General features: G+C 35.7%; 1 long non-coding RNA gene across 1 annotated transcript; it reads right to left on the bottom strand.

Moving 5' to 3' along the window:
* Positions 1-31,813: 31,813 nt before the first annotated feature.
* LOC139362146 (uncharacterized) lies at positions 31,814-50,216 on the bottom strand. The gene is made up of 3 exons (XR_011620479.1): positions 50,048-50,216; positions 45,893-46,018; positions 31,814-32,214 (listed from the first exon to the last, which is right to left on the bottom strand). It is a non-coding gene; the product is annotated as an uncharacterized lncRNA (long non-coding RNA).
* Between the last annotated feature and the right edge of the window lie 21,873 nt (positions 50,217-72,089).

The raw sequence follows: 72,089 nt of genomic DNA, 5'->3' as shown, positions 1-72,089 counted from the left end.
ATAATAATTTTTAGACACACTGAAATTAATATAAAATACATTTTCATAAAGAAAAATCTCCAAATTATTTTTGCAATTAGCTACCTTGGGCTTTTGGATTAAAAAATAAAACAAGGTTAGGATGTTTATTATAACTATTTCTTGTAGATAATTTTTTTCTATTTGAAAAAGAGAACAATCTATGGCCCAAATAACATTCAGAATTTAATTAATGAGTACATTTTAACTTAAAACACATTCTGAATCAAATATAATACTGGCGGGGGAGCAACATGACCCAATCATATGATAAGATTTGTTAAAATTGTGTCTCTAATTAAGATATTTATCCTGTAATAGACTCTACTCTCCTTTGTTTTGATTTTTTACGATCTATAATTAATCAATTCTTCTCTACAAGAGCTTTCTCAAATGCCACTTTGGTTTTAGAACAATGGCTTAGAAACTGGATTTTTCCTGACTATGCTAAAGTGGACTTATATGTGTGCATGTATTGGGGATAACACTATAAACTAAGTAATTCTTGGTCACAGAATGGAGTTTTATTAGTTGGAATACTTTCTACCCTGTTAGGATTATTCTATGGGATCCAATACTCTCTTCTACGTCTCTCTGGATTGGAAACGCAGGGAACAACTCATGCTTCTGAATCAAGATTCAGTAAAGCTACTAGTGTTCTATCTGCCCAAAGCGCTTCTCTCTTAATAAGAATCGTGAGTAGATTGGGAAAATTCTTTTGTCGTGGAGGATGAACAGCAAAATGGAGAGATGTACGTCTGGTTTCATGTTTATCTTTTCAAAGTGATCATGTACTCATCAACTACCATCTTTCCCGCATTTAGTCTCTGTGATAAAAAGTACACAAGTTATTTGAATCATGAAGATGGTCTAGCAATAACTGTAGTGACTATCTATTATTAAAAGTAGCTCCAAGAAGTCATCTCACAATACGATGGCATTTTATACAAGTTAAATTTATATAAATGGTCACTGCAACCATTTGTCCATCACTTTCCTGGTTTTACTGAAAACTTTGTGAGACACTCAGTTACTCTCAAGGAGATAGTGATAAATGTATTTGTTTGTTTCATATACAAGGCAATCTTTTATGTGTCTAATACTTCTTCAAATGATCATTAATGCCTTTGTTTATTTAAATTACCTGGCTGGAAGCTAATGAGCATCTCCTTCTGAATTCTGCTTTCATTTATGGTCTCAAAGATGCTGAGTAATTTTGGTGGTGATAAAAACAGTGTTGTTTTCCCTTAATCAGATCAAATACCCATAGAGACCAAATACCCATAGTTAAAGTACTATTCTACCCATGAGGACATATAGCCAGAACTTTTCATTTTACATATATTTTCAATCCGTACCTAATCAGATACGTTATCTCAATATGGGGCTGTGTGCTGTGTTGACCATTAACTTTAGATTTTTCCTAAAATTTTATTGCAATATCTTTAATTTTCTTACTGCATATTTTTTTCTATAATTACTGACCAATTTCTTCTTTTTCTAATTACTCCCTGGTGAGGAAAATTAACCCTTTCCAAACCAACTCAAGTTTATATCACATATGCAAAAATGTAAAACAACTGTTCTCTAGGCCACTTTTCCATTTGTTCTTCTTAACAAATATTTAGACTCACTTATCTTCCAAATACATCTAAATTACTTTTCAGATATATTATACTTCACATTGCTTATGGTGATTTTCCCTATGGTGAAAATCTATATTTAAATCTTTTCAAATGCGTATGTTTCAAGTATGTTGCTTCCATTATGAAGTATGCATATAAATCCTTTTGCAAACATAATTATGATTTTTTTCTAACAAATGCTTCTTTTTCCTTTATATCCCAAAATAGATTCTGAAAATGGGCTAGTGGGTTATGTGTGTGAAGAGGAGATTCTTAGATTAATTTCAGGCACTTGCACAAATTCTGTGAAATCTATGTGTACTGAATTGTGACTGATGACAAATCTCACCCATTTTTTCCTGAATGCATATCTTGAGGAAAATATAAGAGCTACATTAAAAAAAAAAAAAAGCACACCCATTGGATTATCTTACAAAATGCACACCCATTGGATTATCTTACAATTTACATACCTAAAATTCTGTTTCTTGTAAAGTACACATAAGTAAATTTTTATATGCTAGAATTTTTCACAGAGGAATACATTGTTGAGTGGTAGTTTTCTGTTATGACTTCTTTAATCACAAGGGAAAATCATATTTTTATTTGTAGTAAAATATTAACAAGGATAGGTATGTGAGTTAGCTGTCACTGCAATAATAAATAAGCTAGAACTGAAAAGTTTAAAATCAAATGGCTTTTCTCTTTGAAAACTATACACTCATGCACAAACGTGTCACAAACACAATCTTTGTCATTTTATGTTATTATAAGCAATATAATAAAGTTTGGTATAGGCTAGCCAAATCATATATTTATGCAGTAATTATTGGCAAGATAGGAAAGAAAAATTCCAAACAAAAAAGTATTATGATATTTTCCTTTTGTGTCTTATCTATTACATTACATCTATATGTTAATTGGAAAATGTTTGGATGTCTGTTAATATATATTTATCAAAAAGTTAAAGACATTTCTCTTGTAAAAATATAAAATAAATATATGTCAGCAATTTCATTTAACCTACTGATTAGTGAAGTAACTGGAAAGATGGTAAGACTTGTTCAAATAGCATGTGATGAGCTGAGCATTTATGGGCAGTTAATAAAGCAATGTTAGAATGAGGTTGCTATGTGAGATATAAAATTGCTTAATATTCTGCAGAACAAAAACTATAATCTTTAGAGTTATCTTTTCTACTGGGAATCATTCTGTAACTTCATTAGACCTAGATCATTAGTCAATAGGAAACAATGGGTCAAACACATTACATTCCCTAAAATACCACTTGGGTAAACTATTCAAACAATGTCTTCATATGGTATGAATCAATATGTTTCCAAACACTTGTTTTATTTTTAAGTTTACAATAAACGTTAGTCTGACAGATTATATGTATTGGCCTTTACTATTTAAAATTATTATATAATATTTAATAAATTCACAGCATATGGATTTAGATATAGATAGGTATGAAATATGGATAAATTATGAATTATTTTATAAAGATTAAACAGACCATCCAATTTATACATATTCATGCTATAAATATCCTTGAGTCATCTCTGGTTTCTTTAAATCCTAAGGCTTGATAATTTAAATTTTCCTGAATTTCCGTATTATTAGTCAGGGTTCTCCAGGAAAACATATATATATATATATGTGTGTGTGTGTGTGTGTATGTGTATGTGTGTATATATATATATATATAAAACTGAATTCTGTAGAAGACCAGAGGTAGAACCATGGCTAGTCAGAGCCTTATGTAGCTGATCATAACCTCCATAAGAGAAAGGTAGGAGGAGAGCAAAGGAATTCAAAAAATTAATAACACCCTTAAAGACAAAATATAGATTACATATTGCATATGAGAGTAAAAGCAAGAGGGAGGTCAGAAATAAAATCGAATGTGCGTGTGTGAGTGTATGTGTGTGTATGAAGAAGCTTATTTTGAAGACTCAGCCCATGTGATTATGGAAGCTAAGAAGTCCTCGGTCTTCCAATGGCAAGCTGGAGACCCAGGAAAGAAAGTGCTGTAATTTCAGTATAAGCCTGAAGGCCTGAGACCTGGGGAAGCTGATTGTGTAAATTCCAACCCAAGGGCAGGAGAAAACTGATATCTCAGCTCAAGCATGCAGTCAGTAAGCAAACAGGACAAATTCATCCTTCCACCACCTTTGTTTCTATTTGGACCTTCAGTGGATTGGATGATGACCATCCACATTGGGGAGGGCAAACTATTTTACCGAATCCACAGATTCAAATGCCAACATTATCTGGAAATACCTTCCCTGACATATCGAGAAATAGCCTTTAATCTGGGCACCCCTTCGTCCAGTAAAGTTGATACATAAAATTATCCATCACCATTCCTATTAGATTCCCAAGGAATTTCTATTTAATGAATTTAACTTCTGCACTATTACTCTTCCTTTACGTGAACACATCAAGCTTGTTCCCTCATCACAGCTGTGCATTTGCAATTTCTTCTGCCTGTAACTCTCTTTCTCTAGGTCTTCTAATGGCTTTCTTCTTCTCTTCATTTGAGTCTCAGTTAAAAATATGTGCTTAGAGAGGACTTTTCTTACCAGTCTCTACCTCTAGAGCTCTATTGTATTTCCTTCATACCTTCTAAAATTGCTTCTTGTATTTATTAATGTTAAGTTTATCTTTCACCCCACAAAAATGTAAATTCTGTGAGGACTGGGATTTGCCTTGGCTCTTTTACTTCTGTGTTTTCAGCGTGTAGAACAGATACTTGGATTTGGTGGAAACTCAGTGAGATCTGTTGATTAAATAAAAGCTTTGTTTGTTTTGTTATATTCTACTCTGAAAAATCTGAAGGACCAGAGGTAGATCCATGGATAGTCAGAGCTTTATGTAGCTGATATAACCTCTACAAGAGAAAGGTAGGATAAATTTGACCTTTCTCTGCTTTTAAGCAGAAAAATTCAAAAATTTGTGATACCCTTAAAGACAAAATGTAGGAATTGTATGTGAGAGTAAAAGCAAGAGAAAGATCAGAAATGAAATTGAATATATGTATATATGTTTCTATTTTATCTTATTTTATATTCAGGGGGTACAGATGCAAGTTTGTTACATGGGCATAGTGCATAATGCTGAGGTTTCCACTTCTAATGATCCTGTTGCTCAAGAAGTGAACACGGTACCAATTAGGTAGTTTTTCAACACTTACCCTGTCTGTCTCTCCTTCCCTTTAGAGTCCTCAGAGTCTGTTGTTCCCATCTTTATGTTCATGTGTACTGAGTATTTGGCTCCCACTTATAAGAACATGCGGTATTTGGTTTTCTGTCTCTGCATTAATTTACCAAGATATACATCTAACATGGAAAGATGGATGACATGACAGGAGTAATGGGATAGTTCAATTTAGTAACTATTTTTCTAATTTATTATGTATAACTGATTGGTTAATACTGAGATATTTTTAGGGGTGATGTTTCCAATCTATATGCCTTTACAATCATTCTCAGTCTAACTATGTTTTTTTCCATTGGATTCTTCTTTGTTTGCTCTTCCTGTAGCAACACTGAAATACTTGAAACAATTGCATTAAGAAAGTGAAACAGATAATTTTATGACTTTTTAATATCATGAATCTTGAAAATGAGCCAATATTTATAATTCAAGCTAGTTACGTGGCTAGTAAAATATGCTGATTGGTAAATATCAAACTTCTTCCCAAGGTGTTTGTTCATTTTTCAGATCTCTAGTTTAGAGTAACATTCAATAGTTATTCTGTTGTTGAAATTATAATATTTTATTGTGTGCTTTTGTTTGCTTTAAATTTGCAAATCTCCATTTACCTCTAAGATGATTAAGGGAAGGACTACATTACCAATTCCTTACTATTCAATAACTACTGCTGTGCAATAACTACTACTAACCAAGATTTACATAGAAGAGATTAACCTGTGTCAAAGACTTGGAATATATTTCTATGTAGGAAAAACAGTCAGTCATTCAGTGACTATTTTGTAGTCTTGAATTGAATGCATGCTGAATCTTATTTTAGGATAAAAGCTAAAGTCACCTTTGAAAATAGCAGTTTCCCCACTCATATGGAATTCTTATTCTAAATAAGTCTTATTTGGTTAGTGAAGAAAATTATATGATACTTTTACTAAAAAAGACAAAAATAATAAAAAATATACTTTATATTTAATAGTAATTTATTCTAACCCTTAGATATTGTTCAGTTTTAAAATTATTTTGTGTATATATATGATGTTTAAAATTTTTATAAATATATTAGAATGCTGTAATCAGTTATTCTGTGGATTTTAGCTGAAAAAAATTTGGAAGTTTATGTATTTTTCAAATTTTAACTTAATTGTTAATATAAAAATCTTCCTTATAATAATGATCATATCCTTCCTAATATAATTTCTAGTAGATAATGATCACACAGTTGATAACAAAGCTGAAAATTTCCCAAAACTGCTGGATATTCTCAGAGGGAATAGCAGTCATGCAACATATAAACACATTCTATCCATCTTTCTGTGTAATTAACAGAGTTTCTTTTTCTCCATAATGATATGTTCAAATGATAGTCAAACGAATAAATTATATGTTCCATAGAATTAATAATGTTTATAAGTAACATTTTCGTAATAACAATTATTTTATTTTTGTAAAGAATATAATGAATTAGCAATTTACGTGTATTTATGTATACTCAGTGGAGGGGATCAGGGGATCACAGGAGTTTACTTGATTTAATAGAAATGATACTATAAAATGTGTGGTTTTCTTTGGCTTAAGTTATACACTCCTTGAGACATTCATTTGTAAGTGGCTCCATGATTCCTATTATGCATTTAAGCAAGAAGCAATGACCTACGAGAGACCAAGGATACGTTACAGAAAGAATGATTGAGTTTAAGAAATTAATTCAGTGACACAGCAGGGAAAGAGGAAAAACAACAACAACAACAAACCCTGCCTCGTCAGGGTTCATCTATAATTTCTCAGTACCAGTAAGCTCAGTTTGTTATTAAATAATAACAGTTCTTCCCAAGGAAACATGGACCATATTATAGCAATCACAGTAGCAGTTTTCTCCCGGGAAAAGAACACTGTTCTCGTTGATTCTTGATTCTTAAAATTTTCCAATTAACCGATTTTAGGTTTCATATTGTCTGTATTCCTCATATTTTTTTTTGTACATAATACTCAGTGTACCTTATTTCAAAATGTCCAGAGTGTTTTGTCTTTATGTTTGAAGTCTTAAATGGTACATACTCACACATACACATGACTTCTTACATAAATGTCATTTAAAACAAGGCAGAGAGAAGCCCAGGCATGGTGGCTCACACCTGTAATCCCAGCACTTTGGGAGGCTGAGGTGGGCAGATCACTTGAGGTCAGGTGTTTGAAACTAGCCTGGCCAACATGGTGAAACCCCATCTCTATGAAAAATACTAAAATTAGCCAGGTGCGGTGGCATGTGCCCGTAATCTCAGCTACTCGGGAGGCTGAGGCAAGGGAATCACTTGAACCCAAGAGGCGGAGGTTGCAGTGAGCCGAGATTGCACCACTGGACTCCAGCCTGGGTGACAGAGCGAGACGCAGTTTAAAAATGAAATTCAATAAAGAAATAAAATAAATAAATAAATAAAACAAGGCAGAGAGAGAAAAAAAAATGTGGTATAGCAAAAAGACTACCAAGCAGTAGATGATGAATATTGCTTCACATGTGTATTCTGGGAGCAAAACTGATGATCTCTAAAACCACATCACTTAAAGATTTTATTCTCTATGTCCTGTCTATTTTCAAGGGTTAAATTTTACAAGTTATATCTAGCGCCAGGTAGCATAGCCCCAGGATTTGATATCTGTTATACTTAAATGATTAAGCAGAAATGTATTTTTTGTTTTATGACCAAAAATGTCTGGGTAATTTTTTAAAACGTGAGCTTGTTGGCTCACATCTATAATCCAAGCACTTTGTGAGGCCAAGGTTGGCAGACTTCTTGAGGTCAGGAGTTTGAGAACAGCCTGGCTAACTTGGTGAAACCCCGTCTCTACTAGAAATACAAAAATTAGTCAGGTGTGGTGGCGGGCACTTGTAATCCCAGCTACTCGGGAGGCTGAGGAGGGGGAATCACTTCAACCTGTGAGGCGGAGGTTGCAGTGAGCCAAGATGGCGCCACTGTACTCCAGCCTGGGCAACAAGAGTGAAATTCTGTCTCAATAAATAAATAAATAACCATGTTATTCTATGTATCGATCATTCTCTATGTATCATCCATATGGCAGCTCTGCTTGTGCACTGTCCCACTGTCCAACATGTAACAGAAAGCAAGGCACTCTGGTTGCCATTTCAAACTGAGAATTTTCCTGTAATTAATTAGCAATTGAGTGTAACTGTAATTTTATCTTATATTTCTAGATATATATAAATACACTAGAGGATAAAATAACTATTATGTAAATACAGATATACTTTATTATCTGAAAAAATTACTTATTCTTTATTTTCAAATTTGATGAGGAAACTACTTAGAAAACACGTTTAGTCTTTTCAACTGACAGTACAAATTTGATAAGATTTTTGTCTCTTTTGCTGCTACTGAGAAGAGTACTCCCTATGTCAAGATACATAGGATCAAATATGATCAAATTTCAAATTTTCAGAGACGTCTCCACTCATGGAAACACTTGAATTGATTTATTAATAAGTTCAGCACTAAATTATTTTTATTCTCAATGTCTGCATAGAGAAAGCGATGTATTCTTGCCAACATGAAGTTATTAGTTCACGGCTTCCCTTCTAATAAACAAAGTGATACTGGAATGAAGTTTACCCATCAGTGATATGTAAACTACACTAAAGGTTCTAATTTGGCCAACTAATAACAATGTGCTATATTTTATAAAAGGTTTTGTGAATGTGGTGGTGCACACCTGTAGTCCCAGCTACTTCAGAGGCTGAAGCAGGAGGATCCCCTGAGCCCAAGAATTTCAGGTTACAGTAAGCTATGAAAAAAATGAAAAAAAAAAAAGGCTTTTTGGGTATGTATTTTGATTCGGCATTGACATTATCAAGTAAAGGGTGGAGCAAGAAAGCTTTGCCAGTTTTATTAGTATTATTTTTTGCTTGTTTGCTTTTAATTATAATAAAATAAAATTAAAGAAATAAGAGTCTCGCACAATAGTTAATGGATTCAAGAACAATTTCCAGAATTCCACTTTGTTTTTATACATGACTGTAATTTATTTTGAAAATATTTGGAAGTAAAAATTACCTATAATTTTATTAGCTGAAAATTCCAGTTATTAATTGTTATAACATTGATTTTCTATGATACTTATTTTTATTGTTATTATTCATATTATAAGCATTATATATTTCTAACTATTCTTCTATAATCTTATCTTTTAAAATTGTGTGATATTCTGTTATATAAATGTTTATACTTTTTAAGTCATTTTCTTTTGATGGCTCTTTATGTAGCTACCAATTTTCATATTACATACAGTGATGCAATAAACATCTTTTATAGAAATACCTTTTCATCCTACAGTAGTTGCTGAATAATAAATCCTGTGAAGTTGTACTCCTGGGTCAATAATTATGAATATTTTAGATTGTAAAAGGAGCTTTCTACTGCTACAAAGAAAATTTCACAGTTCTCTTTCCTTAGCCTTCTCTGAAAGTTTCACTCATAAAACATTATCCATGGTCAAATTTCACAATGAACCAATACAGAGTCAACAAGTGTGTCTGTGTGTGTATGCACATGTGTGTGCACACCTTGAGCTTTGTGTGTTAAGCTACGATTGTTTGAAAAGTTTGAAATATCTATAGGACACACACACACACACACATTAATTGAGTGCATTATTTTTCAATCTCAATTGTCTCCAAAATGTGATTGGTTTTGGAAAATAAATTTAGATGTATATTGTAAGAAACAATATTGACAATTCCAACACCTTTAATTTGACTAAATTTTTAAAAAAATCATTCTAGTAATATAAAAAAGAAAAAAAATTAAAACTTGTAATATATCTTGCCTTTACAGAATAGAATTTTAGGTTTATTTAAGAAAAGGACAGAAAGAAAAAATCAGTTTGTTTGTCAGCACTCTTTAGCCATATTCGCACAGCCCATATAAGAAGTACAGTTTCCTCTGCAGAGGCAAACTATAAGATCAACAAAAAAGAGGTCCAAATAAGAGATATATAATATGATCCTTAAAAGAGAAATGATCATTAACAGATAAAATACTTAAATTGATTTATTAATAAGTTCACTAAATTATTTTTATTCTCAATGTATGCATAGAGAAAGTGACATATTCTTGCCAACATGAAGTTATTAGTTCACGGCTTCCCTTGTAATAATCAAAGTGATACTGGAATGGAGTTTACTTATCAGTGATATGTAAACTACACTAAAGGTTCTAATTTGGCCAACTAATAATAATGTGCTATATTTTATAAAAGGTTTTATGAATGTGGTGGTGCACACCTGTAGTCCCAGCTACTTGAGAGGCTGAAGCAGGAGGATCCCTTGAGCCCAAGAATTTCAGGTTTATGATCTAGCAATACCAAATGGTTTGTTGCTGCAGGAAAATAGCACAAGTTACTTGGCTGTAACTTGACTGAATGTATTGACATATACAAACTGAAATGTGAATCAGATGACATGAATAACTAAAGTAATTATATGAGAAGTATTTCTAGAGGTAATCACTGGTAGTGCCTATCTAAAACACTGTCCAGGGATGAATGTGTCCTAACACATAATAATGTCTCCAGCTTCCAGCTCTTTTAAATTCATAGTATATCTACCTACATAACATGAATACCCATTGGAACTTGAATTTGGACCAACACAGAATTTACTATAATTTCCATGTTTTAATCCCAATCTGCTGCACACCTATATTTTCTGTCGTTTGGTTTTAATCCTAATCAATGTTGTCAACATGTTTCTGTTTGCTCAGTCCAGAACTTTATAATCGTTTTAGTCACATTATTAATTTTTAAACACCTGTAGAAGCCAACATATATTTTGAAATTACCTTCAAAACTTCTCTGACTTTTTCTTGCCTACACTATTTCTATAATTAGTTAGTTGACAGCTCATATCCTCAACCTGTCTTCCCTAAAAATGTTGAAAAAACATCATCATTTGAGTTAACATATGGTCATGCTGTCTCCTAGTTTAAATCATGCCAATGTTTACTGTTTTTCCCTTAGCTATGTCCAAGATGGCTATCAAAGCACACAAAGTCATTCATGATGTAATTGGTCTGACTGGTAAACTTCTCCTCAGCCTCTCAGCCCTTAGGGTTTATGATCTAGCAATACCAAATGGTTTATTGTTGCAGGAAAATAGCACAATGTGTCACATAGCCAGAAGCCTTGCTGGATCCCTCTTCTTGTCATCCTAGGATTTGCTTGGCTGGCTGCACGTCTCTATTCTGTAGATACGTGTGCCCGATATGCCAATAAACACTGTTTTATAATCTCATACATTTTTTTTTGCTGTCGCATTATTGAATTGTGTATTAATTTATGTCTTTATCTCTTTCCCTTAACATACAGTGGTATTTCAGAGAGCAGCAACTTCATGTAATTTTCTGCTAAATGCCCAGTATTTACTCTGGTGTCTATCAGGTAACCCACACTGAATATATGTATGTTGACTTAAAGATAAAAAGTATTATTGTCATAATTAACCAAAACCTCTCTGAAAGTATTGTGGCATTACTTTTTTTTTTTTTCGAGACAGAGTCTCCCTCTTTGGCCCAGGCTGGGGTGCAGTGGCAGGACCTTGCTCACTGAAACCTCTGCCTCCCGGGTTCAAGTGATTCTTTCACCCCAGTCTCTGGAGGAGCTGGGATTACAGGTGTGCGCCACCAGGTCAGGTTAATTTTTGTATTTTTAGTAGAGATGGGGTTTTGCTATGTTGGCAGGATTGGACTCAAACTCCCGGCCTCAAACCATCCTCCCACCTCAGCCTCCCAAAGTGTTGAGTTTACAGGCATGAGGCACCACACCTAGCCTGCAATATTTAACTCTTTAAAAATTCCAGTCTACTAAATGCAAGCAAAGTAATGCACAATAAAATGAAGGTCCAGGAAATCATGTAAGGTTTTATCAGGATACTTAATCTGGGTAGCAATTATAGTTCACATAAAGAGAATAAAAATAACTTTATATACTTCAAGCAGAAACTGATTATAGAGATTCAGGAGCTTACAAAATTGTTGAGAAGGCTATAGAGGCAGCCTCTGGTTTTGGCCTGGGCAAATGGCTTTCTGTTTGCCACTACAGAACTTGTCCACCAAGAAAATTACTACTAGGTACATGTTGTAATTGTCAGATACACGACTGCCCCATTTTATCCACATTCTGTAGATAAAATCAGCTTTCATAAATTTTGTCTTCAGAAACACACTGACTTTAGTCTGGGAATTAGGAAGTGGATTCCAGATCACTTGGCTCCAGAACATGCTGTTTGGAATCCTAGCTGCCAGTGAAATAAGCCAATCACAGAATGAGAAACATTGCGTAATTCCATTTATATCAGCTATCTAAGCCATTCAAACTCTAGTAGCAAAGAATACAATGGTTTTCAGGGAGCCTAGAGAGTTGTTGTTCAATGGGCATACGTTTCAACTGTGCTAGATGAATAAATTCCAAAGCTCTGCTGTGCAATGTAGAGCCTACAGTTAACAATATGGTATAACGCACTTTATTTGCGAAGAGTTTGGATTTTGTGTTAAGTGTTCTCACAAAACAAAAGCAAAAAGAACCCCCAAAGGGATACAAGGAAATCTTGGGAAGTGTTGCATATGTCGATTACCTTGGTTGCAGTGAGGGTATCATGGGTGCATGCATATTCCAAGCTTACCGAATTGTACACATTTACATATGTGCAGCTCTTTGTATATCAGTTATACTTCAATAAAGGTGTTTTAAAAAAATAAACCCTAGTGCGAGGCGGTTTAGGAAATATACTGTATATCTTTTCTGCAGTTGCAGATGACAGGCTGAAACAAAATTGGAACAGATGGTTTATCTAACATTTCTGCCATAATCTCTCTTTGCAACAAGAGCAAAAGCAACCACATCATAATGATACTGCTAGAAAATATGTTAATATTATTAAAAGTCTAATAAATTATTAGTTTTATGTATGTCAAAAATATGTATGTCAAAAATATGAATTTATCTATTTTACAGTTAAAATCAAAGGAATATTGAATAGCTTTTCTGCATAACACACTGCACCAAATGTAATTAAAATATCTATACCTTCAAAACTTGCAGTCAAAAAGTAAACTTCGCCAGGCGTGGTGGCTTATGCCTGTAATCCCAGCACTTTGGGAGGCTGAGGTGGGCGGATCACCTGAGGTGGGAGTTCAAGACCAGCCTGACCAACATGGAGAAACCCCATCTCTACTAAAAATACAAAATTAGCAGGGCGTGGTGGCGCATGTGCCTGTAATCCCAGCTACTCAGGAGGCTGACGCAGGAAAATCGCTTGAACTCGGGAGGCAGATGTTGCAGTGAGCCGAGATCACGTCATTGCACTCCAGCCTGGGCAATAAGAGTGAAACTCTGTCTCAAAAAAAAAAAAAAAGTAACCTTCAGGCCAGTCATGCCTATAATCCCATCAGTTTGGGAGGTCAAGGAAGGAGGATCACTTGAGGCCAGGAGTTCCAGACCTGCTTGGGCAACATAGTGAGATCTGGTCTCTACCAAAATTTTCTTTATACCAAGTGTGGTGGCACTTGCCTGTAGTCTTGGCTACACAGGACGCCGATATAACAGAATCACTTGAGCCCAGAAGTTTGAGATGGCAGTGAGCTAAAATTGTACCACTGCACTCCAGGTTGGGTGACAGAGTGAACCCTTCTCTTTAACAATAAATAAATATATAATAAATAAAACCAAATAAATTTAAATTTTACTGAATTCTTCCAATAATATATGCTATACAATCTTAATTTCACATACATAATTCACATTTACCAATACTCTTTTTCCCCTTATAAATATTTCGGATTTCTGACTATATATGTATATCTTTTGAATCTCCTTTTTCATTTGTCATTTGGAAATATAGGCACATACACACATGCACACTTATTTATTATATAAAATCTATAAATTTATATTCCTATAAAATGTGTTAAATTATAAAATAATTACATGACATGTAATTATGATTTCTCTAGCTTAATTTGTACTCCATCCTGAAATTCTCCACCTTCAATTTCAAACTCTTTACCCAAGATTTAAATGGCCACTTAGTTTAACTCTTGTGCAGGACTTGAATACAGAGTCAGGCAATTCTTGCCATACAAAAGCATGATTAATGCTTCCTGTAGCTTCACCTAAGAATGTCTTTACAAGCCTGTGTAATCATTTAGCACAGATGGTGAAAATTTGTAACATGGACCAGTTACCATAAGCACAGTTGACCTAATCAAAATTAACACTCACATTAGAACATTTTATTATCCATTCATAAAATTCAGTGGCATAACATAAGTGTCATGTCATCTTAGGTCTTGCGTCAGTAATTGATTTGTTTATGATACAAACTAATTCTCAGTATTTTGTCTCTTTCCTGACAATAACAAGTAGAATCATGAACACGGAAGGTTATTATTTACTAGCCACAGCTCAGTGCACCATGTAATCAAATCCTTTGTCAGAGCATCCTGCCACATAATCAGATCGTGTGAATTGTCAAAGACAATTTTATAAATATATATTCATTTAAAGCCTCGGTAAGCTTGTTATAGTGTAGGATAAGTGCATTTTTCTTTTTCTTTTTCTTCTCTCTGTTGTATTCTGAATTCTTGTGTATGGAGTAATTACATTTCTTAAAAATATAACTCAACTGTGGAAAAATAATAAATTCTCTATTTAAATATTCCCCTTCAAAGTCCAACGCATTAAATTATTATGATTTGATTTGCTTATAATTTTCTCCCAGGATCACTTCTTTACAAGATATTTTAAATGTGTTTTTCTGAAATAGCAATAAATATTTTTGCTGAGCCACGTTAGAGATTAATAATAACGCGTTACACGGTCAAAAGCTTATCAAAATGTGTTTGGGGATATTCGCGCAGACACTCACACCCACACAAAATTACACTGGTTTCCAAAGAGCAAGTTTCTGTGTGATTTGTGACTCTGCCTTAGTTTGAGTTGTACCTGACAGGCAGTTGAACATTCTTCAGGCTTTGTTTACTCTCGGTAACAATGAGAGCTTGTCTTCATAAGGTTCATGGTATTGATTAAAATGACTAAGTGAAAAATCAATCTATACCTCTTTTCAGAGGCCAGGTGACTCACCACCAATCATGAAAAAGGTATTTCATAGTTATTCTTCCAGGGCAGAAATTATGTAATCTCAGAAATAACAGCGAAGAGATAAGCCTCTAGTCTCTTAAAAATTACTTACATGCCCCAGAAAATTATCCAGGAGACATTTCTTCATTCAACACTAACTTTACAAAATATTAAATATCTATTATTGCACTCAGGGCATTTAAGAGGAAATAGGATGTGGGGGATTTAATCTATATTCTTAGCGAGTGTAGGTTAATGAAATCCTCACAAAACAAGGAACAAGGAAGGAGAACCAAGTGAAAGCAGACAGTGAGAAGGAACAGATGTTAGTGGTTATGAAGCAGCCACAATGGCATTTTGGTGAAATCGAAGTGTTCGAAGAAGGACCTAATTGATAACAGTTTGGAAGAGAAAATGTAAGTTAGATTTTCTAGGTAAAAGCTCTTGGATGTGGCCTTATGTGTTATAGGATTTAGTGGAAGAGAGAATGGATAGAATGTTTTCCGTTGGGAGAATCTCTCTACCTATTTTCATGTCGTCTTATGTCCAATTTTAGTATAAAATAATTATAATAATTACTCAATGTAACAATTATGTGTTAATTACAATAAAAATGTAATAACAGTAACAGGGACTTCCTCATGTGCAATAGTCTTGATCCCTTGCCTCAGTCTCTTAATCACTCCCTGTGCTGAAGGCAGTCACATATATGACGGTGACTTGGGCACAAGCAACTGGCTTGTTTGAAGAAGCCGTGGTGTATCACTTTATGAAGATCCTCTGCCCGACGGCAGCATGCTCCTCTCTGCTGTATATGTGGGCAGGCCCATGCAGGTTGGCTACAGTTGTTCACTACCTTCAGTACAGCCTGTGACCAGAAGGCATGCATGTTAAGTTCAAAGCACTGTGATAAAGTAATTGGACAGGGGTCTCCTTTTTCGGCTTTGGAGCCCCCCTCCCTCTGTCTGTACAGGGGAGCTTCTTCTTTCTGCCTTCATTCTTCTTTCTGACTTATTAAACTCTCCGTTCCATAAAACAAACAAAACAAACAAATAACAATAAACAAATAAATAAATTGGACAGTAATTTCATTGCCAAATAATAAAATTAGTAATAATCGGCCAGGTGTAGTTGGCTCATGCTTGTAATCCCAGAGCTTTGGGAGGCTGAGGCAGGATCATCTGAGGTCAGGAGTTCAAGACCAGCCCAACCAATATGGTGAAACCCCATCTCTACTAAAAATATAAAATTAGCCGGGCATGGTGGCACGTGCCTGTAATTCCAGCTACTTAGGAGGCTGAGGTAGGAGACTTGCTTGAACCCAGGAGGCGAAAGTTGCAGTGAGCTGAGATTGCACCACTGGACCCCAGCCTGGGCAGTAAGTGAAATTTTGTCTCCAAAAAAAAAAAAAAAAAAAAAAAAAGCGAGTAATAATCTCCATTTACTTGAATCCCATGTGTGTATTTTTAATCCAGCTTATCCATGATCAGGGAAAACACAGTGTAATTATCCACTGGGCTCCCCAAATGCCAACTGACTTGTAATTTAATAATGAGAAAATCTAGAACACAATACTTCTAAGATCTTTTCCATATTTTGATGTTTGTGATTTAACCACATTTAAACACAAATGCCAATTTCAATCTGACAAATTACGTACATATAGCATGAAATAGGCTCATACGTCTGTTTTTACTAACATACAACAAATCTGTAAAGCAATCCTTCTTACTCAAAAAAGATGTCTCCAGTCTAAAATTCTTGCTTGAAATAATACATTCATCTACGTACTGTTTGCTAATGATACATACTACAGAGTTCTACAATCCAACAAGATCTTCATCTCATCATAAGAAATCGTGACATTTTAATTTTGTTCTGTGGTTAGAGGAATGCTACAAATGTACCTGCTTTAAACCACTTTTGGTTTCCTTTTAAATAAAAATGGTACATTTCTAAATAGGAAAATTTTTTCTCATTCTCTAAAACAATTTTGTACACTTTTTTCTTTTAAAAATTCAAATTTATTACAAACTATTAATTAGTTATTAGCCTTTGCTTTTTGGTGAAAGCATGAGTGCAGTTTAAAAGCATATGAATTTGGAAACAAATTTATTTTCTTCCATTTTAAAGAGAATTTTCCTCATCTGAACAGTGCCAGACAGGAACATGTAATCTGTATTTTTTTTTTTTTTGAACTACAAAGGGACCTTTTACCTGTGGAAGGAGTCAAGGGTAATTCACCCTAATTCACCCTATCAGGTTTGCGAATTTAGGTTCTTTTTTTTTTTTTTCCTGCCTCAGGTTTATTTGTACAAATAGCAAGGAGGACCCCAGCCCCATGCAGATGGCAGGAGGTGGGGGTGGGGAGGTGGGGGTGGGGAGTCACATCAGTCCTTCTGTCCTCATGTTGGCAGACAGAGATATCTACTCTGTAGCCTTTGTAGGGGTGTGGGCACCTTTGGGAGCCTGAGCTGGAATTGAAGCTGGAGCTGCAGCCTGGGCCTTGGTTTGATACTTGGCCTTGGCCTTTGGCTGGCACAGCTGGAGCCCCTTGGCAATGCAAGCACAAGCATGCTTCCTGGGTAGGCAATGTAGGCAAGTCCATCGAGCTTGCGGCTGACACCCTTTGGGATCTTGGGCTTAACCTCCTTGGGCTTTACGAGGGCCTCGATAGCCTCGGCATGTGCACTCGTGGCCTTGGCATTGTTGGCCTGCATCTTCTTTAGGCTCTTCTTGTTGTGCTTCTTGGCAAAGCGCATGTTCCTCAGGAACTTGGGGTCCACCCCCTTAAGAGTTTCATATCTTTGTGATTAGGGTTTCTTGATACCATTTCTGTGCCATTTTCGGGACTGGTTGTGTGTGGTGTGGTTCTTGGACTTGGCCATGTCTGCACCTGAAGCTGTGGCTCCCCTAGGTTCTCTTAATAACACCACCCACAATAAGCATGAGGAAGACACTAACGGTGTGAATCCTGGAAAAGTTACTTCAGCAAATAAGTTGAGACAGAAAAGTCCATTTCTGAAACCTCTGTTAGCTGAACTAAATAACCCAGACTGAATCCCTTATTAAAAACAAGCAGTAGGCAAAGCATGGTGGCTCAGGCCTGTAATCCCATCGCTTTGGGAGGCCAATGTGAGAGGATCAATGGAGGCCAAGGTGGGAGGATTGCTTGAGCCTGGCAGTTGAAGACCAGCTAGAGCAATATATTGAGATCCCATCTATAGAAAAAATTTAAAAAATTAGTCAGACATGGCGCCCGAGGTCCTAGCTAATCAAGATGAGGTTGGAGGATCCCTTGAGCCCAGGATTTTTAGGTTACAGTGAACTATGATCACAGCACTACACTACAGCCTGGGTGACAGCAAGAAACTATCTCAAAAAAAAAATGCAGAAATTCTGGACAAATACAAAGGTCATCTGCATCTGCATTAAAAAGCTAGCAAAATAGTCAAAAATTACTAAGTTAAAGAAGGACAATGCCTACTTTGGGGACCTGCTTTTTTGCTCGGAGTGGTTTCTGGATTCTGGGGCAGTGGCTGAGGCACTGGGCAGCATGTTTTCCAGGCCTTGGAGAGTGGTGCACTAGGATTAATGGGGACGGGTGGAAGGTAGCTCTGTTCAGTTTTTTAGGCTCTCAACCAAAACTTTAGTTAATTTTTGCAATAAGGAAAGTAGAGAATTTGGACAAAACAATGAGCTTACTTATCTGCATTTCTTTTTTCTTCTGATTTCAGTCCAGCATATCCTAGTTGTTTCAGTAACTTTCCTGTACCTTTAAAAAAAAATAATTTTAGATGCTCATCCAGATAGTCTATTGAATATGTCAGCTTAGTTTACAGTGCTTGAAGAACTCTCTCCTAAATGAATAGATGAGAAATAGAAGATAAAGGTGTAGACACTTGCTAGCTATAACCACAGCAATAGACATAGGTATAGATACATATAAATGAACAAAAAAAGGCTGGGTACGGTGGCTCACACCTGTAATCCCAGCATTTTGGGAGGCCAAGGCTGGTGGATCCCATGAGGTGGATACAAAGCCTGAAAAATGTTCAACTGCCTGTCAAGTACAAATAAAACTAGAGACCAGCCTGGTCAGCATGGCAAAACCCTGCCTCTACTAAAAATACAAAAAATAAAAATAAAAAAATTAGCCAGGCATAGTGGCGTGTGACTGCAATCCCAGCTACTCAGGAGACTGAGGCACGAGAATCGCTTGAACCCAGGCAGCAGAGTTTGCAGTGAGCCACGATCGAGCTACTACACTCCAGCCTTGGTGAAAGAGCAAGACTGTCTCAATAAAAAATACGTAAATAAGTAAATAAATAAATAATATAGTGATGCCAAAAAAAAAAAAAAAAAAAAAAAATCATGGTACTATTCCAATAGGGCAATGTTAAAAATAATTAGAAAAATTAACAGACAGATTTATCCATCTTCTCTTTATCTTATTTCTGAGGCTATCAAGTAGTCTGTCTTTTCCCAAAGATCTCTTTCATGTTCATCTTTTACTAAGAAGAAAGCTCTGAGATGACTTTTCTTCTTTAGTGGTCTTTTTGCTGCAGGATGAAAAGGAAAACAGGAGAGACAGAGGAATAGTTACTACTTTTGAAATCATGCAGGTGATGTGGGAGTTAGGGAAAAGGAAGCAATGAATGAAAAAGATTTATAAAGTTTTGGTTTAATAAAGTTTAAAAAAAAAAATGCCCCCTTCCCTTGCCCCTTCCAACCCAACGAGCCCTTTTAATTAAACATACAATGAAAAAAGAAAAGTAGAGTAGATGTATTCAACTTCTTTGATTTCTACTCCATACAGGTAATGAATCGTGTGGGTCTGAATTTCAAACCTACATGATTCATTACCTGTTTATTGAAAAGAATAGACAAAGGTTTAAATGAAAAGAATAAAGACCAGAAAAGACAAAAGTCTTTTTAAATTTTATTTATTTATTTATTTATTTTTTGAGACAGAGTCTCGCTCTGTCACCCAGGCTGGAGTGCAGTGGCGCGATCTCGGCTCACTGCAACCTCCGCCTCCCGGGTTCAAGCGCTTCTCCTGCCTCAGCCTCCCAAGAAGCTGGGAATACAGACACTCACCGCCACACTCAGCTAATTTTCGTGTTTTTAGTAGAGATGGAGTTTCACCATATTGGTCAGACCAATCTCGAGCTCCTGACCTTAAGTGATCCACTCGCCTCGGCCTCTCAAAGTGCTGGGATTTCAGACGTGAGACACTTCACCCTGCCAACGAAAGTCTTTAAGACTGAGAATTAAAACCTTTAAGGTTAATGGGAAAATTGTACCTTTCAGCTTCCCTGTGTAATCCAATACTTAACTTCTGTAACTGAAGTGTGTAATTTCATTTTATACACTAGATTCAATGAGGGTACTCTGTGCTTCCCACCACCTGATAATAATTGTGTAAGCTGGTATTCTATTGGCCAGATCTGACAAATGTGAGAAAATCAACAGTTTATAATTTTGACACATATTTTCACATGCTAATTTTCTCAATCTAGAAACAAAAAAAGAAAAGAAAATAGTAAAGTGGAGAGGAAAACAGGCTCTTCATATATGATGCCTTTTACGTCTCCTACTGAAAGAGAACAATGACAAGAAAGAAAACACGGTTTCCAAATTGGCTGAGAAATATTTTTTGTCGTAGTGATATTCTTTGCCTTATTTGTAAAACTTCTTGTTTGAAGAAAAAACATATGAAGGAATGTAATATGACAAAACCCATTTCACAATTAATAAACTTAAAATGTCAATGATATAAAAACAAAATAAACTTTTGCTAAAAGTTTAGGTGTGTCAAAGGCCCAGAAGTAAAATTAAACACTGCTGTGCATGCCAATAATTCATTTTCTGAAATTTAAGACGAATAGGAGTGAATAAGAAGAAATGGAATAATAGAATTTGTTAAATATTACATTTTGTTAAAGAAAATATAGATTACTTTCTTTAATAAACTGATTTGCAAACACTTTTATTTCTTTACTCCTAGAAAAAGTTTGGTCACAATTTGTATTAGTCCATTCTGCCGAATCATAGCAGAGGCACCTCCTCACCGGGCGGCAGGGGAATGAGTGCCAAGCAAAGGGGAAAGAGCCCCGTATAAAACCATCAGCTCTAGTGAGAACTCGCTCACTATCATGGGAACAGCATGGGGAGAATCACCCCCACGATTCAGTTATGTCCACCTTGCCTCTCCCTTGACATGTGGGGATTATGGGGATTACAATTCAAGATGAGATTTGACTGGGGACCCAAAGCCAAACCATATCACTACTGTTTTACTCCTACTGCAATTAATTTATGAAATGTTAGTATATATGTACACACATACACACATAACAGAGATCATACACATAGAGGGAGAGGAGAGCGAGGGACAGGGGAGAAAGAAGAAAACAGAGGTGCATGGCAATAAGGCACTCCCAGTCACGTGGTATCAGCTCCAGGAAGTCAACAGACTCTTTTCCTTATTTCAGTGATGAGGAAACAGGCTAATAAGAACAATTAAGTAAACTCTTTTATTAAAGTTTTATGTTCATTAAACTAAACCAATCCTTTCTAGTGATCTGGGTTTTCCTAACACTGTACTTTTCCATTAAGTATTAATTACTGCCATGCGCGTCCGTGTGAAGAGACCACCAAACAGGCTTTGTGTGAGCAATAAAGCGTTTTAATCACCTGGGTGCAGGCGGGCTGAGTCCGAAAGGAGAGTCAGCGAAGGGAGATAGGGGTGGAGCCGTTTTATAGGATTTGGGAAGATAAAGGAAAATTACAGTCAAAGGGGGTTGTTCTCTGGCAGGCAGGAGTGGGGGTCACAGGGTGCTCAGTGGGGGCCCTTTTTGAGCCAGGATGAGCCAGGAAAAGGAATTTCACAAGGTGATGTCATCACTTAAGGCAAAGACTTGCCATTTTCACTTCTTTCAGTTGTCATGAGTTAAGGCAGGGGCAGGGCATTTTCACTTCTTTTGTGATACTTCAGTTACTTCAGGCCATCTGGGATTATACGTGCAAGTCACAGGGGATGTGATGGCTTGGCTTGGGCTCAGAGGCCTGACAATTACTGTATGCAATTTCAACATGAGTGTTATGTAAGCAATAGAAATGTCTAAGCTTCTGTTTCTTGCTCTGCTAAGTGAGAGAATACCAATGTATACCAATTTACCTCTCTAGTTCTGTAGGAACTGAAATAGCTAGTGTTCTTTCTCTACATTAGATAGAAAGTATCAGAATATTTCAATTGAAAGTAAATCGATATGTGATAGTACTGGTTCTTGAGTTTTACCTCGGATTTTGCTAAAAACATGCTTGAGGTCCATACCCAGAGCTAAAGATCTAGATACATATAAATAAACTACTGCTGATCAAGATATTTTTATTATGAAGGATTATGGCCAAGATAATAAAAAAATTGCATATAGATAACAATTTAACTTAATTTGAATAGCTATACCTGCCGTGTCTGCAAGTATAATTTAATTAAAAGTGGAAAATATGATATTCAGGTAATAGGGTTTGGAACCTTGTATCTAATTACCAACTGTAAGTGCACTGACCTCATGCTGCTACTAAACAACTACAATAACACAAAATATATTTCCCTAATGTTTCTTACAAAAGAAGTGCAGATAGCCAATTATAAGTAAGTGTTTACTTTCACATTTCCATTTAAGCTAATATATACGTGTTAAAATTTAGAATCTTAGGAAAATTTAAATTATTAGACTTCTATATTAACAGAAAAAGTTTATCAAAGCATTATTTCAGAAAAGCTTTCCTGTCTTTCATAAACTTGTTTGAAGCGAATGAGGATTTGAAATAAACTCTGTGAAAATAAACTACAGATGTAAAAAATGCATTTTCACAAAAGTTTTAAAATCTTCATTGTTTTGTGTTTGTTCTCACAGAGATAATAACTGATACTTTGGCACTCAAATGCAACCTGCTTGGACATGGTCCATCTATTTATTAAATTTGGCTTCATATATACTCTTAATTGAGTGTATTAGATTTTATGCAACAAATTTATGTTAAGTTGTCTTCTGATCTCCCACTCTCAGGCTATGAGCATTAGAAAATTAGACATTTTATTTCTAATGAGTAAGAAATGACTTATCTGTATGCCAACTTTATTTGAACTAAAATGTGAAGATGTTTCAATGATATTATGATTTTTATGATAAGAAATGATAACCAAGGAATTGACAAGTCCAGCTACTCAGAAGGTCTCCAAATCCAGGCCACTGGTGTTTTTATGGAGACCTTAATTGTGTAGCATGAGTGATTAAACCTTTGGCCATTGGTGATCAACTTACCTTCAGCCCCTCTACCCTCTCAAGAAGTTTAGGGGGTGGGGTTGCAAGCCTTTGTCTTTCCAATGACTAGCCCCATCCTGAAGCTATCGACAATATCAGCATACAAAAAGACAGCAATTCAGAGACTCTAAGAATTTTAGGAGTTGTGTGACAGGAAAGGAGCCCAGGACTAAACATGTATTTTGCCCTTTCTTCCTTTCTTAATCTCCTGTATGTTTCTCTTTATTTATATCCTGTTTCTTATCTCTCTTTAAAGTTTAAAAAAATAAAATATTTTTGTATCTTTTTATGGGTGTCAGGCCTCGAGCCCAAGCTAAGCCATCGTATCTCCTGTGACCTGCACCTATATGTCCAGATGGCCCAAAGCAAGTGAAGAATCACAAAAGAAGTGAAAATGGCCAGTTCCTGCCTTAACTGATGACATTCCACCACAAAAGAAGTGAAAATGGCTGGTCCCATTTAACTGATGACATTACCTTGTGAAATTCCTTCTCCTGGCTCATCCTGGCTCCAAAGCTCCCCAACTGAGCACCTTGTGACCCCCACCCCTGCCAGTCAGAAAACAACCCCCTTTGACTGTAATTTTCCGCTACCTACCCAAATCTTATAAAACGGCCCTACCCTGTCTCCCTTCACTGACTCTGTTTTCGGACTCAGCCCACCTGCACCCAGGTGATTAAAAAGCTTTATTGCTCACACAAAGCCTGTTTGGTGGTCTCTTCACATGGATTCACGTGAAACTACCAGATATCAATTCAAGCATAGGTTAGGTGCAGATTTTGCATTCTTTAACTTACTAAAAAAGAGACAGTGTTTTTTCTTCAATATTAATATCTATGGATGTATCAATGTATGTATTAGATTCCAATGTTTAATCATTTATGAAATGCATACATATTTTATAATATGTATAAATAACATATGATCTTCTAGGAATTAATCTCATGATAGAAATGCAAGTATATGAAAAGATAGGTTATTTGTCATCAAAATCAAATAGCCTAGAAAACATAAAAACACACCTAAAACTATCATTTAAAAACCCTACAGATTACACTGGAGAAGTGTACCAAATTGTCTGAGAGCACAAGAGAAGGAAGAGGCTCTACATCTTCCTGGAGGAGTGGGGTTACAGGTAGGGAGCATAAAAGAATAAAATATTTGAATGGAAAGCCAGACAGTACTGTGGTTTTTTTGGCAGGCAGGGGGAGAAGGAGTCTCGCTGTTGTCACCCAGGCTGCAGGCTGGAGTGCAGTGTGGCGTGATCTCAGCTGGCTGTAACCTCTGCCTCCCAGGTTCAAGTGTTTCTCTGGTCTCTGCCTCAGTCTCCCGAGTAGCTGGGATTACAGGCGTGCACCACAATGCTTGGCTAATTTTTGTACGTTTAGCAGAGACGGGGTTTCACCATGTTGGCCAGGCTGGTCTTGAACTCCTGACCTCAATTGATCCACCCGCCTCAGCCTGCCAAAGTGCTGGGATTATGGGCATTGAGCCACCACGCCTGGCCGGGACAGTAGTATTCTGGCAGGAAGACTGGCAGTGCAAGGTGCTCAGATGAGGAGATGAACGTGAATCCTGCCTAACACTGAAAGATGTAGGTGAGGCTGGGGGCCCTGCGCACATGGGTGTATCTAGAGCTTAAAGTATAAAAGGGGTAGATGGTCAAAAAATACGATGGAAACTTAAGCAAGCCTGCAAGCAGTAATATGTCTGGACTTTGTTTTCAGAATAAATGAGGAGTCCCAGGGAAAATGAGGAAGGCAATATATGATTTGTTAAAAATAGCTCTTTTACATTTATGGGAAGCATTAATTAGATTGAGGGAGTGGAGCCAATTAGAGGCTGCGGCAGCGGGGATCCTAAGCTGGTACGTTACAGTGGAGTCACTTCCACACAAGAATTTGAGTCTAAATTTATAACCTCAGGTATAAAAAACCTATAGTCAATATTTCCCATGAAAATTATTTAGAAATATGAGATTTTAGAAGCCAAAATAACATCTCTCCATAACTACAAAATTAAAGCTTCTGCTAGTTAGGATTTTACCTTTGTTATTCACTACTTCATTCCTAGGGCCTATGATGGTGATGCCTGGCACACACCTCATGCCTAATAAACATCGGTTGAAGAATTAGTTAACAATAGACAAGTTGGCCGGGCGCGGTGGCTCAAGCCTGTAATCCTAGCACTTTGGGAGGCCGAGATGGGCGGATCACGAGGTCAGGAGATCGAGACCATCCTGGCTAACACGGTGAAACCCCGTCTCTACTAAAAAAATACAAAAAACTAGCCGGGCGAGGTGGCGGGCGCCTGTAGTCCCAGCTACTCGGGAGGCTGAGGCAGGAGAATGGCGTGAACCCGGGAGGCGGAGCTTGCAGTGAGCTGAGATCCGGCCACTGCACTCCAGCCCGGGCGGCAGAGACTCCGTCTCAAAAAAAAAAAAAAAAAAAAAAAAAAAAAAAAAAAAAAAAATAGACAAGTTGTCTTCTTGTGTTGGTTGAGAAAGATTTTTACCTGTTTGTTCGTTTTTCTGCTTCGCAGTAGTTGCAGTAGCTAGCTTACTATCAAGGTCCATACTGTATATAGAATACGTTTTTTCATAGCTCAGGAAGATGTTCAATAACAAAATACTTACATAGTGAGAGACATTTGGGATCTAACACTGAAAACCAAAAACAAAAACTCAAGTCCTGGTCTTATGCTGAGAGAAGGGTATCAACCTACCAAGTGAAATGGAGAGATAAATGTAATGTGTGACGCTTTCCTTTCTCTTTTCCTCCCTTTCACAATTTCTTCTTCTCTTTCCACATAATGAGTCTAATTTTAATACATAGCATTCATCTTACGTGAATCCATTGTTTTACAACTATTTTATATAAAGGATTTATGACTTCAACATGGCTGTACCAATAGAGGTACAGAAAACGGGACAATGATGAGGAACATTTTAGTGATTGAATAGATAAGATAGTGAAGCAATTGATTTGTATGAAAGATAAGAGAGGCGCTAGTCAGAGATGTTTGTGGCATGGGCTAATCGTTCATCAAAGCTGCCATTCATGAGTATGGAAACATATGAAGAGGAGCACCTTTATTGCTGGAAAGAATTGCAATGATCTACTGATCTTAACGTAAATATGTTATTTTTAAATAAAACTTCTATGCAGATTGATTTTTTGAAACTCGAGAGGTCTGAACTGAAGATCAAAATGAGAAAGTCATTAGTGTATCTGGTGGTATTTGAATTCATCTATTTGGATACGGTACATCAGGGATAATATAGCATGAGAAGATAACTCTAGAGACAGAGCCATGGGGAGCATCAAAGATAAACCTTGGATATCACTTTCCAGGGCCTTGTTTTTATCAGAGGCCCTTCTCCCCTTCACATACTAGGTCAGGGGCCACCTATGATCCCATTTTGGCCAGTGCATCTTCAACTTACTTGTCAAATTTGTCTCTTCTAGAATTCAGCAGTTTAACCTTCAAATGATGCTGTGAATAGGTTATCAGTCTCTCCTCAATGACGCCTGCTACCTTTATGAATTTCCCCTGAATTCAGCTGGATACCAGTTTCACCTTGACATCCCCCACCCACCCAGCCTTGAGTCCCTTCCTCCAGCAAGATCCAAAATCCTAAGTTCCACAATTCAGGACGATGACCCACAGGGTCTCCTGACAGACCAACAACCATAGGTAGGGTCAACTCTATGCTCCAGGCCAGAAGGAAGTCGTTGGGGATGAGAACTTTGCCCCAGTGCCAAAGATTCATCATTTTTGTTCTGTTGTTGGATAAGGAGAAATGTGGAGTCTTGATAAGACAAGGTAGCAAGAACGAGGAGGAGGCCCCAGGGTGGAGGAGAATAATCGTTCTGCTAGATGGCTAAGTACAAACAACCTGTTTGCACAACATCCTGTTCTCAAATACCTCACTCTGCCAAGTAACCCTAGCATGACCCTATCTGCATGTAGCACCACCAGCACGACCCTATAAAACTTCCCTCCAGCCCCTGCCTCCTTTCAGACAGCCCCTTCTCTGCTGTATGACCCATTGCACTCTTGCAGTACATCATCTTACTTTTCTCCTAATATACTTGCTTTCTTTAGCTAACTTCTGTTTTGGTAAATTCTTTTACTGTCCACGATGCTAGCCCCAGCCAGTCACAATCCACAACCATTAGTCAAGAAGAAAAATGTAAGAAGTGGCTTCTACTTCTTTAAAAAGATAAGCCATCATGAGCTACTCTTCTTTTACTTCAAAATCAACATGAAGAAATGACAAAGGAAGAAGGAAACTTGAATTGCAATAATGAGCAAAATTAGCCATTATCTATGGCTTGGAACAGAACACCTGAAACTGGGTAATTTATAAAGAAGATAATGTATTTCTTATAGTTATGGAGTCTGTGAAGCCCAGGGTCACGAGAATGCATCTGGTGAAGTCTTCTTCATGGCAGGGTCTCTCTGGGGCATCTCCAGGCAGCCGAGGGCATCACATGGAGGGGGCTGAGGATAACCTGTGCTAGCTCAGGTCTCCCTTCTCATAAAGCCACCAGTTTGCCTCCCATGGGAACGCATTACTTCATTGATCCATGAGTGACTCTGTCCTCACAATCCAGTAGCCTTTTACCACCTGCACCTATCAACACCTCCACATTGGAGATGAAATTTCAATGTGAGTTTTGGAGGGGCATTCCAACCGTAACAACCTCCCATAAACTTGAAAGCGGTATTGCATTGTATTGCATTGGGGTGAGTGTGGGGTGCATGGCTGCCACACAGGGCAGTGTGAGCTGGAGGAAGCAGTGAGAAAATGCAAGACAAAGCTTTTCAGGTTCTGCCACCGCCTCTTCTCAGTGCTGCGGAAATGGATGGCAACAGCTCAGGCCATGGAGGTCACGTTCCACAGACAGACGTGTACACAATCTATGTTGGGGCCAGGAATGGATGAAAACAAGAGAGGGACAGAGGGACCATCATCTCTTTATGCTTCCTCTGACGGTGGTTCTTCCTGAGAGTTTTTAAGGTGAAACCTGGGACCAGAGGAAATACACTGGTGAGGAGGCTGCAGAAGGGAGAGATGAGCTGTCTTCTCCAGTATCTGGGAAATTCTTCAGTGAGAATCCTTCCTACTCTTCCCCATCAACATATGAAAGGACACAAAGATAGATGTGTACCCGCCCCCCACCCGCTACACCCTTGTTCTGCTCTCTAATCTTTGCACATACCAGAGATTTCGTAAGTTCTGTGAGTACCTGGTTTTCTGCACGTACCAGAGATTTTGTTTTGCACATACCAGAGATTTTGTAAGTTCTGAGGCAAGGTCACAAGACGTGTTTAAGTAAGATAAACTCTTGCTGCCATAAACCTGCTCTCCCGCCTCAAAGTTTGAACCAAAATATCAGAAATGGCGGGAACCAATCATAGTTAGCCAAATCGCCTTGTTCAAACACTAGCCAATCATATATCTGATTTGTATAATAACTCTATGCCCACTTTTCTTAGACTATATAACATTGTTCGGAGCTCAGTGGGGGAGCTCTCCTGCCCGTCTCGTTTCACGAGCGAGGGAGAGTTCCAGGTTCGAACCTGTAATAAAGATCCTTGCTGCTTAGCTTTGACTCTGGACTCTGGTGGTCTTCTTCGGGGAATAAACGGTCTGGGCATAACACATACCCTCGTTTTTTAACTCAATGTAAATGGTAGTTCTGGCTTCACATATTCTGAAATATAATACCTTCTTAGAAACCAGAGCCGCTGTGTCTAGGAGAGTAGGAGCTCATGGGCTGTAAAGAGATCCCTGCCTGAGAAGTAGAACTCCTCAAAAAATAGAACACAAACTAAAACGATTGGTACCATTTGACATAAAATTACTGAAACACATGAACTAAGAATTTAAAATAGCAGAATAAATATACCTAGAGAAATAAGGGAAGATATGAGCAGTATAATCAAGAACAAGAAGGCTTATAGAAATATTAGAAAGGAAATTTATTTGTTGAAGTGAAGGACAAAATAGATGAGAAAATCGTAGAATAGATTTTGCTTCGAAATTGACTGTTAAACTGGAAAAAGGAACGCTTTCAAAGGCAGCAAAAGAAAATAAAGAATATTAATACAGTTTAAATAAATGCGACCGGAAAATAAGAATTTTGAAGAAAAATGTGATACATGTAGATAAGGAGGTACTTCAAGAAATATGGTAATAAATTATCCATAATTTAAGAAAAATTAAGTTTCCATTTAAAAGACTCATAGAATGCCAAACAGAAGAGAAGAAAAATCACAAAAGCAAACACATTTTAGTTAAATTTAAGAACATTAACACATTTGTAAAGCTTTCAGAGAAAAGGACAAACCACCCAAAAAGTGACATGATTCAAATAAACATCAGGCTACTCAATAGCAGCACTGGATAGTAGAAGTCAGAAACAAAACAAAGCAAAACTTCCTAACGTCAATATTTCTTTTTCAGAATCAAGAAAAAAAATGTAGCAAATGAGTAAAGAAGATGAACAGACATTTCATACAAATAGCCTGTAGCATAATTTCACACATTATAAGAAAAGTGCAAAATAAAACTACATTAATATGAAAGTTTTTACCTACTCGATTGCGAAAATGTTTACAGCTTCACAAGAAATTGAGGAATTGTGGAGATGGCTATGGAAATGAGGTTCTCTCATTCCTATGCAAGGCTTACAGGAATGCTAAGTGGAATACTTTCACAGAAGAAAATGTGGCCCCATCCAGCACAAAGATATATGCATGTGACTTTTGACACAGATACTTCACACATAGGTAAAATTCCAAGCATCTATTTTGTAATATTGGGGGGAAACACCCACAAGTACCTATTTATTGTTGCAGAATTTGTAATGTCAGTATATTGGAAAACACCTGGACACTCATGCAGAGAAGACCCTAGGTTCACATACACACAACGGAGTACTGTGCAGCAGTAAAAATCAATTCATAAATAAATAAAAATAAAATTAAAATAGAAAGATCTAATCAGTGTAATCAGCTAGTGTGGAGTGAAAAACAGCAAGGTGCAGAATACTACAAAGCAATCAAATATAGTTAAATGCATTTGTTTGCTTTTGCAAAAAAAAAAAAAAAAAAAAAAAAAAAAAAAAAAAAAAAAAACAGAGAGCGAGCGAGAGAGAGAGAAATGCTTATTAAGAACGTAGATGAAAATTGAGCAGAAGGTAGTTCTGACTCAACATCTGCTAATGATGCCCATGCTCAAAAATTAATTATTTAAAATGTAAACTAAAGTTAAAAGGAGATTAAATACTTTAAAAACAGAAAAACACCTAACTCTATGTCAAACTGATAACCTAACTACACATACAGGGAATTAATGTAGGTAACTTAAAATCACAGCACTACAATTATTCACCTTAGTAGGATGTGTAAAAATATTGCAAAACAAATCTTTCAGTTAAATTTTTAGTTAAATGTATTTGGTATAGTTGTTGTGAATGGTGGTATGGGTATAGCAATTTAACAATGCTCATTTTTGTTGTGGGGTAGATCAAAGAGTAAATACATTAATATTTCACTGGAGGAATTTGGTAAGTAGAGCAGAAATAAAATATGACTCCATAAATAAAGCTATTTATCAATATTTTGTGAATAATAAATTCAGTTAATACTTCAAATTAGTGAAAAAGAGATGAAATATTCAATTAATCATTATGGTACATGTTAAAAGCTCTTTGAATAGTGTTGGATCACTAATTCAATCTTTACAACAGAATGAATTTCATATGGATCAGCTTATACACACACACACGTATGAGCTTATAAATATGTATATGCATGTGTGTGTGTGTGTATATATATATATATACACACACAATAAAATAGTTGAATTTATTTTTAATCTTGGAGTTGAGAAAACCCCCTACAGAAAGCCAAGAAGCAGTAAGGAATATATTTAAAATATGACTAAGTAAAATAAAAGGAAAAAGTTTGAAAATCTTCTTTGGCAAGAACACATTATAAAAAATTTAAAAGTAAATCTTTATATGAAAAACATATTAACATGTATAAAGGACATTAGTCTGAGTTCCTTAATTTCCCAGGAGTTCATAAATTAATGTTTAAAATACAAATATATACAAAAGAAAAAAATGGACAAATGAGGCACATGTTGGAGAATTAAAAATAAATACCAAGTGAAATTCTAAAATATGCCCACTTTTTCCCACTTAAAGACATGCAAAGCAAATAACAATGATAACATTTTCCCTCTGTTAGAATGCTAATAAATCAAAATGTTAGATAATATCCCATATTGACAGTTGAGTGGAAGAAATTGTCATTTTTGTGTAGTGTTGGTACAAGGCTGATATTGGATAGAATGTATCAGTTTGGCCATATTTTCCAATTGATAACAGCATCTGTTCTGATTGGGCAGTGCCTATATCCTAGTAACTGTAAGATATTTTAAGTGTCTCCCTTTTGTGAAGAGTATGAATTGGCACAACCTTTTTATAATACACTTAGCATTATGTATTCTCATTAAAAATATGCATCCACTTCTGTCCAACAATTCCACTGATAAAAACGTTATTACTTCTCTCATATGTAGAAAGTACTTATATACTGAATCTCATAGCAATTTTTTTAATAGGGAAATTTTATTAAGCAGGTGTGAACCCCTCTTTCTGGAGGATCTCATTTGCGATGTTATATTCCGTGTATAGGGAGCTGCCTTGGAATACAGTCTTGGATTCTATCAGTCTGCTCACACACTTCTCTCCCTGGGCAACACAGAGTGATGTATCTGATTGATGGCTTTGGGATGAAGAAGCTGGCAAGATTTGTCAGTCTTATTGATCAACCATTCTCCTTTGGGATCATCTCTAAGAAAAGCAAAACACTTTCAACTACTCTCAAGCATGCTATCATGTTAGTGACGAGGGCTCTGCATCTATGGGACTAGTGAAATCTAATTTGGACACAAAGTACTTAAAATACAAAAGTGTTATATACTTAAGCCAAATTCTCAAGTATCACCTTCTGTCCATATTATAGTCTTATTCTTCATCTGTTTATTCTTTTATTCTTACCAGTGAATTGATTTTGAAATTGGATAAAAGGAAGGGTAAGGTTTATGGTGCTTCCAACAAATTCCATAATCTATAATACAATACTGGAATTTATTTTCTTATTTACAAAAGTGGATATTAATAGTACCTACTTCACATTGTGTGCTAAACTTATTTATACACTTAAAAGGTTTAGTTGACTCCATTTGACTCTTAGTTCTAGCTATGTCATTAATAAGATACCTGGCTACACAGCTAGTTGCCTCGTTTTCTTTTTCTTTTTCTCTCTTTCCTTCCTTCCTTCCTTCCTTCCTTCCTTTCTTCCTTCCTTCCTTCCTTTCTTCCTTTCTTTCTTTTTTTCTTTCTTTTTCTTTTTCTTTCTCCTTCCTTCCTTCCTTCCCTCCCTCCTTTCTTTCTTTCTCTTTCTTTCTTTCTCCTTCCTTCCTTCCTTCCCTCCCTCCCTCCTTTCTTTCTCTTTCTCTCTCTCTCTTTCTTTCTTTCTTTCTTTCTTTCTTTCTTTCTTTCTTTCTTTCTTTCTTTCTTTCTTTCTTTCTTTCTTTCTTTCTTTCTCTTTCTTTCTTTCTTTCTTTCTTTCTTTCTTTCTTTCTTTCTTTCTTTCTTTCTTTTTCTTTCTTTCTCTCTTTCTTTCTTTCTTTCCTTCCTTCCTTCTTTCTTTCTCCTTCCTTCCTTCCTTCCTTCCTTCCTTCCTTCCTTCCTTCCTTCCTTCCTTCCTTCTTTCTTTTCTTTCTTTCTTTTTTTTTTTTGTTTGATGGAATCTTGCTCTGTCACCAGGCTGGAGTGCAGTGGCACAATTTTGGCTCACTGCAACCTCTGCCTCCTGGGTTCAAGTGATCTTCCTGCCTCAGTTTCCCAAGTAGCTGGGATTACAGGTGTGCAACACCATGCCCAGCTCATTTTTTGTATTTTTAGTAGAGATGGGGTTTCACTATGTTGGCCAGGATGGTCTCGACCTCTTGACCTCGTGATCTGCCCTCCTCGGCCTCCCAAAGTTCTGGGATCACAGGCGTGAACCACCACGCCAGCCAGTTGCCTCATTTTCTAAGTATTATCACGTGTCCCAATTTAACCAGAACAGTCATGATTTATTCCTGCATCCTTAGTATAATTATTATACTTACTATAATTAACAGTAACCTTTTTTAATCTCAGAAGCACCCACATTTTAAAGGTTGATTACATGGTATTCTCTTTAACTCTGCTGGCTGTTTTAGGTTACCCCATGGTGTAAGGGCTGGGCTTTGGCACAACTTCTTTTGTGCCCACATTGGCAAGAGCCCTGGCATTTCCAGACCTCAGGTCCAATAATATCAAACCACAGAACCGCTTGTTTCTGCTACTACTGCCCAGAGCAGCGTTATAACTCAATATAGATGAGAGGGAAAGTTGATGCATGATGGAATGAACTTTGTCAGTTAAGTGAAGGGGAACAGAGAGAATGCAGAGTGCCATGTGTACATTTTTTCTCCCTGATAGCTAACGATGAGGTGCCCTAGTTCCTTTCCATAAGTCCTTTGCATGTGTTCAGACAACTAGCCATATTTTAAGAGGCTGGGTGCTTTTTAGTAAGGCACTTGTTTGAATTTGCCTTTTTTTTCCTTCCCTGGCGCACTCTCCTTTTCCCCTCCTTGGTTGACCTGGGATTGTATTCAAAGACATAAAGTGTGGATTTTTATCTTGCTCTTTTCTTTTAGGGAACCCATAGTAAAACAGTACGAGGAATGGCGCTGAAAGCAAAGCACTCATAATGGGCTCTAGGACTGGATAGTTTACCTATCAAGATGTAACAAGAATCCCTTTGCCTTTTATAAATGAGGCATAAAATTATGGCATGCTATAACATAACCCATTATTAAAGCTTTCAACTTTTTAAATTGTTTGGAGGTATAGGTAAAAAGCAAGTTATTAGGCGATCAAGTGGATGTGGCATTTGTGGATTTAAAGGTTATGAAACGTAGATGAATTTTGGTGTGGGTGATTGTTTTTTATGATGTTACAGATCTTGAAAAATCAGAAAATAATATACTCAGGGAACTTAATCTTCGATTTAAGACATGTCCTAAAAGTTAGAGACTTTTAAAGGAGTTTCAAAGAGATTCTTGTATCCCCGAGCTATAGGCAATTCTGTGTTGAAATCAAGCCCAGGATGTAGCAGAACAACTCAGGTAAAGCGTAATGTTTTCTGCAAAATTTAAGACTGTAGTACAAAGAGTAGGAGCCTGTAAGCTGGGATTTGAGTGGATGAGTTTGGGAATATTCAACTCCCCCAATCCTCTGAAATTTCCTGGCTTGCAGAAGTATCCCAATCACCCTGTCAAAAGGAGAACAGCTTTCCTTGTCTATAAGACTCTGTGACCATCACAACCAGAGCATTTACCTGACAGGACAATACTAAATCACCGCAATATCCACACTACCACCGTTTTCTGTCTTCAGGAAAATAACAGGTTCAATTCTCTGCACAGCCAGAGCTTGGCAGTACAAAGTCTGCTTTGGAAAGAAATAGTTTAAGGACAAAATAATTGAAGAAAGCAAGAAAACAATTTGGGGAATAGTTATTGAAAGTGTTAGATGATAGGGACAGAAAATAAGGCAGATAGTGGAGAATTCCTAGATAAGTGGGTGCTAACTTAAGACGTGGTATCAACGTTCTGGTAGGAAACTCTGGAATTGAGCAGCTGGTCATATTTTGCTGCTTTTTGAGACCAGGGACAAAGAATTAACCTTCATTTAATGTTGTGGAGATTCTAAAACTTTTATGAGCACAATACCTCAGGTTGAGAAGAGGGATCCTAACAGTCAGAGAAATGGCAACCCCAGAATCGTATGCTGAATATTCACCACTTGAATATGTTTTCTAGGAGAATACAACAAGCAGTCTCTTCATAAAGCACTATGATCTGCACTGGAGGCAAAGATGCTATTCTCTGTGAAAAGTGTTTTGGTGCCTTCTCTCTGCAAGTTAAACTTGAAGTTGGTGATGCTCTGTAGATTGGGCTGCTAATATTGCTTGTGCAGTGACAGAAGGCAGGTGGCAGCACTTGATTGGCACTAACATAGTGGATGCAATTATCTTAATGTGAAGCGAAGTCAAAGTATACTCAGAGTTCATTAGTCTATTGAAATATATGGCAATGGCTAATAAATGGATCTTGAGTGTCGTGTTCTGAAGGACAAGAAAGATAACTGACTAGAATTTTGCTCTATTTGCATACTGTAAAAAAATGATTACTTCAAACAGAAGATTGAGCTCAGTCTCCACTAAGAGTGGTCACAGATCCTCACACATTTTTTCATGCCTATGACAACCACAGACACAGAGCTCACTGACTGAAAGGAGACTGAAATTATTATGAAAGGATTATAAAATGTCATCTCCACATATATGGTTAACATTGTTCCATTCCTTATCCAAAAGACCTGTGTCCATATGCCAGGTTAACAGTTCTCTGGAGAAAGAGGAGTAACCAGACCTTTTTGAGCAATGTGAGATACAGGGCTGACACTTGCTAATGATACCAGGAATCTCCAGTTGTGAACTGGGTTTCCCTGTACTTTTAGGTTAATTGACCTTACATACACTAAGGAGCTAGGGCTGATACTGCACCATGGAGGAAGGGTAGAAAAACCATCTAAGACCTTAGAGGATTCTAAGAGGAATGTGAAGTTGAAGAAACCATGGCCCAGCAAATAAGCGCTCTGACATTACCAGGATTTCTGAAAATTTCCCAGGCAAGACAAAAGAAAGTGTTGGCCCAGGTGAAGAAAATCTACAGTAGGTGGTGATGGTGGGAGAAGATCCATATTAATTACTCTTTCACTGAGTACAGAAACAGAAGCCATAGCTTGGTTAGGCAATCTTGTTGGGGGACTGCAAGTGGCTGTTTTTGAAAGGTTACACATGGGTATTTCCCGCATTGGAAATAGGTAAGAACATCTGGATATTATTAGAGGATACAAGTGTATCAGAGAGGCATAAGTCATAGGGTGTCTCTCACAGTGTTTGTACTTCCCTCACTCAAATGCTTGATCTTGGCTACCTGTGGGGTTGTAACACATGCTACTTGGAGAGCCTTGACCACCGTGGATGTAGCCTCACCTCTTAACACATAACTCCTAGGGCAGTAGTTGAGGTTATCATGGCTCTATTGCACCTGCTCCAGTGGAAAGTGCAGCAGCTCCAGTGCCCAGGACCAATCACACCAAAGCCATGGAGAAATGTGTCCCACAGTGCATGTCTGGAGGGGTTGAGTTGCTCAGTTAGGAACTGCAGGGAGGTAACAGCTTTTGATTGAAGTTTAACCAATAGCAGACACAAGTGAGAAAGGAGCCGGGTGATTAATGCCTTAGCTAATTTTCCCCCAACAGACTTCTCTGAGCCAAACTTGTTCCATGGGTATCCTCTGGAAACATTATATATGACCAAGCAAATTGCTTTTCTTCCTCGTGTGAAGCACAAGACCGCAGTCCTAGGCTATACACAAAAGTGTCTGCATTCCTTTCTTCCCTGGACTATTAACCCATACATGTTATAATAGAGCTAGAGTTAAGAAATAAGAATGTTTTAGTTTTAAGTGACTTAACGCATGCAAAGCTTTAAGAACAATGCCCAGTCCCTATAAATAATATGCAGGTAACCATAATAAAGAGATAAAAAATGAGCTTAATCAGCATCTACCAAAATTCAAGTTATTTTATTAAATGTAAAAAAGGTAAGCTCCTAGGTAATGGATGCATAATAAAGTGCACTTACGTATAATTGCAAATTCAATTCATATATGTTCTGGTGTATAGATTATAACTAAAATACCCACAAAACAATGAAAGGTTAGATAAGACCTGATCTTCAGAGAGAGAATACAATACTCATTCTTTCTTTTGACACTTGTTCATTTATCTACTATAATAGTAAGCAGACAAAAATTAATAATAAGCCTTAAATATACAGTATAAAATATATCACATTACTAAAGTAATCATAGATTACATGGAAGGTAAAATTTTGGCTCAATTTGTATTTATTGTTATAACATTGGCCTAAAACTGCATAGTAAATATTATTTAAGTGATTCAAAAAGTATTCCAACCTGTATACATTATGCTAGTCATAACAGTAAATATTATAATGTATAATTACATTTTGAAATTAGCAAATATGTTTAAAGAATGCATAAAAGAGAAGCAGACATAGATTAGGCTTCTTCAGAATTAAAAAAAAATAGTAATTCTACAGTTGAAATAGAGAAGTCAAGCTGAATGTTTGAATGGAAATTCTTGCATTGATGAATGCTGTCACAGTTGTAAGAGTTTCAGTGAAATAAACCTTTGAAGTTGAGAATGGGTCTGCTTTTGCAACCTTAGACATGTTTCCTAGAAATAGATGTTTGGACAAATGTAGAAGCTGATAGTAAATGAGAGATATAAAAGTAGCCAAAGAAAAAGTTAAACAATTTAGAAAATTGTACATATGACATTTATACTAGGAAAGAAATATCCTTATACCAAATTGGTCATCCTCATACCAAAATGGTCTCCATCAATGAAATAGAGATTTGAAGTAAATTTTTAAATAAAGTATAAAGTATCATTGATTTGCTTTTTACTCTTTCTGTCTAATGCATTTTCAATATGCTTATTTGCAAATATAAAATAATTAAAAAGAAAAATTTAAAAAATCATTTCTCTCTCTTTTTTTTTTTTTTTTTTTGAGACAGAGTTTTGCTCCTATCGCCCAGGCTGGAGTGCAGTGGTGCCATCTCGGCTCACTGCAACCTCTGCTTCTGAGGTTCAAGTGATTCTCTTGCCTCAGCCTCCCAAGTAGCTGGGATTACAGGTATCTGCCACCACACCTGACTGATTTTTGTATTTTTAGTAGAGATGGAGTTTCACCATGTTGGTCAGGGTGGTCTTGAACTCCTGACCTCAGGTGATCCTCCTGCCTCAGCCTCCCGAAGTGCTCAGATTACAGGTGTGAGCCACTGCACCCTGCCCCATTCTATCATATCTTAATAAATGCTTTTACCATGCTAGTATTTTCATCTTCTACTCAACTAAATTCTTTTCATTGCATTACATCTTTAATTATATAATCTTTTTTTCACTAGTGAATGTATGGCAAATAATTTCCTATTAAAAATAACCTTTGAAAACAATTTAAACAGTTGTACTTTACTCTATCATATGTTTAAGGCATAATATACTTAATCGTTTACTGCTTATAAAAGTGATTACTCTATGTTGGTTTTGATCTGTGTTACCCCAAGTAAATTCTTACTACATTTCCCACCATCTTTTCCTGCAGCGTTCTGGGGTTGGATTAGCCACACGAAAAATGTACGTGAGATTGTTCAACAGAAGTTAAGCTCTGAAGGTTGGAGAAGAGGTCAGGTGCTGCTGCAGTTTGCACATATCTTCAATAATCTGCTTCTTTACCTTCTTAGGGTATGAGTCAGGGTGGGGAGTGGGTCCTCCAGGCCCACAGCTACTTCTTCTCTCACTAAATGTTCTCCTGTAACCTCTACACATCTTGAACCAGGTACACTTATTGCCCCATGGTGAAATGGTCAAGCAGGTGACTGTAGATTTGAGTTGGATGTGATTATATCACTGCCAAGGTTGTCCTCGAGGGTTTCAGTATCTACTGAGCTGCCCATCATTTCTTATCCAGTTTTTCTTCTTAATTGCACATCCTGATGACACATAGTGCTTCTAGATACACCACTGGATGCAAAGACAACAGCCATGCATGGTGTGGTTGCCAGCTCCTGCATGGCGCAAGGTCAAATCCTCATAATGAAGCCCTGATGCCATGTGACTTGGGTCTTGTGCCCTGATAAAACTGATATACTTTTTGTCTCCAGAAAAAGAAATCTTTGTTTCTATCAACAATGATGTCACAACAATAATGATGTCTATAGGATTCATTTCTTATAATAAAACGAGAGTGCCAAAGTTAAGAAATCTTAATAATTTTGAACAGATCATAATTTGTCAAACAATATCAAATACGACTATCAATGTTTGAAATATTATAATTCCCAGAGTCACTGAATCTCTATCAGAGTCTCACTGAATATTATAGTTTTATTTTGCTTAAAATAATTTTTTTTTTTGAGATGGAGTCTTGCTCTGTTGTCCAGGCTGGAGTGCAGTGGCGTGATCGCTGCTCACTGCAAGCTCTGCCTCCCAGGTTCACACCATTCTTCTGCCTCAGCCTCCCAAGAAGCTAGGACTACAGGCGCCCACCACCATGCCCGGCTAATTTTTTTTCTTTTTTTTGTATTTTTAGTAGAGATGGGGTTTCACCATGTTAGCCAGGATGGTCTCGATCCCCTGACCCCGTGATCTGCCCGCCTTGGCCTCCCAAAGTGCTGGAATTACAGGTGTGAGCCACCGCGCCTGGCCAAAAATAATTTTTAAAAATTTAAACCAAAATATCATTTTAATTAATTTAATTTGAAACATAATGATAAATTTAAAAATTGTTTCTACTACAAATTGCTTTTAAAATTTCTTTATTCTCTAAAATTTTAAATCTTCTATGACAATGTTGTAAAGAGGCACAACTGACATGGATAAATAGAAGAATTTTTTAAAAAAATATTGAGCATACTTTATATAATATGTATAATAAATTAGACAAGGCAAATCAACTAGCAAGTGATAGATTATTTTAAAGTATTAAGCATTTATAATAATAATAATGACTTATTAACTTACCAATTATATACTACAATTGACTTCAGATGAACTAGAAAATTGAAGAAAATAAATAAACTCTTTCAAATAGTATATTAAGATTTTGCTTTCAACTAACAAACTCTTTTAATGTTTTCCATTGAAAATATTTTTCATCAGTGGCCTTTTATCGATAGCATGTTTAGAACAATTATTTTCTTCTTTACTGCTACTTTTATAAGTCCCATTTTGTTGCATAGCTGCTTTTTACAGTCAACCTTGAAATATTTGAGAATTTCCCTAGTTTATAGTTTCTAGGCTGTCTGTGTATCTAGAGATTTTGGTCACCTCGGTGTCATTTACCATTCTAAAAATTTTCAGCCAGAGTGATGATTAATATCTAAACACTTTTAGACAAATATTTGGTTAGCATGCAAACATTCATCACATTTCATGGTTCTCAAATGAAAGTTCATGAATGTATTTTTGCTATTCATGAAGTGTGTTTGAGAATATTTGTTTTTATTTCATCGTTGCTATTCTAAAATCATAATCACATTTGAAATAATCTAGATGACTATATTAAAACAGTGTATTACTACATGATTTCAGAGCCTACATTTTCATCTATCACTATATTCCATAAAAATCTATTTTTTAATTGATGTTTCTTGTTCGCAGTAGTAATTGCAGTTGAAATGGATTTCCTTAGATTCAGGCTGTGATTATTTAAGGAATTTAATACACTGACATTTCTATTTGTTATCAGGAAAATAACAATCTAGCAATTTATCACTCTAATTTTAATGGATTTATGGGAAAATAGAGTAGGCTTAATTTGTAAATAATATTTTAATTAAATGTAGCAATCTAATATCATCAAACACTGCATAAGAAAGGTTTTGTAAGTTTTACCATCGTAGAAATAATTTTCAATATTATAGTTATTTCTTGAGTATATTTTATGTTCTCCCTGTTATTAGCAATGCTTTATTAATTTAGAGAAGAGTTTTTAAATAAGCAGTATTTTGTTATTACTTTTGCATTTGGAGACATTCTACTAAGTTAATTGTTTAATCAAATTAATAGTCTAGTGCTTAAAAATAAATTTCTCATATAAAAGAAAAAGTGCTTATGATGATAATAATTATTAAATTGATGATTCTTTATGCTCAAAAGCAAAAGTTCAATTTGACAAATAAAACAAAACACAAAAAATATACAATTTTAGTATTAAACACAACATTGGTAATGTTTTTTCAAAAACTAAATAATGTAACTTACATTGACATAATAATCATAATAGTAGTACTTATTTTTACTAATTTTGTATTTTTAAAATAGTTTGCAGGTTTTTAAAAAAATTTAAAATGTACATTAGCAAAAAGCATAAAGGAATGTAATGTACATTTATGTGTAACGTAGAAAAAACATTGGAATGCTAGCCACTAATTATAAATGTCTGTTCTGATTTTTGAAAATGTTTTTTCTAAATTATTCAAATATGAAAATCTAATTATATGCTGCAGAACTAAGCTGCACCCTTCTCTTATAAGAGTCTCATATTTCTGACCCTAGGTCCTCTCAAAGTGAAAAGTATATATTTCCCTAGACGTCGTTTTATAATTTCCAGCATTTTTTGTAGCAATTCATAAAATATTACAATATTTATAGTATATCAGTTCCAATTCTATTCCTCGCCCTTATTTGCTACTGAATTCATATTTAGGAATTTAAGGATACTTATTTACATGTCAACATACATACTATTAGTCACCTTTTTAAATATCTTGATTATACAGTCACTGACAGATGTTTAATTTTCATTGAAGAAATCTTAAAATATTGAATTAGTTTTGTTCACTAGAGATAAAAAACATTTCCTTATATAACATTAAAATGGTTTTATACATTCACAATTAATATTGACAGTAAAGTAGTTTAAGTTTTCCAAAAGTAGTTCCAATGAAACAGGCAGTTTTGGAAGTGAATAATAATGATGATAATAGACGCCTTTTATGACTCAGCTGAGTTATATGCAGTGAGAGATTTTATGAAATTTAGTAGAACAGGGCACTTAGTAGGACATTGTCTTGTCATCTAATCATATGGAGCATAGAGGAAATTTCCACTGGACTATAAGAAATGCTAAATTTATGTGCATTTTTCTGATAGCATCCTTGCAAGAATTAAGCACACATGCCCCTTCTGCCCTATTAAAAATATTTTGTATGTTAACTTTTTCCTTTCCTATTTATTTTTATAAACTATAAGTGATTTTTTGTTGGTTTAGTTTTTGTTTTGTTATGCAAAGGAGAAGCAGTTCCTCAGAGCTGTGAAAATTTTTCCTTGCCAGGATTATTTTGAAAAGTGATGTCATATAGGTACAAAAATTGTATTTTAAAAGCATATGTCAATTAACATCACTATTTCTCTCCAAAATTAGTAACAGTCTATATTCACAACGCTGACTAGCGGAATGTTAAGTGGTGTGTAGTTCAAAATAACAGCACACAAACTGAAGTCAGACAATTATCATTCTTTAGGAATGTCTCATACTGAAGCCAATGTATTGTAGAAGCCTGGGTTTTCAAAAGCTTATGTTATGTATTTATTTACTTTCCTATTCTGGCCAATGGCCGGATCTCAGCTCACTGCAAGCTCCGCCTCCCGGATTTATGCCATTCTCCTGCCTCAGCCTCCGGAGCAGCTGGGACTACAGGCGCCAGCCACCACGCCCGGCTAGTTTTTTTTTGTATTTTTTTTAGTAGAGACGGGGTTTCACCGTGTTGGCCAGGAATTTTTTGTATTTTTAGTAGAGACAGGGTTTCACCGTGTTAGCCAGGATGGTCTCCGCCCGCCTCGGCCTCCCAAGATGCTGGGATTACAGGCGTGAGCCACCGCACCCGGCGTATTCTGGCCAATCTTTTAAAGAAAGTTGTACGTCTACTGCATTAGTCTGAGACAACTAAAAAAGAAGATCAATACTGGATGCTATAAGGGTGAACATAGACATCATAGTCATTTAATCCTCACTATTCCACAATATATGTTCTAGTAAAATTCTTTATCAAAATATATATTCTTATTATCCACCAATCATAAAATTTATACATTATATTAACTTTGGAAAAATTCATTGTAGTAATTGTATTTGATAGTATTCTAATGTTCTGTTATTTCCTACTTCAAATTTTCCCAATACATCTTTATGTAGAAATGAGAACACATTATATATATATATATTTTTATGTCCACCACATGCAGCAGCAGGGAATGTGGGGCTCCGACTTGTTGCATTGAAAGCTTGAGTAGACCTGACAATTAAGAGAGAAGTAATCCAGGGACAAGCTAAATTACATACCGAGAAAACGCAATGTAATAAATTAGACAGTTTAAGTCTGATTTTATTTTTCCCCAGTTTAAAATTGAGAAAAGAAGAGTGAGTCCAATTCTGTCCCCATTTAAGGTAAAATCTCTAACTGCATTTTATTTGAAGGGTACACAGATGGTTTGTTAGTAATAAAGGTAAAAGCGAAATTACTCAAGTCCAATCATCATTTTTATTTAAACTTTGAACACAGAAACTTACGTTTGTATCCTGTTTCATGGGAAAATAGACTTGCTTTACTTATAAAGAGTATATTGAAATTTAATCTTACCATCCATATGTGTAACAAACCATAAAAATCAAATGAAGGATTATTTTAATTAAACTTTGCCAAATTATTCAAATTTTCTGAATTCTAATAACATTTGCATGATAGAACCTATGAATACTAATAATCCTGCTGAAAGTCTAAGTGTTTATTAATACTGATTTTGTTTTTATGTTCAAAACTGGTTACTCTGTATTAAATTTCTACTTCGGAGTACTATGTAAAATTCTCTTTCTAGAAAGATTGTTTTCATGACATTTTTGTTTATGTTAATTGATTAGCCCCTAGATTCTTCTAAGCAAATAGACAAACATTTTATTTAAAAAACGAGGTCTTTACCCAATGATTGCTCAGAGTAGTTTCTTCTTAATTACCATGACATAAAAATGTATGATAACTCTTAGAAGCAAATTTAGGAGTAAGTCTTTGTGACTTTAAGTAATTATGTTAAGTAATTAAGTAATGATATTTTCTTGTGATTTTGAGCTTAGGAAATGATTTCTTAGCTATTAAGTGAAATGTTAATAATAACATTATTTATCATGGTCAAGAAGTGGAAACAATATAAATGTCAATCAATTATGATGTATCTATACAATGGAATATTATTTAGCAGTAAAAACAAGGAAGTACTGATGCAGAGAAGAATCTCAAAAAACAGTAAGCTAAGTGAAAGATAATCACAAAATACCATATATTGTATGATTCCATTTAATTGAAATGTCCAGGATGGTCAAATCTGTAGATAAAGTAGATTCCCGGCTTACTATATTTGGTGAGAAGGAGTGGGGAGTAACTGCTAAAGGATTTAAGGTTTCTTTTGTGGGGGATGACGTTCTAAAATTAGATTGTGATGATGATTACACAAGGGATGAATATGCTAAAACTGTTGGATTGTTCACTTTAATTTGGTGAGTTTTGTGGTATGTGAATTATATTTCAATAAAGCTGTTCTTAAAACGGTACAGAAAAACCAGGCTGTAAAATCTGGGTGAAAGAAAAATTAAGCAAAATAGTTCAACATAAAGAGAAACACAGTGTTCTTGATAGCTGAAAGCTGCAAAGCACAGTCAAGGTGGTGCTTCAAGAACAAAGCTATGTGTGTCTTTTGGGTGGGGCTGCACCATTTGGAGCACTGAGGAGCAAGGTAGGAGCATATGACGTATTGTTGCATAGAGGCTAAGTTAGAAGGGAGGCCTTCCTCTAAAATGGAGGCATTTAGAAGTCAGCAGCTTCTGCAGATCAAGGCAAGGTGGAGAGACTGTCTCACGTTAGGACATGGTGGCATTATGTCCTTCTTCCTGCTGTAGCTCTGAATAGGGCAGGAAAAAAATCTTCCCTGCAAGTAACTAAGCATAAAACTGAGCTCATGTTGACTTGGAGTTCAAATTCACTGTTTTTACTAAAATACCTTTTCTCACACTCTTCACATTCTGTCCTCCTATGCCTGGAAAACAATCATTAGTAATCAGTTTTTAAAACTAATGTTTAAAAATGTTTTTAAAATTTTGCCCTTTGGGTCCTGTCCCCTTTGCAACTATCAGAATGCAAATTATTTATGAAAACATAGACTTAAGGTAATACCACAGATAGAATTACAATACAAACAGGACTTAGTAAAAATACCAACAAATGGGAAAAACAGAGCTCAATTAGGAAGAGTGGCTGGGCACAGTGGCTCACGCCTATAATCCCAGCAGTTTAGGAGACTGGAGATGGGAGGATTGCTTGAGCTAGGAGTTTGAGGCCATCCTGGACAAGATGGTGAGAACCTTCCTCTACAGAAAATGTAAAAATTAGCTGGAGGCTGGGCTTGGTGGCTCATGCCTGTAATGCCAGCACTTTGGGAGGCCGAGCTGGGTGGATCACTTGAGGTCAGGAGTTCAAAACTAGCCTGGCCAACATGGTGCAACCCTGTCTCTACTAAAACTCCAAAAATTAGCTGGATGTGGTGGTGGGCACCTGTACTCCCAGCTACTGGGAAGGCTGAGGCAGGAGAATCACTTGAACCTGAGAGGCAGAGGTTGCAGTAAGCTGAGATTGCACCACTGCACTGCAACCTGAGTGACAGAAATGGACTCGGTCTCAAAAAAAATTAAAATAAAAAAATAAAATTAACTGGGTGTGGTGACTCATACCTCTAGTTCCAGCTGCTCAGGAGGCTGAAATGGGAGGATTGCTTCAACCCAGAGATCAAGGTGGCAGTGAGTACCGTGATCATGCCATGGCTCTTCAACCTGGGCAACAAAGTGAGACCTCCTTCTCTAAAAAAAAAAAAAGAAGAAGAAAGAGTCAGTGTAAAGAAAAGAAAGAAAAGCACAAACTTCAGAATGAAGCCTGTAGAAAATAAAGATATTGAACTTATCAGGAAAGTAAATATAACATTAGTTTCAAAAAAATTAATGTAGATGAAAAGTATGATGATCAAAGATGAGACAAATATTTACCAAATTGAAATGAAGATAAAATAATTAAAATAAAAAATTCACTGGAGAGCTTTTACATTGCACTGGTACCTATCAATCATATAAATAGTTGGACTCAATTTATGACACATATTATGCCAGGTGTTTTATGTGCTGTTTGTCATTTCCTACTTTGAAATAACTCTACAAGGTTTGTACTATTTATATCCCCATTTCACAGATAAGGAAGCTGAGAGGAAAAAAAGAGGGATGATATGAACTAACTTATTTACAGTCACATAGCTAATAAGCCAGGATTTGAACAAATGAATTGTGACTCCTGAGTTTGCACTTTTATTTATCTTACTTTACTATTTGTCAAAAGATAATACAAATGAACAAATAAGTGGATGTTATAAGTATGAAATTTTAACTTGTTGACATAGGAGGCAACAGAAAGAGATAAAAACTTTAGAAAAATAGTTATATTTAGATATATAAGACATGCCAATTTAGAAATTGTAGGGTGATCAAAATTTATAACAATGTATGATGATATAATTATAGATATAATATAGTTGTAATATAAGTATTACAAGTGTTATTTTTCATATATAAAAAGTCATTCTTATCCCTTATTCTATATGTTCTGCATGACTCCAAAGCACTTGAGATGGTATATACTTTTTATTTGTTTATTATCTCTCTAGTTTCACTAGTAAATTCCTTAAAAACAGATTTCCCAAAGTGTGTAACATAGAATATTAGCCCTACAAGATTTTGTATAAAACAAAACAAATTTTTCATTGAATAAGAAGTTTGGAAAATACTGCATCACAGCTACAAAATTATTATCTTGCTCTCAAACAAAAGAAAGCAAAATCGGGCCCTGAAACAACTGATATCAGAAGGAACTAGTATTCATTAGAATCTACCTTCTGAAAAGTTTTTTTCAAACAGATCAGCAAGTATGTAATGATATGAATAACCAAATAGGGAATAGGAACATCCAGCAAAAAAGCCAAAGCTTTGGATAGATAAGAACGACTGTTACTCAATAAGTTATAACAAGAGCATGTTAGTGATACATATTTGTGGAATCCCTATAAACAGACTCAGGTAGCAGAGGCACATAATCTTACATAGTTCAGTTATCTTGTTTTATATGCCAATAATAGTTTTTAGCCTTTCCTTTTAAAGTAGCTCTACTACCAAAAATATGCAGTTTAATAAAAATATTATGAAAATTGCTTTACAAAAAAAGTGATGGAGAGGCCATAGAACAAAAAGAAAGATAATATTGGGGGAACCAGCCCCCAATATTTCAACATAGATTCTTTTCTATTTTCCGTAAGTGTCAGCTGATCTGAGAAATAAAGGGAAAGAGCACAAAAGAGATAATTTTTAAAGCTGGGTGTCACATGTCAGCAGGTTCTGTGATGCCCTCTGAGCCGTAAAACCAGCAAGTTTTTATCAGTGATTTTCAAAGGGGAGGGAGTATACGAATAGGGCATGGATCACAGAGATCACATGCTTCAAAGGCAATAAAATATCAAAAGGCAAACGGGCAGGGCAAGGTCACAAGGCCAGGGTGAAACTAGAATTACTAATGAGGTTCCCTGTTCCATTGTGCATGCATTGTCATTGATAAACATCAGGAAACAGGGTTTGAGAGCAGACAACCAGTCTGACTAAAATTTACTAGGCAGGAATTTCCTAGTCCTAGCAAGCCTGGGGGTGCTGCAGGAGACTAGGGCATGTTTTATCCCTATCTACAACTGCATAAGGCAGACACTCCCAGAGCAGCCATTTTAGAGGCCTGCCCCTGGGAATACATTCTGTTCCCAGGGCTGTTAATTATTAATATTCCTTACTGGGGAAAGAATTCAGTGATATTTCTTTTACCCGTTTTCGGCAATAACAGAAATATGGCTCTGTTCTGCACAGCTCCCAGGAAGTCAGACCTAATGTTTATCTCCCTTATTCCTTTAACATCACTGTTATCCTGTTCTTTTTTCAAGGTGCCCAGATTTCATATTGTTCAAACACACATGCTTTATGAACAATTTGTGCAGTTAACATAGTCATCACAGGGTCCTGAGGCAACATACATCCTCAGTTTACGAAGATGACAGGATTAAGAGATTAAAGTAAAGAAGGCATAGGAAATTATAAGAGTATTGATTGGGGAGGTGATAAATGTCCATGAAATCTTCACAGTTTATGGTCAGAGACTGCAGTAAAGACAGGCGTAAGAAATTATAAAAGTATTAATTTGGGGAACTAATAAATATCCATGAAATCTTCACAATTTATTTTCTTCTGCTGTGGCTTCAGCAGGTCCCTCCATTTAGGATCCCTGACTTCCTGCAACAATCATCAGAAAATAAAGTTAGTTACCTTTAAGATAGTTCTGGGGAAAAAAAAAAAAAAAACTACACCAAATACCAGAGACATCTACAAGAAGATGTATAACCAGTGGGGAGGGGAGGTGGGTGGGGGTGGGGGCAGTCAGGACGCAGGGCAGAAAGAAACATGAGAACAGAAAGAGAAGGTATGTCACCATGTATCTATTCATATTGCTAGAATATTGAGAATCTGGACAGATAATATTCAAGAATATAATGCCAGAATGCTTTTCACATTTTGTAAAAGACATGAAGCATAAGATATAAGAATACTATTTGTAAATAGACACAAATAAATAAAGCTAATTAAGTTGATATGAGGTAAAAATACATTTGTTGTAGTAAAAATTCAGAATGCCACTGTAAAAGAAAATATATTAAAGCAACCAATGAATATAAAAAAGAAAGAAATGACAAATTGAAAGGTACATTCTCAATAGCAGTTCCAGAAGCTGAAGATAACATATTTTCAAAAATGTAACTGAGAAGTGGAATGGCATTATAGGAAATGAAATAACTCCAAATCCAAAATTCTATAGTCTAAAATATCTTTCAAGAATTAGGACAAAATACATTTTCAGATAAACAGAGAATTGAGGAGGAAGAAAAATTATCACAGGAGAGCTTGAGATGCAAAAATAAATGATTCCCAAAGAAATGGTAAAATTTAACAGCAAAAGTAAACAAATGTTGATGACATATAATGAGGAATAAAGTCAATACAATTCTACATCTATATACATCAATGGCATTTGGTTGAAAGAAGCTGTTTTCTAAATTACCTTTGCTTAATTTTTCTTAATTATTTTGTTTTTATGTAAAAGACTGTATTAGTCGAATTTTGATATTATTAAAATATACATAAGCTTAAATTGCTTAGGTTAACATCAAAAGAATATTAATGTAAATTATAACTTCAATCTAGGAGAATCAGAAACTGTTTAAATAGATCAATGAATACAATAATTAAGGATAAAAAAGAAAATAATCAGTATGACAAATGGAAATAATTATTAAGATAGTAAAAGTTTTTGAAAGCATACCAGTGATTAAAATCAATACAAATGGGTTTGCATATCCAGTTAGCAAAAAAAAAATATTGTATGTATCTAGAATTTTTTAAACTTTTATTTTAAGTTCAGGGTACAAGTGCAGGTTTGTTCCATAGGTAAACTTGTGTCATGGGGGTTTGTTGTACAGATTATTTCATCACCCAGGTATTAAGCCTAGTACCCATTGGTTGTTTTACCTTATCCCCTTCCTCCTTCGAGTCTCCACCCTCTGAAAGGCCCCAGTGTGTGTTGTTCTCCTCTGTGTCCACATGTTCTCATCATTTAACTCCCACTTATAAGTGAGAACATTCAGCATTGGGTTTTCTGCTCCTGTGTTAGTTTGCTAAAGATAATGGCCTCCAGCTTCATCTGTGTCTCTGCAAAGGACATGACCTCATTTTTTATGACTGCATAGTGTAAATACGTACCACATTTCTTTATCCCGTCTACCACTGGTGGACATCTATGTTGATTTGATGTCTTTGCTATCATGAATAGTGCAGCGATGAACATACACATGCATATGCTTTTTATAAACCCCAAATTCCAGAAACATAAGATTAAAAATATTTGAAAGTACAAGTGTGCTGTTTTAAAAAAAAAGTAGAGATCAGAAGAAGTCTATTCCAATGGGCTATTCTTCCCAGTATTCCTAGGAATGAAATAGATGGCAACTAAATATATTTATTAATTACCACAATTAGAAAAAACATAGATCTATAGTCCAAAAACCTGACTAACATTTTCATGATGGCAAATCAGTTTTTCATCTTGTTTTCAGGCCTAATCTAATTGACATTCTGGAAAACTTCTCACTGAAAGAATATTGGGTCTCTTTTAAAAAGGAAATTGCCACACATATATATGTAAATCCTCCTCCACAAACAGCCAATGTGCTCTGCATTGATTTACCAAGATGCGTGTGCATGGGAGTAGGAAAATTTGCAAACATTTTAGTAATTATGAGACATGACCTTAGTTCTGATCCATTGTCAACTAGATAGACAAGAGGATTATGGAGTTCAGGTGACATAATGGAATTTTGTCTCAAACAAATCTCACAATTTTTCAATGTGTCTTATCCCAAGAGTCTGGCTATTTTTTCAGTTTCTGAATGCATTTTAAGAATAGCCAGTCTTTTTCAGATTCTCCATATTGGCTCAGTAACCTATGGACTATGGCTATTATTGTAGGAAAAGCTAAATAGAAGCCTTGGTAACTTCATCTACAAACCAAAATATTAAAGTAAATGTAACATTGATTTCGTGAGGGAGTTCTAGAACAGTGAAGTCACCAAATGCTTATATATGTAGAGCTGGTGGTTTCTATTACATCATAATTAACTCTCCTGTCTGATCTGTACAAAAGCCAAATAAATTGATAATACTGACTGGGGTTTACTATGACTAAACCATGTGGGATTCAGATTGAAGCTGTTCCAAGTGTGACATCCTTGCTAGATAATATCAGCACAGCTCAGCACCTGACAAGTAGCTGTTGATCTTCGGTATACCTTCTTAAAAATCACACAAGTTACTAAAGAAAATCCAAGAAATATATATGCATTTACCTGACAGTAACAGGGGTACACCTTATCTATCTTACCTCATATCTAAGTAAATTATCTTGTTCTCTGTCATAATATAATATACCATATGATTCTGTTTGGACCTATGGATTATGTAGCATAGAGAACTCAAGATATCATAGGCATTTACTTACTCGATTACATTTAAAAAAACATAAAATTTTAAGAAACTGACATAGAAATATTTCTAAGTTTTGGTTGCGGTATGTCAGGAAGTCCCATGTAATGTTAAAAACAGGCTATTCTGCCTCACCTTGGACACCACAACAAGAGAAGATACGAAGTTCTGCAGGGTTTCTTAGGTTATACTTTGTGTGTTACTCTGCTGCGTATCCACAGGAACACATGAGGCTGCTTGTTTTTCGGCGGACTTGGAGAAACTATGTGCCAGATACAGTCACATGCCTTCAATTGTTTTTGCTGCATCATAAAGACTAATTGATGAAACGACTTCAGCCACAGCCTAAAACTGTGGCTGAAGTCGTTTCATCAATTACTCTTTATGATGCAGCAAAATCAATTTTGCTTGAAATATCTATGGATATTAAGTACATTGTATGGCAAACCTGGGAACTTCTAATAGGAAACTCTGAGTACAGACATCTATGATATTGGAGCAGTTACAACCAACCTCACTGATCAGTGTTATCGTTTAAAAAAGATCAGTGTTTTATATATCATAGTTGCAGATAAATGCGTAAATCATAAGAAAATTACACAATACATTTTCACAAAAAAAGCCTCTTTTGCTGAAAATTGTTTATGAAGTTTACCGTTTTTATCGAATGTGTTTTTAGTCTGCGCATACTCCCTGTTGCCCGTGATCCCTGTATGGTTATACTACAATGATTGCATCCATCATGTTTTGAGAAGATTTCAGTTCTTACAAACAATGCTGGTATGAATATCCTCATAGATGTTTTCGGTTAACATATGCTTTCATTTCTTTTGGGTATTTCTTTGGATATAATCAAATAAGAAAATACTGTATGTCATTAAGACAGTGATATTTCAGATTGTGATAACATGGACTTTTCAGTAGCAGATTTTATGGAATAGGAATAAGCTAAGGAGATAAGTCATTAAAACATGGTAGTTACCATGACATAATGTCACTCTTGAAGAGAAACTAAGTGCCACATACAGTCACATGCCTTCAAACACCCAGCAGTGTTGTCACCTGAAAATTATACCTGCTGCTTTTTTAACATGGATAGTGTACATTTCTTATATTTAAGCACAGTCATATTCATTTTAGGTATATTTCCCTGATCATAAGAATATACTGATTAATAAGATATATACACAATTCAAGGTATAATAATATTGCATAGCTCATTATAATGTGAGGGAGAAATTATTTTACTCTAATAAAAAACAAGAAACAAACCCTCATTTCTTCTCCATTAAAAAACATATTGCCAGGTGCGGTGGCTCACGCCTGTAATCCCAGCACTTTGGGAGGCCAAGGGAGGCAAATCACAAGGTCAGGAGATCGAGACCATCCTGGCTAACAGGGTGAAACCCTGTCTATACTAGAAAAAAAAAAAAAAATCAGGTGGGCTTGGTGGCAGGTGCCTGTAGTCCCAGCTACTCGGGAGGCTGAGGCAGGAGAATGGTGTGAACCCAGAAGGCAGAGCTTGCAGTCAGCCAAGATCACACCACTGCACTCCAGCCTGGGTGACAGAGCAAGACTCCATCCCAAAAAAAAATAAGTAAATAAATAAATAAATAATAACATGTCAATGAAAATATGTGAACTGACCTTGAGTTACATATTTCTAACAATCATAAAAATGTAACTGTTTATGAAAATGAATTCACCATTATAATCACTGATCATCTTTCTAAAATTTTATGTCATTAACAAAGGGTAATCACCTCCTCAAATAATTACAATGTTTTTATTTCATCTATACTCTTTAAAAAGACAGGTATAAGCAAACATAATTAAAGAAAAGTGAACTGTGGTGCTTTGCATCATAAACTTGCAGCTAATATTTCATTGATTGGTTAATAATTTAAAGATAGAAAATGTTTATTTGTTATTATAATAGGAAAATATAGAAAATATATTATTTTTATAAAGTAAATCATTTAAGACCCTTTCATGATTCTTCCGCACAATTTTAAGATAAAATAATTATCTACAAATTAATTTAATATTAGGGTGATGGGCATTCTTTCACACAAGCTACTGGATTCTAAGAAGAAAAAACTGTTTTTCTTTCTTCCTCCCAAACCTTCCAATACTCTATATGCATTTGAGTATTTTATCTTACAATACATTCTATTTGTTTTTACATTTTCAAGTAGAGATACTACAATTTAAATTGCCGAAATAGTCAGAACCTTTAAACACAGCCAGTCAGTTGTAGAATTGATACAGAATATGGTACACTCTATTATTTGTCTAAAGGGCTTTCCACTGGAATTCACTGCCTCCATTAAGAGAAACACAGGAGATGTGAAAGAAAAATGTTGACACTCTAATCAAATGCCTTGCCCAGGTAAGAATTTCCTATTAGTTTCCAATCTTATCTCAACCAACCATTAAACACTTTCAATTTCAACAACACCCCCACTGTTACAGCTTGTATTGTTGAATGGAAAATTGTTCTGTTTATTTTGAAAACTGCTCTAAGTTTTTACTGAACGTTCAACTTCAACTTACAGCAAAACTAATGATACAAGTTTACCAATAACTCAAAATACAATGGGAACAAAGTTTTCAATTTTATTTCTTTATAAGAAATCCCAAGCCATCAGTTCACTATATTGAAAGCAAACATAAGCAAGAATTACAACAGACATCATCAGAGCCAACAAGAATCTGAATAGATATTTTAAATTATTATCTCTTTCTAATATTAAAGGAGTATTTAAATGATGGTTTATTTTCTTTCATTTTTCAGAAAGAGATGAGTTTATTAAGCAACCTAGTTAATGGTTATTTTCAACATTTACCTCAGTATATGATGTTGGGCATATTGTTCTTGGTAGTGAGTGTGGGTGTATGTGTGTGTGTGTGTGTGTGTATAAGTTTTAAGAAAACTTAATAACATGTTCTAAGCCATTAACATTAGTCTTCCCATAGAGCCACAGCTCTGCTGTGGCCCACAATGCCTTGCGAGTGTTCATATAGGGTCCACAGGCAAGGCGTAATTACAGTTGACCTAAGTCACTGCAGAATGTCCTGTGATCAGTCTGGAGTGAATCAGCATGAAAGGCTTATGTTAGTAGGTCAATTTCTCATTTATCTCCATATTTATTATGGAGGCTGTCAAGAGAGTTTCTCATCAGTTTCTGCCTTCTGAGGAGGTCTGAGGCTTTGTGCTTTTCCCTCTTAAGGTACATCTATAGACTTTCAAACTGCATAGCTGCGGCATGAAATCAGCTGTTCAGCAACAGTCTGGCCCCTGTTGTCTATCATATGAAGCTTTTTGTTCTAGTGTCATGGTGTAGGATAAGGGCATTGGGAGATGACATTTTTGCTATTTTCGCTTTCACTGTCTATGTAAGTAATAAATTATCTGCCTTTGAAAGTAATTCGTTGTTTCTTCACCAGCCCAATGTGTCAACATTAGTTGACACTGTCTTTCCAAGAAATAGCACATGGAGAGTGAATTTACAATACTGCTTCATAAAGTGGCCTTTAAAAAAACAAAACAGAAACAAAAAAAAACAAACAAAAAAGAGTGTTGGTTATCAGGACATGTAGTGAAGACATTTTAAATCAATATAAGAAGGAAAAAAAATCCAATATGAGAACTTAAACATATGGAATTTGAAAGTGTATGGCTTCTTCAATATTGCCATGATTTTTCCAAGATTCGTTAGGGAAACTCTTTCACTGTAGATTAGTTAAATCAAAATAAATCATCTTGTCTTCAAAGAGTTTAGAATGTTTATGAAAGAAGAGATACATTTTGTAGCTTTTACATCAAATAGAAAAAAACACTGTATTTACACATTCTGTATGACACTTCAAGAATGCTGAGCGAACTGAATACCAAATTATGATTGTCAGACTATTTCAAGATTATTTTAATTAAAATTAGGATTGCAGGCCTGACACAATGGCTCACGCCTGTAATCCCAGCACTTTGGAAGGACAAGGCAGCAGATTTGCTTGAGACCAGGAGGTCAAGATCAGCCTGGGCAACAAAGTGAGACCCCATCTCTAGAAAAGGTAAAACATTAGCTAGGCGTGGTGGTGCATGCTTCAGGAGACTGAGGCAGAAGGATCCCTTGTGCTCCAGAGGCTGACGCTGCAGTGAGTCTTGATGGTACCACTGCACTCCAGCCTGGGTGACAGAGCAAGACCCTGTCTCTAAAAATGATGACAGAATTTTAAAACATTAGTATTTTAGCAAAAAAAAAAAAAAAAAAAAAAAATCATTGCTATTCATCTTCCTTTCCATGTGTCAATGATACAACTATTAAAATAAATTAGGGAAAATGAAGCAAGGCAAAAACAACTTCAAAACTCTTTATGGTGTAGAATATCATGCAAGAGTTTATTGCATAATCATTATCTAAGGGTTCACTAGTGGAATCCAAATTATACACACAAAATATTAAGTGAATGCCACTTCATTTTAAATTTTTGACAAAACATAATTTTTTCAGAGTTATATCTAAAGATTTGCCTCATTTAAATTTGAACTAAATAACTGTAAGTTAAATTTTACATGAGTATTCAACATTACTTTCAAAACCCATTGTTACAGTTCCTTATTTTGTAGATGCTTAAATGAATTCCAGCTAAGCTATGTGTGTGCAAGTCATTAGGTAAACAATTTCTTTAAGACAGAGTCTGAAATAATCAATGCTGTAACTAGAACAAGTAACATGGAGTTTTGCCATCCATACTTGCATAAACATTTGAGTTATGTCACTAGATATAATTCTACAAATTATAATGCTACTAAGTTTTGAATTAATTGCTGTTCAATATGTTTGTATGAGCATGTTGTATAGTTTTATGGGTTAACTCAAATGCTTTAAAAGTGATAGTAAATACTTCCCAAGAAATAACATGCTCACTTGAAAGAAAGAAATGGTTCTTCAAAAAGCTTCAATGACATACGGATCATGTAAAAATTATTTTATATAAAAACATTTTATTCCAAAATTGGCCCAACGTATGACAGGAAGTTTTTTAATAATATATTTATATAACAAATATAACAACTAATTAAAATTCTCTGGCAAGGAATAAGTGTCATTATCCCTCTACCTGATACAGGTACTGATTGGTACTACATCAGTACCTTTTAAACTGAACGTTTTTAGGATTACATCATAATAAACATGCACAATAGTACTGCCATTTTTTCATGCATAACTTAACTTATTTGCATATCTCAACACTATACCAGTAATTTTATAAAATAAAAAACTTTATTTTATTTTATTTTATTTTTTTTGAACAGTTCCTTAAAACTGTTCAAAAATAGTGCTAAATGTTTGAATTTATTTTTTAAGATGTTCCTCCAAATGTATGTGTGTGTTACTGTAATAAGAGAAAAAGTAATTATATTCTATATCATTTCTGCAATTTGCTTATTTCACTTAATTGAATACTCCTGGAAAATTGCCTTGAATCCTTAAAAAAAAAATGTATATGAGAACTACATAAAAAAGAACTACATAAAACTTGTAAGAAATACATAAAGTATAAGAAGTACATAATTCATAAATAAGTAAAATATCAGTTTAGAAGAAGATATATCTTAAAATTTTTTTCAAGATTCGAGTAAACTTCACACTCTTTTCACCTAATGATAGTCTAATAATTATAATTCAAATATTGTGTGAATTTCAAAAAATTACAAAATATATTTTGTACAATACAAGAATGAAATTATCACTTCTTTTGCTTTTTAAAATAATTTCTTTAAAAATAACTGTAGTCAAACATGTCATAAAATAATGCAAAAATGATAAAGAGTTAGAAAATCATATAGCAGTATATTAAAACATAATCCATCAAGAGAAAGAGGGTACCGTTATGGGAAGACAAGAAAGATGTATTTGATAGATTTGTCTTTTGGGGCTTATACTAGAGTTACAGGTGGATTTATATACCACAAATACGGTAATAGAGTATTCTGAGTTCTTCCATGTACTTAATTTTACTAATGGGTTTTAAACCTCAAAAAGTTTTCTTTTGCACATTAGTATTTTTTTCCTTCAGATTGGATGACTCTTTAGTATTTCTTGAGAGATGGATCTAGTGGTGGTGAATTCTCTAACCTTATATTTGGGAAAGATTTTATTTATCCTTCAAATTTGAATGACAATTTTGTTGGATACAATATTCCTGGGTTGCAGTATTTTTCTTTGAGCACTTTGAAAATTTTATTCCAATCCCTCCTGATATGTATAGTTTCCATTGCGAAGTCTGTTGTCCAATGAATAGGAGTTCCTTTATATGTTATTTTTTCCTATCTTTCACTGCTTTGCTGCTTTTAGGATCTTCTCTTTGTCCTTGGCCTTTGAGAGTTTGATAATTAAGTACCTGGGCGTAGTCATATTTGGCTTGAGTCTGTTTGGTATTCCACAACCTTCCAGTATCAGAATATTTATGTCTTTCTCAAGTTTTGGAAAGTCTTCTGTTGATTTCCTTGAATGGGCTTTCTACTCTTTGTTCTTGCTCAACTCCCTCTTGACTACCCATAATTCTTAGATTTGGTCTTTTGAAATAATTGTCCATATCCCATGGGTGGTCTTCATTCTTTTTTGTTCATTTTATTTTTCTCTTCTGACTGTGTATTTTCAAGCGTCTGGCCTTCAAGCCCACTGATTCTTTCCTCTGCTTGAGTCATTCTGCTCTTAAGAGCATCTAAAGAGTTTTTCAGTTCAGCAAATGTATTTCTCAGTTCCCTGATTTCTGTTTGACTGCTTTTTATTATTTCAATCTTTTTGTTGAATTTCTCTGATATGTTTCTGAATTGCTTTTCTGTGTTACCTTAGAAGTCACTCAGTTTCCTTAAAACTGCTATTTTGCATTGCAGGTCAGAGCTCACAAATCACCATCTCATTAGAGTCAGTCACTGAATTTTTGCTTTGTTCTTTGGAGAGGTTATGGTTCCCTTTTTTTCTGTTGTTTACTGTGGGTATATGTCTGTGTCTTTGCATTGAAAAATTAGCTATTTATCGGTTTTCTCTGTCCAGCTTGTTTTGGTTGTTGTTGAATATATTAATTTAGGTAATTTTCAGTGCTAAGTCACTGCCTGCTTTATGGCTCTAGGTGGCACCTTAAGCCTAGGCTTATTACTGGCAGCAAATTCATATGGGTCTGCAGCAACCTCAATTATTGCCTCCTCAGAAAAAATAATTCAACTGAGGGGCATAAGGCAAAAGAAGAGACTGAGGCAAGTTTTAGAGCAGGAGTAAAAGGAAGGAAAGTACAGTTAGAGGAGGGCCAAGCTGGTGACTTGAGAGATCAAATACCCTGTTTGACCTTGGACTTGGGATTTTATATGTTGGCATACTTCCAGGGTCTTGTGTCCCTTCTCCCTGATTCTTTCTTTGGGGTTGGCTGTCCACATGTGCAGTGGCCTGCTAGCACTTGGGAGGGGAGCATGCAGAGTGTGTATACTGGAGTTTTACACGTGCTCACTTGAGGAATTCTAGGGACATATTCTCACCAGTTAAATGTCCCTAGAAGGACATATACCAGTTAAACTCCACCACTTCACCTCTTAATGTACATAACTTGAGACCACTTGCCCAACTCCTGAGATATTATTGGGAAGCTGTGCATCACCAGTTTCAGGTTTTTTCTACCTATCGGGAGACTGCTTTTACCTGGTGCTGTGACCAGTTACTATTTTAGAGAAACAGTTAACAACTACTTGACCATCACCTGATGGTTGCCTAACATTCTTGGAGAGAGGCAGGGAACCCTCCCTAGGACTGTTCTTGCCTAACTAGGTACCTACTGTAACAGGTTCACTTCAGCTCTAGTAAATGGTCAGAGTCCCTCTGTTCCAAATGGGGTTGGCTCTGTAACCGCCCAGTTGCCTCATTTTCCTTACTACCCAGACATGCTGATTTATCAAGACAGGGGTATTGCAATAGGGAAATAGTTTAATATACATAGAGCTGGCTAAACTCTATGTATATTAAGGAGACTGGAGTTTTATTATTGCTCAAACCTCCCTGAATATTCAGAGGTTAGGATTTTTCAAGGATAGTTTGGGGGACTGGGAGCTAGGGGAACGAGTGCTGCTGCTTGGTAAGGAATGCAATCATAGGTGTTTAATAAATGGGCCTACTTTGCTGAGTTTGCTTCGGGGTTAGGACCACTGGACCAATTGAGCTAAGGGTCATGGGTCTGGGTGGGGCCACCCAGTCATCATCAGGTCATTAGAAATGCAAATGCCTGAAAGGGCATTTCAAAAAGTCAATCATAGTTTCTATAATTGTTGGGTAATTGCAAATCTTGTGACCTCTGAGGTAATGGCTGGCAATTATTTAACTCTACCTACATCTTAGCAGAATTCAAGCCACTTTCATCCACCTAACCTGGTGGCCTTGCATTAGTTTTACAAAGGCAGGTGAGTTTTTAGGAAGGGCAGATAGTTTATCATTATACTTTTATATAGTTTATCATTTTGAACTATTGACTAAGTTTCTCCCAAAGTTAGATTGACCCATGCCCAGGAATGACCAAGGGCAGTTTGGAAGTTAAAGGCAGGATGGGGCTAGTTAAATCATGTCTCTTTCACTGCCGTAACTCTCTCACTTTTATAATTTTTGCAAAGATGGCTTCAGTCCCAAAAAGATTATCTCCCAGTGTAGGAAGGCTGGCTACGAGCTTGTGCCCAGGGGACATGGTGAACATACCTCCTGCTGCCACTCTGATTTGATGTCTCCTTTGACTGAGTTACAGAATAGAGTTTCCAGGCTGAGTATGGTAGTTCCACTTCCTGCATTTGTCTCTTCCTGTCCTCAGGAACATTTCTCCCTGCAGGCAGTCGCAGGTCTACCTATGAATTCAGGCAAGGACAGGTCTTCTGACAGGGAACCCAAGAAGGCGGAGAAACACATGGTTGCTGCTTGGTCAGAATGTAGGGGGAAGAGCATTGTAGAAGTGGAAGTCCGGTTCCCCTGCCATCGGCTTCCACTTCTTTGTGGCCCCAGGAATTGTTTCATCTTCATACTTGAGCTCTGGATTGTTGCTGGTGAAGATCTCCGAGCCATATATTTCTTTTTGTTTCTTGTGTGAATCAGCAGAAAGAGAAGCCAGCTTGCCTCTATGCTGCCATTATGCTGCCAGCTACCTCAGGAAGATATATTTTATATGCACACATATTCTGGTTAAAGCAAACTCCATAGAATGAAAATTGATGGGTGCATCTTTATTTGGAATAGACACACCACACCACACACACACATACACACACACACACACATACATTTACCTTTAGTATGTATTGGTGTTGGTTGTCAGCCAGGACCCTTACCTATGTTCAATTGAAACCAGCTCTAACATACTTAAAAAGGGAATTTTTCAGAAAGATATTTTATAGGCCAAAGATTAACAATGAACCTGAAATACTAGCTTTGAAAAGCTGACTTGAACCAAAAAAGCTTGGAAATTGTATCCTGCAATAAAAACAACTTGGTCAGGATACTGCCTCTGATAAAAATACTACAGCTGGGCTAACTACAGTGGCTCATGACTGTAATCCTAGCACTTTGAGAGGCCTAGGTGAGAGAATTGCTTGAGCCCAAGAGTTCAAGACAAGCCTGGGCAACGTAGTGAGGCTCTGTCTCTCCAAAAAAAAAAAAAGAAATTCCCTGGGCATAGTGTGCATGCCTGCAGTCTCAACTATGCAGGAAGCTGAGGTGGGGGAGAGCTTCAGCGCAGGAGGTCGAGGCTACAGTGAGTCGTCTTTATGCCATTGCACTCCAGCCTGGGCAACAGAGCAAGACTCTGTCTCAAAATGATAACAATAATAACAAAAACAACAATAAAAACATAGCTGCCTCTATATTTCTCAGTGTTCCATTGTAATTTCTAAACGTTGTGTGTTCATAATAAAATCCCAGAAAAAAATCAGTCCAATTCACTCAAATTATGAAATTACATCATATAACTTTTCAATGGCTAGATGGATGCTGGATGGAGAATAGTATACATATTTAGAGAGAGAGAATGTGTGTGTGTGTGTGTGTGTGTGTGTGTGTGTGTTTATACTTAGCTTCTGCAATAAAGTTGGAGACCAAGTCTCTCTAAGAATGCATTACACATGAATGAGATTTTCACTCAATTATAATTTCTAACTTGTTATAATTATTTAAGATATCATTTATTTACTATTTATTTTATAATAAGCACCTTGCTGAGTTAGTTGATCCAGTTTGTTCAATTAGTTTCTGGTTGACTCCTGAATTTTTTCAGGCATTCATTATATTGCCTGAACATAATGATAACTTTTTCTCACCTTTTAAATTATATTTGCATATTGGTATTCTTTATGATTTTTCTCTTTACATGAATTAATTCATCTGGAATGAAATTGCACAATTGGTGTGTGTTATTTCATCACCTTGTAGAGGATTCATCAACTTTCTCATGGCCTGTGTGAAGTGAGATTGTTAGTTGAGTTTGTAGAATATCTTTTATATTTCAATCAAAAGCCTACTCTGTTCTGTCAGAGACAGGAATTACAAGTGAAATATTGATGCCATCTTTATTCTGACTCCTTATAACTTAGATCTTTTCTTGGCACAATGCATCTTTATTATTGTAACTAAACACAAGTCCAACCACTTGTCACACAGAAGCCAAACACAAGAATTGAGATGAGGTGAAAAGAAAGCGGTTTTATTAATCAAATGCTAGCAATTGGGAAATGGTCCCACTCATGCCTCCCAAAGGCTCATGCTTCCGATTTCTTATTTGAGGCTGAGTAAGAGTTTTAAGAAGGGAAACTTGCTATGAGAAACATGTGGGAGTAAGGCAGGGTAGGAAGCCTATGTATCTTGTTCCAATGGCTGTCTTGTGCTATTATCTACCTCAAGCATGGGCTAAAGCCATTTCAACAATGGCCAGGTTGTAGTTTAACTACCTTTTGGGGTAATCGCTAGATGGGGAGAATTCCACGGTTGGTCTCTGCACCTGTGTCACTTTAAGTTTAGCCCCTGAAGTTTCTAGGCAAGAACGTAATTAGATAAACTAGTACAGGTCAAGGAGTGTGTCCAGTTGGGAAGGAGGGAAACAATGAGATTCAAAGTGTATTTCAAGGCTAAGACTAGAAAGAACAAAAAAAGTTTTTAAAATGCACTTTGAAACATTTTAAAGCATTACGTGATCTCAGGTATTGTAGAAAAAAATTAAAATTGAATGAAAGAATGAATGTTAAATCTCATACAGGAAACATTGCATCACTAGACTGAAGCAATGGAAAACATTTTATAAATTACTAACTTAACATGTGGCATCAGTTATGTATTCCCAATGTCACACATTTAATATAGAGATTAAGAAGCTCACATCACCATTGCAAGTCTAGAGTATTGAAGTTCAGGGAGCTGTCTACAGGGATCTCTAGTGCAAGCAATCCTCACCATCTCACGCCAAAGGAATTGAACCTCATCTTCCTCCAACTACCTCAGTTTGCAAGAAAAAGTGGATGATTCTCAAAGGTTTTCTTGGAAAATACCTCTTACCTCACATCCAGCCGTCATCCTGCAAATATGTCTGGAAAAAAATAGTCATGACTGGTTTCTTACCTTCCAAGTTTGAAAGTGCCTTTGGAATCTAGGAATTGAAGCTGTTAGTGTCTTCTCTGTAAGGCAAAAGAAACTTTAGAAGAAATTTTTCTGAGTATTTAAAATAATATTTATTCAGTATAACAATCCTACGAATAAGAAACTGATTATTTTTAGATAACTGAGGCATGGAACAATTCCAAACAAGGCAATTTGGCTCCAAATTCTATGCCCTTCCAGTGCTAAGTATTTACATAGCTAAGTATTTACATCACATACATATGTATTTATGATCAACATTCCAGTCAAAATATACCTGATCAACTAAACATACCTAATTAGCTGCATTTTCAAGGTAGAAATTTATTTCTTTTTATTGGGCAAGTCTGACCATATGAGAAGCAGAGGTAAAACTGGTAGCATTGAAATCCTCTTCCTCAGTCTTTTACCTACTATACTAAAGCTAAGTTTAAAGGACTCTATAGTGTTATATGGTTAGCTCACGCAAGCTCATTGGCTGTGAAGGTAAATGTTGGTGTTAATCAATCGGTAAGATTTATTCAAAAGCACTCTAATATATGCATTACCTAATACCTTTAAATATTTGCCTAATTGATCAATGCATAGTCAAGTAAAAAGATAGATAGCAGTTTGACGTAAAGGCAGGTTCTATGGGCAACAGAAGAAATGAATGTCTATGCCTACAGGACTAGAATAATAAAAGAAGAGACACTTGAATGGAACATTGAGGAACAAGATTTTAAAATAAATTCCTCCTGAATAGAGAGAAAATTCTGACATACTTCTATAGATATTGATATTAAGACAAAGCAAACCAAGAATTTAGTGTAAATAATTAGGACATTTGAGTGATGGGGCAATATTTAATTCATTTTAACATTTCATATTCTGTTCAGAGATTTAAGTAGTATAACAATTTCATTTACCTAAAAGTACACTGTTGCCAAAATGTCTTTCTAACCTCATGGGGTTTGACCAGCCAGCTTCTAAGAGCAATTTGAAAATCGTGCCACTGATTAACTAAGCTTCCTGGAAATTTCAAAATATGTTAAGAGTCAGCTGATTTGTCAGTTCCATATGGTTACTCTCAGAATGAGATCACAGGGTTATTTTATTGTGAAGATGGACATCAGTAAGGAGTTCACAGTGTATTTAACTCACATCAGTTATTCCGGTTACACTTCTCATTTACATTGATAAAATGTAAGTTTTGAAAACATTTATTACATATTTATCTTTCATTGGTTTGTGTCTCAGATATATTGTAAAGACCAATATTGTATATTTTAATACATGCCAATGTACCAAGTTGCAGAAATATTTAAAACTGATTTTGGATGAAGTCAGTCTGTCTACTTTGCATAGATAAAAATTGTGTCTAAAATTACATTACTTCGTAGCTCTGGGTTTCACAAAAAATTAAGTATGATCAATCCTTTCATTGTGATACTTTAACAAAACCTACTTTTATATGTTCTATCCTAAATGCTAGGGAACCACAGATATGGGGACACCTAAGAAGCACCCTTTCTATTTTTCTCTCTCCCAATCCTGTTCAGATCCTGTAATAAGGCAGAAAAATCACAAGAAAAATATTTGAAAATAATGGTTCCAGAGCAAAATGGCCTAGGCTGTATTCCATGGGACACTCCTGTACAGAGTGATACTAAGAAATCTTTCAGGAAAAGCAAGCGCTGAGGTAAAAAATGTGAGTAATTTTGCATATTACCCTTTCTTGGAAATTCACAATTCATATTTGCCTAGTAAATGTTCTGAGAAATCTTGATCGAGAACAACTGTTTAAAGTTTATTTAATTTTCATAACACAAATTTGATTAGCAAGACCTCTTGTTTATTACACTATATATATATATATATATATCCATCTCTATTTTATCCAAGAGTAATATTTCCTTGAATATATATTTCTTGAAGTCTCAATAAGACAAATAGCTACTGACTAGATAAACAGATTGGGTTGGTTAGAACATAGGAAAATCATTTTATCACTAAATACCTAGGCACAGTGGCTTCTATGGTCTGCATGAGCAAATTACTGAGTTGGGTGTATGTATTTAATTATTATTTAGATAATTAGCGAATTAATTAATTGTTAATAGAGTCAATAGTACATTTTCATGCCTTCACTGGTGTTGACAAGTTTTAAGCATAAGTTTTCTGGAAACTGTTTTGCCACTATAAGGAGAGAGTGTGACTGAAACTAGTCAACAATTAAAAGCAAAACCGGGAGTCAGAAAGGAATATCCCAAAACTCAAATAGCTTTTAGTTGAAATTGAAGGTGCCTGAATTTCAGGTATACCTGAAGCTAGGTCTTACCTAGACTTTTCTAAATCTGTCAATCCCCTCTGTTGGTTTTTGTTTTTGTGTTTCGCTTTAGTTAGCTTGAGTTGAGGTTTTGTTACCTAGGTAATCAAAATAACTTTGAAAAATGCAACAGAGAAATGTTATTAAGTAATCTCTATTTTAAATTCCGTGACTTCCTATTACTCAAAAATTTTTTATTTTTGAGAATATGTTTGAATATTTATATACACATACACAAACTCATATAGTAATACACATACACACACACACACACACCCCCCACACAGATATATTTTTTCTGAAAGATTGTCTTGGTGGTATGTTTTCTGGGCCTTAGTTATTGCAATGTTATGATTGAATGACAGCTGATGGCCTTTGTTTTTGTTTTTCTTTTTTTGAATTACAGTATTTTCTCTTCCGTATTAAACAGAGAGTACTTCATTATCTGCTCAAATTTCATATCACAGTTAAATCTGAGGCTTGACTGTTTCATTTATCTTGTAAGTAATTTTTTATTAATAAACCTTTAGAAGTATTTCTTTGTCTCTTCAATTTGAAATTTATCAAGTTTACTTATTGCTACATAGAGAAATTGCTAGATACACTACCTTATCTCATTATTCACCACATTTAGCTTTTCAGTTATGCAAATGATAAGACACAGGAAAAATATTATTGAGTAGATCGACTTTAGGGAGTAAGGAGCACATTAAATCTTGCTTAAATAATTATCTAAAAGTTTGATAATTGTAAGTAGTCAATAATATTGGATTTTGATTAGATGTAAGTGCAAGTCCAGTTATGAGTATCCAGAAAATGGCATAAACTTTGTTATAATAAAGAGCACTTAACCACATTTCTTTGTTGTTTTTTTTTATGTTTACTTTTTTCTGAAATACTACGAAGCTGGTGGATTCTTAAAATTTCCAGTCAGCATTATTTGCGCTTTGTCTAAGAACATGGAATAATGTACACAGTAAATCAGAGCCTACTTAATTTAAAAAAATAGTTATGCCTAATGAATGCCACAGCCTGGGCCAGGCTCTCTGTATATAAAATAAACATGGTTTCTGCTTGTCTCATAGATCTTACAGTTTGGTAAGGATTAAAAATGCTTTATAAGGAAATAAATTTATAATTAAAAATGAGAAAAGATGCAAAAAGAAATACACAGGATGCTGTAGATTTGCTCTACAGAGTCAAAAATCTAATTAAAGAAATATACAGGATGCTGTAGAAAACAATAACAGAGTCAACAATCTAATTGCATAGTAAGTCAAAGTTTCTTCGGAAAAGTGACATTTAAGCCCATAGGAAGATAAGGAGCAAGGCATGTGAAGAAAGGGCACCTGAGCAAAAAGGGTCACTTTTGCTCTAGGACTGGGGCAAGGAAGAACTTAGTGTAGTCAAGTACAAAAAAGATCAACAGAATGTCTGCAGCCCAGGTTTCAAGGTGCAGAAAGTCTGAGGACAATGTGGCAGAGCTCGCCAGGAAACACAATTTTCAGGCATTTGTAGAATGTACAAATTATGCATGTACATAAATGGTAGAATCTGGCATATGGATCAAAATGCTGACATTTTATTTGTGGGTTGCAAGTCCTCTGAGTTGTAAGGCTGAAGAATAAACAGAAGGGAACAAAAGGGGAAAATTAAATGCAATAATTCATAGTGTTGGCCCCTGTTTCTCAGAGAACTCAGAGGAGCACAGTGTGTTTTTCTCAGAAACGGTAACTCAGAAGGGTTTTTTGTTTTCTTAGAGTCTCGCTCTGTCGCCCAGGCTGGAGTGCAGTGGCGCGATCCCAGCTCACTGCAAGCTCCGCCTCCCGGGTTCACGCCATTCTCCTGCCTCAGCCTCCCGAGTAGCTGGGACTACAGGCACCGCCACCACGCCTGGCTTTTTTTTTTTTTTTTTTTTTTTCTTTTTTAGTACAGACTGGGTTTCACCGTGTTAGCCAGGACGGTCTGGATCTCCTGACCTTGTGATCCGTCTGCCTCGGCCTCCCAAAGTGCTGGAATCAGGAGGGTTTTAAGAAAGAAACAAAACATGGCATAGTTTTGGGGAAAGAAAAAAGTGGGGTGGAGGGGGTCATCTGTATGAATCCTTTCCATTTTCTGTTTTTCATTAGTCAAAGTTATCACTGTGAAGAAAGGACATCACTCTACTTTCAGGTTGTGTCGCTGTGCTCTGACATTCTCATGGTTTACTGTTTCACCTAAGTTCAGAAGTGAAAGGATGGTGATAAAATGGCAGAAAAAATGCATAATAGCAAAGAGAGAGAGATAGAGATGTAATTCAAGGACTCAGAAGAGGCACACAGGTTTGTACCTAATATACTATGATGAAAAATTTGGAATTTATGCTCAATGCAATGGGAATATGTTGAATAACACTGAAAAATTGTTGTGATGTGATCAGTTTTACATTTCTAAATGATACTCTGGATACTATGGGCGGATGCAGAGAAGCAGGGAAGCATCTAGTAGGCAGACTGATTAAAAGCTTTTAAAATTGTCCAATTGAACACTAATGATAGTTGAGACTAATCCGTTGGCAGTGGAGGTTAGAAAAAGTGAATGCTTCTAAGAAGTACTTTGAAGGCTGAGTTAGTGCTATTCACTGATGGATTGACTGTGAAAAACGCAGGATGAAGAAAAATTAAGATGGATTTTATTTCTTGATGAAGTGAAGACTAAGCTAGAAAAAGAGATTTGAGAGTGGGATTTGAATAGAGATTCTTAGTATAACTTTCCCAAATTTCCTTTCTTCTCATTATTTTTCATAAAATATGATTGACTTGAAATGGCCTGAAATCTCAAATCTGATTTCTAATAATGAGGTATATTGCCAACCTTATAAAAATGTTGACATTTTTTTCCTTCTTCCCACCTTTCTCTAGAAAAGGAATTTTAGTTGTTGAAAGTAAGACACATTGAATCTGCATGGTTTCAAAGAATAAGACTTAAAATTTTAACAGGTATTGAATATAAAATGATAGTTGGCCATGAGCTAAGCAGTCTACATATATTATCTCATTTAATCTTCACAATATTTGAGATGTGCATTATTATTCATATTTTCTAGAAACTGACACACAAGAATATTAAGTAACTTTCCCAAGAGAGTTTTAATTATGTAGCGATGCCAGGGTATAAATTAAAGTATTCTGAGCCCAGAATTAAAATTCTTTCTTACTATGTTGTATTGTCCCGTGTGTCATTTCATAGTTCTAGCTACATTTTTCTATGTATTCTATCCAGTTGGTCTAGGTCTAACTCATCTAGACTGTGGTACAGAGCTTCTCATTATAATGGAATAATTTATGGAAAGGAGCACAGCTGTGTGAAGATAAAGGGCTCAGTAATGAATAAACCAGGTGCAGAGACAGACTGGGGAGGCAGCAGGTTGATATGAAATATTGGGATATTAGCATAAAGAATTCCTGAGAAAAAGTACTTTGAGGGAAAACACGTCAATGAAAGTACTCTCAGACTAAGCAGGAACAGGGTACACGGAACAGAGTTTGAATGCATGAACAGAGTGTTTTAGTGAAAATTGAGTGGTGGTCAGATTAGGTGGTAAAGTAGTATAAAGTGAAAGATACTACAGGCATGAAAGTGTACCTGAAAGCTGATGAATTTACTTTGAAATATCTCTGGAGTCACAGAAAAAAAAAAAAAAAAAAAAAAAACAACTTACTAAAAGCCAAAAAATATCTTTCTAAAAACTAGTTTAGAAAGATAGGCAAAATATTTCAGGAGACTCTTCTGAATTGTTTTCTTTTATTCAAAATATTAATATCATTGAACATGGAGTCTAGCATAATCAGGGAGAATTAAATGTCTTTAATTGTTTAAGATACATAGGATTCTGAGTGAGAAGGGGGCTACTATGTATTTATATTTAATTTTGGCTCTAATTGTATTGCCTTTAATGTTTTTTAAAAGGTAACCTGTAATCTAAATTACCAGTTTCAATCAAAAGTTGTCAAAACTCTCTGATAATGTTGGCATAAGATACCTTTATTATATCCATTTTAAAGCATCCACCTGTGAAGAAGCCAATTTTCCTCCCTTAAGTAAGTATACCATGACCAATTAAGAATGAGCTTATTAAAAAGAAACAAACTCATAAAATGAAATGGGAGTTTTTACAACATAATGAAGATAAAAATGCTAAAATTAATTAAGTGGTTATACGTGAATTAAAAAGGTTATAAAAAACAGTAGCAAATGGCCTTCTAAGGTCTCAGGTTTCTGTAAGTGAAAAGCTTGGACTTTGGAGTATAACAGAATTATGGAATTTTGGTCCCATCACTCAACAAATGTAGAATCTTAAATGAGTGTCTTAGTCACTCTGTTATTCAATTTTACCATTTCATTTATTATTAATAGTACTACTACTGATAATAATAACAACAGTAATTACACTTTCCTCATTAACTTTTTTGAGATTTAGATGAGAAAGTATATGATCAAATAAAGTATTCATTAAGCAAATATTCTTTTCCCTTTATCTGGCATCCAGACTGAATTTCTCAGTGCTAATTCATTTTGATATTTTAAAGAGGCTTTTGTTGTGATGAACTCAACAGGCAGACTGGAATAGTTAAAGAAAATGTCAATCTCCTATGAAAAAATGTTATACATATAATATCTGAAGTTATTTGATTTGAAAAGCAAAACAGAAAATATTTGTCATATTTATAGTTTAGATACGGAGTGAGTTTGAGGATAAAGCACTTTATGAAGCCTAGGTAATTTTACACTGATTATCATAACTTAGTGAGAAGAACTTTTGATTTATTATACCTGTCTCCCTAAGTAAGATAAAATGTTTGAACAAAAAGTAATTTTCATCTTCAAGCCTAGAACTGGGTTTAGGGGAAAACAGCCAGTTAGAGATAAGCCTCTTGTGATGTAAGGAGCTGCAGGGAAAAGGATCAGTTAACAGAACTCTTCATATTTTGCTAGAGGAGTGCTGGTGAATTTATAGAAGTGGGACAAGGGCAAGTTCTGTAAAAGGTCTTCACTCTTGCCATAGACTGTACTGAATAACAAATCTATTTATTTAAATTGAGATTACACCCTATTACTTTGGATCTTCTTGGGGGAAAAATAAAAACAATTTATGTCTATGACATAATAAAGCGTAACTATTACAGCATCCACAGAAGTCAAATCCATCCTGAAAGAAAGGATAGATGGCTAGTCTATAAAATATATTTTTATGCAATAATGGGTGAAGGAGAAATAGGTACAGATAATTAATGCCATTGACTTATCTGATCACCTTAAGATAAATAAAATTCCAATTCTTTATGTTTACATGTCTGCCATGAAGACTTAACTGATTCATCTTACTGGACTGAGAATATTTTTACATGATGTAAGCTAGTCGTCTGGGAGAGACAATTTTCAAATAAAGCAATCAAATTTATGTCTGCTAGGTTTGGCTGTGTCCCCGACCAAATCTCATCTTGAATTGTAATTCTCGTAATCCCCACGTGTCATGGAAGGGACTCAGTGGAAGATCGTTGAATTGTGCAGGCGGTTACCCTCATGCTGTTCTTGTGACAGTGAGTGAATTCTCCCCAGAGAAGATGGTTTTATAAGGGACTTTTCCTCCTGTTGCTCAGCACTTCTTCTTGCTGCTGCCGTGTGAAGAACGATGTGTTTGCTTCCCCTTCTGCCATGATTGTAAGTTTCCTGAGGCCTCTCAGCTCTGCTGAACTGAGTCCATTAAACCCCTTTCCTTTATAAATTACCCAGTTTCAGGTATGTCTTTATTAGCAGCATGAGAATGGACTAATACAGGGTCTTTAATATTTAACAAACATATGATAGATAATAGACGGGAATGTTTACTATGTGCTGACTAATATGCTAGGTGCTCAAGGGACAGTAACAAAAAAGTCAAATCATGGTTCTGGTCCATATGGGTTTCGGAAGTAATGTAGAAGAACTTAATGCTACCAGAATTTACCAAAAGGCAAGTTACCAGAATAGGTACCCTAAGCTGTTATGCGACTTCCATGAGCAAGTAGCTTGTGGAAATGTGGAGTAAGTTTCTCAGTGTTATCTCCACTGTTTTTCCAGGAATTGATAAATATATCCTGAGGAGAGGACAAAGCATAGTCACACATTGTTTAAGGATGAAGATAGGTTCTGAGAAATGCGTACTTAGGCCATTTCCTCATTGTGTGAAAATCAGAGTGTACTTACATGAACCTAGATGGTACAGCCTACTACTACAAACCTAGGTTATATGGTACAACCAATTGCTCCCAGGCTACAGACTTGTGTGGCAGGTTAGTGTACTGAATACTGTATCCATCTGGAATACAATGATAAGTATGTATGTATCCAGACATAGAAAAGGTACAGCAAAAATACGGTATTATAATCTCACGGAACCACCATCATATGTGTAGTTCATCATCCAGTGAAATGTCATTATAAGGCATATGCCTATAATTAAGTAGTTCATATACTGAATTAACTAAATCTCTGAACTACTAGATGCAGAACTCGTTGAGAGGGAGACTCTTAACATTAACAAACAGATATTGCACGTTTTCCCCTTCTGATGTGATTTGGATCTGTGTCCCCATCCAATCTCATGTCGAATTGTAATCCTTAGTGTTGAAGGAGGGACCTGGTGGGAGGTGATTAGATCGTGTGGACAGATTTCCCGCTTGTTGTTCTCCTGATACTGAGTGAGCTCTCACAAGATCTGGTTGTTTGAAAGTGTATAGTACCTCCCCCTTCTATCTCTTCCTCCTAATGCAGCCACCGAAGA

Source organism: Macaca nemestrina, chromosome 3, assembly GCF_043159975.1.
Source record: "Macaca nemestrina isolate mMacNem1 chromosome 3, mMacNem.hap1, whole genome shotgun sequence".
In the NCBI taxonomy this organism is placed as follows: Eukaryota; Metazoa; Chordata; class Mammalia; order Primates; family Cercopithecidae; genus Macaca; species Macaca nemestrina.
This window is presented reverse-complemented; position numbering and strand designations above follow the sequence as displayed.